This window comes from Gossypium arboreum, chromosome 11 (genome assembly GCF_025698485.1).
Source record: "Gossypium arboreum isolate Shixiya-1 chromosome 11, ASM2569848v2, whole genome shotgun sequence".
NCBI lineage: Eukaryota > Viridiplantae > Streptophyta > Magnoliopsida > Malvales > Malvaceae > Gossypium > Gossypium arboreum.
The window spans coordinates 20,889,699-20,961,787 of NC_069080.1; the positions used below are offsets into that span (position 1 = coordinate 20,889,699).

A 72,089-nucleotide genomic window follows, 5' to 3' on the forward strand; every position below is an offset into this window, starting at 1 on the left:
ATAGTCATTTTATTTGTCTCAGATTATTTTGTAGTCACTTATATTTAAAATGTTATGTTTTTAGTCACTTTACGTTATCGTGCTGTAACATTTTAGCTACTGAGTGTTAATTGTCATTAACAGTGTAACGGTAAGCTGACATGGCATCTTAAATCATCATTTTAAACAAGTTTTAGGTTAAATTATACAATTAGTCCCTATTTTTTTATTTTGAGCAATTTAATTTTTTTCTTTTATGTTCTTTGAACCTTTTTTTTCATTCTCTTCTCATTCTCCCTCTATTTTTCTCCCTTCTCCATTTCTTTTAATGTAGCTTTTTATTTATATTTTCATTTGTTAAAACTAGTTCCTATACTATTATTTTTTTCTTTTTATTTCTTTACTTTCCTTTTCTTTTTCCCCTTTATTTATCTCTCTTGTCATATTCTTTACTGCAGAAACATAATTTTTACCCACCAAATAAATAAGTTTTATTTCTTTCACATGATTCTTAAATTGAATTTTACTGAAAATCGAATATCAATCATTCTTAATCAAAATCTAAACATAAATTAAATTCCTTATATTCAAAATATTTCTTAACCAAATCTAAAGATAAATTGAATTCCTTATATTCAAAATATTTTTTAAATTTTACAAAATCGTAAATTATTCATCTCCTTGCCTTTCCTTTTATTTTTAACAAATAAAAATTAAGCAAACGATAAAATTGATCAACCTTATTGGATATTCTCAAGCAAGCTTAATTGGAAGTCGAGCATGGATGAACCGAAGAGAGAAAGAGAGCATAGATGAACCAAAGAGAGAAATGGAGCATGGAACCAAACTAGTTTGGGTAAAGTTGAGGGTAAGTTTCCTATGGTGGTCGTTTTAGTCATTGAGAGTGTAGAGCTCAATTGAAAAATCTGTGAAACAACGTAGTTTCAAGAGAGTGAGAATTTTGTAGGTAAGATAGATAAGGTGGTCGTAAGGGTTGATTAGGAGGTTAAGGGAATGAGTTCGGGAAACTTTGATGAGGGTGGACTGCCATAAGTCACGACTGATGAGGTCTTTGAGTAAGGCGAGTTTGTGGACTAGGTCATTAAGAGATACAACGTTAAAGCGATGATGGATGATGAGGATTTGTAATTGTGGATTGAGAATATGCTATGCATGTTTTATTTTGGTTTATACTTTCGCTTTTCTTTTTTCATAAACATAAAAAATGTTTTAACAAGTAGAAAACATAAAAAAACCTACGTTGAATGAGATGAAGAAGGGAGGAAAATAGAGGGAGAAGCAAAAGAGAATAAAAAAAAAGACAAAAAAGAAAAGTTAAATGAACATAAAAAAAATTAAATTGCTTAAAATGAAAAAATATGGGGACCAGTTGTATAATTTAACTTAAAATTTTTATTTGAAATGATGATTTAATGTGCCAGATCATCTCACCGTTACACCATTAAAGACAATTAACAGCTTAGTGACTAAAATATTACAATACGTTAACATAAGTGACTAAAATAAAATATTTTAAACATAAATAACTAAAATATAACATGAGATAATCAAAACTAACTATTTTTACCTTAATTTGACAGGTTGCTTGTTATATGTGCTCGTTTATTTATGGATTCATATAATAAAAATCAAACCTTAATTAGTGTTGAAGTGTTTCATTTCTCTCAAGGCACTCTATGCTTTTGGCCTTTTGCTCCTCTGCATGTTTTTGTTTTCACTTTATACTAGAGGCGATCAAAATTTAATTCGATTCGAAAAAGTCGAAAAAAATTTCGAATTTCGAATTATTCGAATCGAGTTAATCGAATTAATCGAGTTAATCGAATCAACTCAAATTTTTTTCGAATTTCAAGTTCGAGTCGAGTTAAATTTTTGAATTCAAATAACTCGAATAATTCAAAAAAAACGAATATAAACTATATTTTTTAAAATTTTTAAAATTTTGGGCTTTTACTTAAACTAATTTCCCCTAAGCCCAAACATTTTATAATTTCCATTTCCCCAAGCCCATCTGCCCAAACCCCAAAGATTTATTTTCCCAAATCCAAATTCCTTCCCCAAGTCAAACCTTCAGCAAATTCCAAATCCCAAATTATTTTTCTTCTTCTCTTCATTTCCATTCAATTCAAACTCTAAAATCTATTTTTCTCAAAATACCCTAAACTCACTTATTTATTCACTTATTTACTTCAATTTTTTATTGTATAATTTTTTTTTTGAAAAATTACATAAAAATAAACAAACTAAAATCATTTTTTTAAATTTAACTCGAACAAATATATTCGATTCGATTCGATTTGATTGGATGCTACCCGCTACTTTAGGCAATAAAGAAAGAGGTGCCCAACAGCCTCCTCCGATCAACTCCCAAAACCCAAGTTCTAACTTCTTCAATAAACTTCTACAGTTTTTTCTTTTTCTACTGTTTGATCGACCCTTTCTTCAGATTAAAAAAAAAAAAAACCCTAGACTTCTTCAATGTCACTTTTACATTTCTTTCAAGTCTCTAAAAAAGCATTTGGCTTCGTTTCGCGACGAGGGAGCCAACCAAATTCCACACTTCCGGAGGAACTATGCATTCGTCAGTTTTCACTAGCAGAGATCAAAGCTGCGACTGCCAACTTCGATGAAGGCTTTATTATTGGTATAAGTAATTTTGGATCTGTATACAAAGGGGTTATAGATGATGGGACCTTTACAGTTGCTATCAGACGCATGAAATTTAGTCTTAGTGCGTTCCGAACTGAAGTGGTATTCCTTAGCCAGCTGAACCACTTAAATGTTGAATCTCTCATTGGATTCTGCAATGAGAAGGGGGAAACAATCCTTGTTTATGAATACCTGAGCAATGGGTCGCTCTTTGATTATCTCCATGGTAATGGTATCAGTTGCAATCCAATTGCCTGGGAAAAGAGGCTACAAATCTGCATTGGTGCAGCGCGTGGATTACATTACCTTCATACCGGAGTAAAGTATATAGTACTGCACCGCAACGTGACCAGCAACACTATTCTTTTAGATCATGAATTGGTTCCTAAACTTTCTGGGTTCTTTTTGTCCAGGTTAGGGCCTCATAGCATGTCAAAAGCTTCAATTAAAAAAGAGTCGCTAGATGTGATGGCTACTTTCGGATGCCTTGATTCAGAAAATCTGTCAGGAAAAAATGATGTCTATGCATTTGGTGTTGTCTTACTCGAAGTAATTTGTGGTAAAACACCAGTCTTTGAAGCAAATGGTCAGAAAAGATCTCTGGCTGCCTGGGCAAATTGGTGTTTCAAGAATGGGACCATTTATCACAATATTGATCCATATTTAAAGGGGAGGATAGCCCCAGAGTGCTTCAACAAGTATGCGGAGATTGCTATGTCTTGTATCTCTTATAGCGCAGATGAACGACCATCCATGGGTGAAGTAGAGTCGACTCTACAGGATGCACTGGAACTGCAGAAGAAAGCAGACTCTGAAATGAAATGTATAATTCCTCACAGCGAGGTCATGTATGAAGATGAACTATTTTGTGCACCTTAATAACAATGAAGAATGAAAAGCCATGAATTGTGATAAAATTTCTGGCAATAATAGCACAGCAGTTGGGGATTTAATAGCCATTGAGGTATGAAGATACAAAACAGATGTGCCTTTAGTTGATGTCTATGGGAACTACAGTGTTCTGTTTGTTTTTAGAAAGTTTCTTCCATTGCTATTGAAGATATATATCTATACATGCCATTTCTAAATTTGTTAACAGAATTAGTGCCCTTTCTCATTAGCATGTATACACCAAATTTTTTCTCAATTTACAGGACTTTTGTCTACTTGTTAAGGAAAGGAACATGCGATTGTCTTCACGGATTTGCTTGAGTCAGTTGATGTATAAAAATTGTTTGTTTGTTTTCATTTGTCTGTTTCAATTGCCAGCTGGAAATCCAAGTAACCAGACCACCATTGCTTCAACTTGCCCATATTCATTCTCCTTGTCTACATTTCTTTCTGTTGGCGTTTTGGAGGAGAGAAGGAAGAAAAACAGGACACAGTACAAGGCAGCAAGATGCAAGAAATATTTTCATTTGCTCACAAATGTGCAGCAAGGGAGCTTATGGCTTTTAGCTCATTTTGCTCATCTTTTTCAATAAGAAAAATAATACATTTATAGCCAAATACATCACCAAATACTACCTACTACCACCAAGTAGCCTAATAAATTGATAAACATTGCTTGTACACATAAACAAGCCATCTAAATTAGTTATTCAACACCTAAATGTATCAAGCTGTTATCAGCTTGTTCATTTTCAACTAAGTTTAATTACAATGTAACTAAACAAAAAACATTGCTGTTACAGCAAGCATATATGCAGCAGCATGTTTACAAGCTGCATGCACTTCAACCAAAAATATCACAGCAACATGGTTGACCAATTTTCAACACTTTCCTCGGTGGCAACAGATATAATCACCTATTATTCACTTAAAGGTGAGACCCATTTTTCAATCCCACAGAAGTTTTCTCCCCGTATATATATACACATATGGCCTAACTAATTCTTTAGCCCCCTAAGAGTTCTACTTGAAACCCACATCACTAATGGCCTGGGGTTCACTGCATTAAGGAAGCATCTGACTTAAGTCTCTTCCAAGCAAAACCATCTCAATATTTCTTAAGCTCATAGCCGGTGCAATAAAGGTGATGTATATAAACAAATGAGCATCCACATCTCTCCCTTCTTTAACCAGTGCTTTTCCCACTTGTAAAGCAAGGCCAGCCCCCAATTAATGACGTGCAACACCTACATTTCTGCTTCCATTCCTTTTCACTGATTGATTTTTAATGCCTCAATGCTCCTTTAGATCTTACAGAGCTTTCTGAAGACCTCCGTATCCCTTCTTATAGTAAAGATAACACAGCATGGTGCTCCACTAGGTCTAATGAGCACAAAGGCAGGCAGGGCCAGTCACTGATCCCATTGTAGTACTGCTACGAATATATAAATCCATCCCTTTCATCAATCAAAGTCTGGGGTAGCTAGAAGGTCATCCACCGGCTTGGGGCAAAGAGCATTTTCCTCTGTTCTGCTATCTTGTCTTGTAATCACACTGCCTCATTTGGGGACTACACATCAGCTGTAACTACTTTTAAGTGCTGAACACATCAGCTGATGTTCTATACACATTGCTTTTAATATATGTATTCGTAATATGCATTTTCTTTAAAAAAAAGATGAGTTGTTGTATCATTCATTTTACGTGGATTTAATTTGAGTTATGGATATTGATATATAAGTATATAAATATGTATATATTTAATGCGGTAAATTCAAAAAAAAATTAAAATCTTTTTTATATATTTAGATGATTATATTATGTAACACACAAATATTAGACACATGCACTATAAGAATCCATTAAACATAAATTTAGTTAAACTGGGGACATATTAAAACAAGTGAAACTATCATGTCCAATGGAACTGTGTAAATTCTAACCTTCATCGCTGATAATAACTTATATGAATAGAAACAGCAGCAAAATACCCTCAATAAAAAGCCTGATGGAAATTTTGTTCACAAGTTTTATTATGTTCTAAAAACCAATCCTTCAAAAGAAAAAATCCAAAATATAGAAGAGAAAAAATAACGAAGTTGTTACTAATATCGGGCCAAGCTCCTTTCCATTATTACTTTTATCCATTAGTATCCTATATTAATTTAATCACCATTCATGACCAAATCCTATACATATAAATGGTGATTATACATTTATTGAAAAATAATGAATTAGATATTAACATGTGATGATGACATATTTTTTTAAACAAAACCTTTCTTAGTAGTTGACTTCATGACCATATTCTCTTGTTTTGAAAGGATAGGATCTTATAGATTCACAGTGCACAAACGATGATTATTTTTGTGACTGTAGATACGACCATTTTTCTTAAAACAAATAAATGAAAACCATCAAACAAATCTCAGCAATCAAAATTATGGACCAAAGCTTTGTGCTTGCTGATGTCTTTTAATGCAATGCTCCCAATCCTGCGTAAATGTTGATTACAACTAAAATACACACTGCAGTTCCTAGTAACCAATGTGCAATAAACCATGCATTTCCTCCCTTGGATCCCCTAAACATAATGCGTTATATATGCTTCAATTTTACACTTTATATGCCAAAATGCAATATTACGTTGTTCATGTAGGGTGTGCTTGGTTGAGTGGAAAAGTGAAGAGATGAAAGGAGAGAGTGGAAAAGTGGAAAGAAATAATTTTTGAGTATGCTTAGTTGGGATGAAAATTTAGAGGAAAGAAAATAGGAGGGATGATTATTTTTCATTCTAATACATAAAAATTAATCTTTCCAAAATGGGATAAGAAAAGGATAGAGATGAGAGATAAGTGTATATTAATTCAAAATTATTTGGATTATTTATTTTTCAAATGTTTTATTTCAGTTCTTTTCTTTTTTCACTCTACCAAAACAATGGCTCGAAAGAAAAATAATTTTTATTTTCTATCATTCTTATCAAGTACTGTAATAACCAATTTTGGCCCCGGCCAATAAAACAAAAATAAAACCCAAATAAACAATTAAAAACTCCAAATAATAAAAAGTCCATTACAAAATTAAAACCCAACAAACCCACCAAGCCCAAACCAACCCTAGCCTACTAACTATCAACATTTTCAGCAAACAGAAAAAAAATTAAAAAAAAAACCTAGCCACCTCTGCCTTCAACCACCGCATGCCCCACTGTCTGCTGCCTCCACGCATGCCGCTTCGTCGCACTCTTCGAACGCCCCCTCCACGTGTCCCACGCCTCTCTGACACCTACAACAAGGAGTAAATATGAAGACAGAGAGTAATACACCGGCAGTAGAAAAAATCAAGCAAAAACGACAAGAAAATAGGATTGAATTGTCTTGTAAACAACTTTAAAAGCCGAAATCTTCCCATTGTATTTTTTTTATGAATATTGAGCAATCAAAAAGCAAAAACACAAGAAAAAAAAGTTGACTGTTTATTTCCATTTCTCGTTTTCATTTCATTTCATTTCGTTTTTTTTTTTAATTTTTTTTTATCTTTTTTATTTTATTATGAATCTAATTTAAACAAAATATAAAAGAAGAAACCTCACCTGAATCCCCACGGACGCGTTGTCGGAGAGTCTTCTCTGTCGCTGCAATCGGGTTCGGAAGGGTGCTGAGGGTTCTCTTCTTTTGTTCTTATAAGACGCCGAGGGTTTGGCCTTCAAAAAGGTTCCGAAACGGGGTTGAAATACCCATTTTTGCGCGTCGCCAGCCACCGAACACGGTGGTGGTGTGCCGAGCAGTGAGAACCCGATCGTCAGAGAAACAAAGGGGGGAGAGAGTGTTTTGCGGTTTTTTTTCTTGGAAAATGAAAGAGGAAACGACAGAATAAAAAAGAAGGAAATTTTTGGTTTTATATCATCTTTGAAACGGCGTCGTTTGGTAGGGGTGGGGGTCTGCGCATTCTCCCTAAATGGAAGAATTATGGATTAGTCCTTCTCCTTCGCAACTCCATTCAATCGGGCCCCATTTTCTGTTTTCTTTTGTTTTTTTAATTTAGCCCTCAAATTTCGTTTGGTTTTCGATTTGGTCCCTTGTATTGTCAGGGTAAACGCGCGCAGAGCATCTAGGGGATATTTTTCCATCTGGTCCCCGCTAGTTTCTACGCGTTTCGTTTTGATCCTTGATTAACTTTTCAGTATTTATAATTTTATAACCCGAATTTTAACTCGTTTTTAGCCATGTCCTAAATCTATTTACTTCATTTATTAACCTTTAAAAAAAAAACAGTTTCATTATATGTTATTTACTTTACATCTATTTTAACTTATTTTAATGTACTGTTTATCCAAATTATTATTATTTATTTTAACTTGCTTTATGTATATATTTTATCCTAATCTATTTTATATGTATTATTTATTTTATATTCCTTACCTATTATTACTCTGAAATGCTTCTAAATGATATAAGGACTGATAAACATGTTAATTTGCATATTTTTGGTGTTTAATTTGGTTTATTGTTGAATTGAACCCTACTAATTAAGTGCTTTTTATGATCTAATCTTGTGAGGGATGCAATCGGTCAAAAACGAGCAAAAAGGGGGTCAAATTGAAAGACAAATCATTGAATAGGGGTCAAATCAAAAGGATGGAGGAAGCCAAGGATTTATCATATATTTGACTTTGTAAAAAGCTAAAAATAGAAAGATTTTATTTTGTTTTGTTTTGTTTTATTATTTATTTATTTTTATTTTCTTTTGTTTTATTAATTTAGATTAGGTTATTTTTAGTAAACCCCATGTATATAAATAGGAGCTTTTAGTTTTTAGGAAATCATCATTCATTTTGTATTCCTACTTCTATTTGGAATAGAAATACTCTCCTTTTCCCTTTCAAATTGGAGTTAAGCATTCTTCCATTTTTCATTTGGTTTTGTTTCTTTTCTAAAATTGGGCTAATTGCCTTTCAAGTGTTTTTGCTTTCCAATTTCCATCACCATAATCATCAATCTTCTTTCCAAGCTCACAAAGCATAAATAGTTTCATGCTTAACTAAATTCTATCTTAGCTTTAGGCCGGTGTTCTTTTCGGTCAAGAATCGTGAGATTCATACTCGCGCTTAAAATCCTTCCTATCAGTATTCACCTTTTTCTTAAGTATCAGGATTGACAACTCATTCCTTAAGGATAATTTGATTTCAAGTCAAAAAGAGCTCGTTGGGTTGGAGTCGTGTTTTCTGACAGTTGGAGAAACGAATCGGCCGTGCTGTATTTGGATATCTGAGAACAAATCGAGGAGGAGGTGATCGGGTTTAAACGACCCACGCAGTTGAGGCCGTTAATTTGAGTTGGGTTCTTTAGAACGCAAGGCTTCCGGAATCTTGAATCGAGAACACGTGTATCTCAGTTAGATAATTGGTAAGGGTTGGTTTGCAGGGCGTACCGGGACCAGCTACAAGAGGAAGAATTGGTGGTTAGGACGTTCTTAATCACTATAACTAGCTTATCGTTTGAAGGAGAAGATTAATTTTCGAGGACCGATTCTCAACACGGAATTTACCGAGTGTAAGGCTAAGGCTTATTCCATTTGATTGCAAATGCCAATTTAATTTCTGATTTATTTAATTATTTATCTTAGGAGTTTAAATTATTTAGTTTCTAATCAATTTTAAAATCCCCACTTTACTTATTTATTTGCTTATTTTTCAGCTGGTACATTTTGAGTCGTGGGCACGACTCTAGCCACGACCCTTGACACGACATTCTGTTCATAAGTAAAATGCGAAAGTCGATTAGAGTACCAATCCCTGTGGATTCGACCCTACTACCACTCTTACTACTATTCAGAATATTTAGTAGGAATTATATTTGGTGGATTCGATGCCCATCAAGGACCTAAAACGGGACTAATTAGTTTGAATTACCCAAATTCAAGGGTTGGAAATATTGGGGAAAGAATAGCCCAAATTGTGATTATTTCTTCGGGTTTTCTGCCAAAGATACCAACTAAAGAAAAAGGACGGAGTAATACGTCAATGATAAAACCTGGATGAACAACGAGTAATATCAAATTAAGCATTAAAAAAATGATATTTTTTTGCATTCATGCAAACATCATTCATACACATTTAGCTAGGAGCATTTGATTCATTCTGACCATGACATCCTAATCATTTGATATAAATAGGCCCATGAAATAGATTCAACAGGTCATGTTCTCCAAAGAATGGCATAACAGACCAGAGAAATCAAAATCCTACACCCCTGAAGATGCAGTGGGATGGATTGAAATCACCATGGCGAATATTGTCTCCCTAAAGTTGCAGTGAAGCAGATTGAAGCCACGAATCTTATCTCCCTGAAGTTGCAGTGGAATAGATTAAGGTTACAGATCTTATCTCCCTGAAGTTGTAGTGGAATAGATCGAAGATAGTAAACCTTATCCCCCTGAAGTTGCAGTGGGGTAGGATAAAGTGCAAGTCTTTTCTCCCTGAGGTTGGAGTGGAGTAGATTAAAGATAGCAAATCTCATTTCCATGAAGTAACAGTGGAACAGATTGAAGCTACCGGTAGCAAATCTTATCACTCTGAAGTTACAGTAAAGTAGATCAGAGCTATAGACTACAGAGCCTTATCTCCCTAAAGTTGTAGTGGAGCAGCATGAAGATAGCAAATCTTATTTCCCTGAAGTTGCAGTAGAGTAGATTGAAGACATAAACCTTGTCTCCCTGAAGTTGCAATGGAACAGGTTGAAGGTACAAGTCTTATGAAGTTACAATGGAATAGATTAAAGCTACAGATTACAAATCTTATCTTCCTGAAGTTGCAGTGGAGTAGATCAAAGCAACAATTCCTATACCATTGAAGATGCAGATGGATGGAATGAGGCTATTCGAAGAATAGAAGAAGTCAAGATTCGGCAAGACTAGGCAAAATTGGCTCTTTTAAGGTCTTTGCTCCATTCTCGTTACACGACAATGAGCAAAGAGGGGCAGCTGTAATAGCCAATTTTGGCCCAGGCCAATAAAACAAAAATAAAACCCAAATAAACAATTAAAATCCAAATAATAAAAAGTCCATTACAAAATTAAAACCCAACAAACCCACTAAGCCCAAACCAACCCTAGCCCGCTAGCTATCAATATTTTCAGCAAACAGAAAAAAAAAACCCTAGCCACCTCTGCCTTCAGCCGCCACATGCCCTACTGTCTGCTGCCTCCACGCGCGCCGCTTCGTCTCACTCCTTGAACACCTCCACGCATCCCACGCCTCTCTAACACCTGCAACAAGGAGTAAATATGAAGACAGAGAGTAATACATGGGCAGTAGAAAAAATCAAGCAAAAATGACAAGAAAATAGGATTGAATTGTCTTGTAAACGGCTTTAAAAGCCGAAATCTTCCCTTTGTATTTTTTTTACGAATATTGAGCAATCAAAAAGCAAAAACACAAGAAAAAAATGTTAACTGTTTATTTCCATTTCTCGTTTTCATTTCATTTCATTTTTTATATTTATTTTTTATCTTTTTTATTTTATTATGAATCTATTTTTAACAAAATATAAAAGAAAAAACCTCACCTGAATCCCCACAGACGCGTCGTCGGAGAGTCTTCTCTGTCACTACAATCGGGTTCGAAAGGGGGCTGAGGGTTCTCTTCCTTCGTTCTTATAGGACGCTGAGGATTTGGCCTTCAAAAGGGTTTCGAAACGGGGTTGAAGTACCCATTTTTGCGCGTCACCGACCACCGAACATGGTGGTGGTGTGACTTGCAGTGAGAACCCGATCGTCGGAGAAACAAAAGGGGGAGAGAGTGTTTTGCGGGTTTTTTTCTTGAAAAATGAAAGAGGAAACGGCAGAATAAAAAAGAAGGAAATTTTTGGTTTTATATCATTTTTGAAACGGCGTCGTTTGGTGGTGGTGGGGGTGGGGGTCTGCGCGTTCTCCCTAAAGGGAAGAATTGTGCGATTAGTCCTTCTCCTTCGCAACTCCATTCAATCGGGCCCCATTTTCTATTTTCTTTTGTTTTTTTAATTTAGCCCTCAAATTTCGTTTGTTTTCGATTTGGTCCCTTGTGTTGTCAGGGTAAACGCGCGCAGAGCATCTAGAGGATATTTTTCCATCTAGTCCCCGCTAGTTTCTGCGCGTTTCGTTTTGATCATTGATTAACTTTTCAGTATTTATAATTTTATACCCCGAATTTTAACTCCTTTTTAGCCATGTCCTAAATCTATTTACTTCATCTATTAACCTTTAAAAAAAAACAGTTTCATTATACGTGATTTACTTTACATCTATTTTAACTTATTTTAATGTACTTGTTTATCCAAATTATTATTATTTATTTTAACTTGCTTTATGTATATATTTTATCCTAATTTATTTTATATGTATTATTTATTTTATATTCCTTACCTATTATATATATATATATAGTTTATTTCAAGCTTTTTATATATTTATTATTCTTTTAAAACTGATTTGTTATATATATTTATTTCAAATTATTTTATATTGTTTATTCTTAAGTTATTGTATATTATGTATTTCAAATAACCCTTTTATATTACCTTTGAACTATTATTATTATAAAAATATTTATATTGTCTATTTTAATTCTCTTACATATTATATATTTTAAATTTATTATATATTATTTTAAATTGACTTATATATTACTTATTTTAAAATTATTTTATATACCTTATTTTAAACCCCTTTATTTATTTTAAAATATTTCGTTATTATTCCTATTAAGTTTTTTATTTATCTTACCCTTTTATATATTATTTAATTAAATTTTATATGTATATCATTTACTTTTAAACTGTTCTGTAATTATTAATTTCAAAATTCCTTTTACATTATTTGTTTTCAAATTAGTTACTATCATTTTTAATGGTTTTACTTTTCTATTCACTTTAATTGGTTTTATAATATTTATTTTTAGATTGTTATATATGATATTTGTTTCATTGCTCTCTAATTTTTAATGTTAATATTTAAATAATGTATATTATGTGATTATTGCCATTGTGTATCTTAATTCGTTTATATCGTATTTTTGCATTATTGTTATTCATTCGTATAATGTTGTGTTCACGTATCATTGTTCTAGGCTCATCACTATATTTTATTTTATATTATCGCCTCCTAAATCAAGCCTCGTTACGTTTATCCAATAAATCATTTTGTTTTAATCCAAACAAATAATACGCGTCGTTTAAATATCGTACTCGCTATTGTTCAAAAATAATTTTTTTTCAAAATAAGGTAATGTTTCGCGTTTTGGAACATCAAGGAATTGTGTCCTAACTTACGGGGTTTCAATTTTCTCGTTGATCCTAAATGGCCAAACATCCTTTTGAGTTTTAAAGTGCATGGAATTCCAATGAAAATTAAAGACAAACTTGCGCTTGGGAGTTCATGGTATCGCGTCTTAACTTACGGGATGTGATACTCTGATATCTTGAGATGAGGAGATCTTTAGCAATCATTTTGATCTAATTCAAGTATTTTTAAAATCGACGTTAATAAAAAAAAGATCGTATTTTAAATCCGTCCCCGATTTTTAACTTTCGACGTTAAGACACTAACTAATCAATACGGTACCAATTTTGGGCGTGACGAGGGTACTAATCCTTCCTTGCACGTAACCGACTCCCGAACCCGTCCTCTCGAGTTTCGTAGACCAAAAACACCGTTTTGATAAACTAAAACGTTTTATTAAAGCAAAGGTGATCCGATCACACCTAATAAAGATCGGTGGTGACTCCCATTTTAATCTTCGCTTTTAAACAAAGTCAATTCCCATTTTAAAAAAAATGGTTTTCACAAGTACACTTATAAAATTTTCTATCCCTTCAATTTTTTATCTTTCTAAATTTCTTTTCACTCTAGGCTAAATTATAAGGGCAAATCATAAACGAAGGCTTACCTGCATGAACGTAGAGCTCTAGTCAAAGCTATAAAGCTCCCCCTAGTCTTTGGTGATGATTGTTGAAGTAGTTATTGAAGTTTTCGATGGACATAATTGCTCTCACTGTAACCATAAGTACAAAAAGTATTTGCTCAATATAAATTTTACTGTCATCCTTAATATTTAACAATCATGTATTTATAAATCTCAAAAATATAACAAATTTGATCTGTGATTATATCAATAATCATTAAATATTTATGCATATGATTTAAATAATAATCGCAAATCATAATATGAAGTTATATTAATTTTATTTACCATAATGCTACCAAATGACTATAACCCATAACGGTTAAATACATAATAGAAAATTACGTGATAATAAAATAAAAATTTATAAAATTAAGTAATTAAATCCTACGTAAATCTAAAGATGCTAGTCATATTTTGCATGGAACCCTTTAAAACATACTTGTTAAAGCCAAGTGATGAAATAGCATTTCTACACGTTTAAAATATTTTACTTTTCAAAACGAAAAAGAAGAGGATTATTTAATTTATGAAATAGTTTTGCAAATGAAGAACACGTCAAGGATGCACTTTTATTTTGGAAGAGAAGTTCCAATGATGAGGCTCCCTATCTTCATTCATTCATCCCTTCCCTTTTTTTCCGCTTAAATAATAATAATTTTTTTGTGAAGATAACAATTTCGATTTGAAAACCTTCTCTATATTATTAATGGATAAGATATTTGTACCACGTAAGCGTGACATTTATTGTTAATATAAAATATAATAAATCATTCATTAATAATATTGATTTAAGTACGTTAAAATATAATATCATTCTATTTAAAAATAATTTTAAATATTATATTAATTTTGTATTTAATTTTATAAGTTATTTTGATGTGATGTTGCAATTAAGTGTGGAAGAATCAAATTTTATATTTTATATTATTTAATTATTACATAATAAAAATATTTATATAAGTAGTAACGAGAATTTTTACAATAAAATGGCAAGAATTAAATTATTTTTAACTTTTACATTAAAATGAATAAATTTAAATCTTATATTTAAAATTTAGATAACCTCTTAATTTTATATTTATAATTAAAGTAAATTTAACAACATAATAGAAACTAAAAGATTAACGTTATCAAAATTAAGCAATTTGAATATTTAATATTTAATTTTCTCTTTAAAAGAATTATATAGAAAAATATTTTTATCCTAAAATTCAAATTGCTTAACCTAACACTTACTCTTTTTTTTTTTTTTTATGTTGTTCTAAAGTAAGAAATTATATAAATATTTTTATCCTAAAATTTATCACACGGTAAAAAATAGGTGTTGTGATATTAAATTTTGTAAATAGATTAAACATTAAATCTAAAGTTTAAATTTATTCATTTTAATATAAAGGAGAAAATTATTTAAATTTTTATAATATACTTCTCATCAATTATATATTTTAATTTATACACATGTATAATTTAGAAAAATGTGATAGAATAATTTAAATAATTAAAAAAACCAAATAAGGATTTGGAAGATATTTGAAAACTCTTAGATTGACAAAAGGAAGTTATTGGAAAGAGTAAAAAATAAATAAAAAAGAATCTTCATGTTAATTTGACAGGCTACTCGTGGTGGTGGCCTACTTGTCATTTGTCCTCGTTTATTTATGGATTCATAGAAGAAAAATCAAACCTTAATTATTGCACAAGTGTTTCATTTCTCTCTGAGAGCACTCTATCCTTTTGGCCTTTTGCTTCTCTGCATGTTTTTGTTTTAACTTTAGATAATAAAGAAAAAAAAGAATGGTGCCCAACAGCCTCCTTCGATCAACTCTCAAAACCCAGGTTCTAAATTCTTCAATCATCTTCTACATTTTTTTTTCTTTTTCTACTGTTTGATCGACCCTTTTCTTCAGAGAAAAAAAAACCCAGGCTTCATGTTTTTCTCTTACATGTTCGGTTTCATGACAAGAGAACCCATTTTTTTCATTTCTTCTGATTTCTGTTAAAAAACTTATAAATTCTCAATTTTTTTGGCTGAGTTAGAAAGAAGAAGCTTTTATTAATTTATTTTTTTCCTTACTTTATGTCGTTGTCATTATTTGTCTGATTTGTCTGACTTTTATACGGTTTCCGGATTCTATGAATCACATGACGCTGTAGAGAGTTACTGAATATCATCTTTTAATACTTTCTGGGAATTTAAAATTACAATAATTTTCTTGTTTATTGTTTTGGATCAACTTTTAATTATCTGTTAGCAATATATGTTAAAAGGTTATATGATCAGATTTATTCAGGAAATTATGGAATGGAATATTCAATGTTGAGAAATGCTACTGAATCTACTACCTCTTTCCAGGACTCCAACTTCATTGACTATAACTTTAGGTTCTGTTTGGCTTATGAGAAACCACTGACCTGCATAAGTATTATTTATGGTTAACATAGCCATTTTGTACACTAATCCCGTATTTCTGGATCAGTTATTACCTTCATGTCTTTTTTGTGAATCTATTAATGTGAAACCTTTTCCTTTGAATGATCACAATACAGCATTGAATAAGAAAACTAGTTGTAATAGAAATAGAATTTAAGAAGAATTGGATGATATCTGAACTTTCCATTTAGTTACTTATTCTTTATACTGAAAAGAAGATAAAAATAGGAATTGGGGATTTGAACTTGGGATATCATTTTGGAGCAGGAACTGTTAACAGAGTGAGGGGCTAGGCCTGATTTGGGTCATTTAACATATAAACACATGCAAAAGCTAGAGGAGCAACATCCACTTGATTTTTCTTCTTCCTTTTGGTTTTTGTATTCATTTCTCAAACATCATATTGATTTTATTTCTCCGTTATTTACAGCTTGGTTCATATATAAAAAATGCTGCTGCGTACAGAAGTTCTATGGACCACCCACTTAAGGGTGCATTACTGGCAAGATTATATAGTACCGAGCCATCTTTGCAGAGAGATGATTCAGATTTAAAGGATGGCAATGGGTATGTGAATTTATGTATCTGTAACTTGGTATTTAAACCTTTATTCATGTCTGCCCCACCTCATATAGGTTTGTCCCTCACTTGTTCATGCATTTGCTCTTATCATGGGTACCTTAGTTTGTGCTTGTAGAAAACAATATCTGAAGACATAACTTGATGAATATTTTTTTAAGATATATGTTAATGTCTTACGGTTTATATTTGAAGATGCTTGTTATATTGATGCATATGGGGTATATAAAAATGTATGTCCTTCATCTCAGGTTTAAGGGGCATGATATGCTGGCTCCATTCACAGCTGGGTGGCAGACCACTGACTTACATCCCCTGGTTATTGAAAAGTCTGAGGTATGAGTCTAAGGTGTTTTTCTTTTACTTATTTAAAATTGTTGCTTAGGTGAATGAACTCACCTCAACAAATGCTGTTTCATCTTTTCTAAAGCTCCTCTTTGCTCCTGCTGTGATAGGGAAGCTATGTTTATGATACCCATGGGAAAAAGTATCTGGATTCTCTCGCTGGTCTATGGTGTACAGCATTAGGTATTGATGTCTTGTAATTTTAGAACCATCTCTTGGCTCATTCAATATTCTCAACCATTGCCCCTTTTTTATCTTTCTCATCTTGACTTGTATTGAAGATTGTGATTCACTAATGATAATAACTCGAATTTAATGGCTGCGACTAACATCAATTATAGTGCTAGTAATGCAGTTGCACTTAGTCTTTACTATAATCTGTGATGACCGTTTAGGAATATAGTATATTATATATGCCTGCATGATAAATGTATGTCACTTTGCACCTTTTAGAACATTCTGTATCTGGATCAAGCATTCTTTATTATTCTTGCATGTCAAAACATTTGCAAATGTACCATAAAATTGAGTTAAGAGCTTTTAACTTCTCAATGGTGTTCCCATTCTAGGATAACTGTTAAATCAGTTCTATGCCTTTTCTAAATGTGCACTGCATCTTCATGTTTACCTTATGCATTTTTAAGCAACAGAAGGAAATAAGCCTAATGCTATGATGATAGGGCAGAAGAATTCTTATGTTTACTAAATTCTTGCAGGAGGAAGTGAGCCTCGACTTGTGGAAGCTGCAACTGCTCAATTAAACAAGTTGCCATTTTACCATTCATTTTGGAATCGTACGACGAAGCCTTCACTGGTATTCATCGATGTTCTTCATCCCATGGTTTCATCCATCTAGTGCATTAGTATTGAACCATTCTTTCTTATTAGGTTATGTTGTGTTCTGCATGATGCATTTTATTGTTCATATTGCCTTTGTGTTTGTTATTTCAAACACGTTTAAAGAGTGAAAATATTGATCTTACAGGATCTTGCAAAGGATCTTCTTGAAACTTTTACTGCAACCAAAATGGCAAAAGTCTTCTTTACAAATAGTGGATCTGAAGCTAATGATACTCAGGTTTATTATAGTCTAATAGTAGTGTTTTAAATATCGTTTTTGAATGTTCATATTAGTAATGGGTATAATTTGATGATTGGTATAAACTAAAAAAGTGAAGTTGGTGCTTGCTGATGTTTAACTTTCTGAATTATATATATTAGGTGAAGCTCGTTTGGTATTATAATAATGCACTTGGAAGACCGAATAAGAAGAAATTTATTGCTCGAGCAAAATCGTAAAATCCAACTACTCAATCAATATTATTCTTCTGTGCTTCCCTTTGTGCTATTTCTTGAATACTTACCATCCTTTCTCTTTCTCTAAATACCTCCAGATATCACGGTTCAACTTTGATATCAGCTAGTCTTTCTGGGTAAAATTTACTTTATATTTCAAAATATTTATACTTAATCCTTGAAATCCTGGAGTTCTTAAACTATTAGATTGCCATTACAGACTTCCTGCTCTACATCAAAAGTTTGACCTGCCAGCTCCATTTGTGCTGCACACTGACTGCCCTCACTATTGGCGCTATCATCTAGAAGGTTTTCAAGTTTACCAATCTTTCTGAGATATACTTTTGAAAATTCAAAATGATACTCATCTTTATTTATGTCTCAGGTGAGACGGAAGAGGAGTTCTCAACAAGATTAGCCAACAATTTAGAGAACCTTATTCTGAAAGAGGGTCCAGAGACGGTAATGTCAGCTAATATGTTTTAACACGAAATGGGAATCTTTTTTTCAACTAGAAGGGGTTTGTTTGTATAGCTGACCTAGCAAGTTTCTTCATCTTAGATTGCTGCATTTATTGCCGAGCCTGTTATGGGAGCAGGAGGTGTTATACCTCCTCCTGCTACTTATTTTGAGAAGGTGAGCTTTTAATAGCTAATTATTTCTATACACTTGAAATAACTATTTCTTTTGCTTTTTGGTACCATCAACGTTTCAACCTGTTTCTCCTTATTTACTGGAATATTCAAATAGGCAATGCTAGTGCAAACTTAGTTTGATTCATACAAAAGCATTAATAATTTACTGCAATTTTTCATTTTTTTTCCTAGTGCGGTATCTTTCAAAAGTTCTCTGCAGTTTTTACTGATATAACACTTCAAATATCATGCAGATACAAGCTGTTGTGAAAAAGTATGACATACTTTTTATCGCCGATGAGGTACTCGACTATCTCTGTATCCATATTGATTTTGCTATCTTAGAAATCTTTCCAACCTTTGTTCTTAAGCATGCTTTTCCGCTTTGCATTAGGTTATTTGTGCATTTGGAAGGCTTGGGACGATGTTTGGATGTGACAAGTACAATATTAAACCAGATCTTATTTCACTAGCAAAGGTGAAGCTAAGAAAGTATTCAAGTATTATATAGGCTTTAACCGTGAGATAATTCTCATATTTCAGCATTTGCTGGTATTGTGTTTCGCAGGCTCTTTCTTCAGCATATATGCCCATTGGAGCAGTCATGGTGAGCCCGGAAGTTTCAGAAGTCATTTATTCTCAAAGCAACAAACTTGGTATGTTAATACTACTCATTGAAGGGCATGTGTATATTCATTTTTTTGGCCCCTCATTGAATTTCGCTCATTTCAGGTAGTTTCTCTCATGGATTCACCTACTCTGGGCACCCTGTATCCTGTGCTGTTGCAATTGAAGCACTCAAGCTCTACAAGTGTGTTTCCATCCTTCCCCTAAATAGAAAATATTATATAATTTTAAAATGTCTAGATTGCAAATAGAAAAGCTTGTTTATAGCTGTTATTTCGTGGAGTAGTTGAATTCAATGCAGGTATCTTGGGGTAAGTCTTCATGTTATCTTGAAGGAAAATGAGTGACCAAAATAATAACCAAAGAATACAATTATGAAAACATTACCAAGCTTATTTCTTCAAGTTGTATATGGTTAAACAGTGTTTCTACATAAATCTGTTTCACGGTTCAATTTTCATCCATTCACTACTCAATCAATTAACCTGCAAAAAGTTGGACATTTTCTGACTCGACTTAGTTCTCATAGTGCATGTGATACTTAGGGAAGTCTATTTCATATCCTTGCAGGGAGAGAAATATTGTTGAGAAGGTGAAGAGCATTTCACCGAGGTTTCAAGATGGTCTAAAATCCTTTTCTGACAGTCCTATTGTTGGAGAGGTGCGTTTGGCATTTCAGACATCCATTTTATGCAGTCAATATGTAGTTTCAATGAGACATGAAATTGTTATCCTTCTCTGATTTTGCAGATCAGAGGTACCGGCTTGATTCTTGGTACTGAGTTTACAGACAACAAGTCGCCTAATGATCCATTCCCTCCTGAATGGGGCAAGTTCTTCTTTCTACTTACTCTTTTTTTACTAAGGCTGCTGTCTACTTACTACTTCACTCTTTGAGAGGAAACTAATAATTTGTCTTACTGCATGATTACGGATTTGAGTTGCTGGCTTAATATAAAGGCAATTGAATGTGATGATTTCATATTTTGTTATTCCCTCTATCAGCAAATTATTGATGATTTCCTCCATAGGGGTTGGTACATATTTTGGAGCACAATGTGAGAAACATGGGTTGCTAGTACGTGTTGCAGGGGACAACATAATGATGTCTCCACCATTTATAATTACTCCTCAAGAGGTTGATGAAGTAAGTTTTAAGGATGTTACCCCTGTCTGCTGAATTATCTATAGATTTCATAGTATGTTCTAGAAAAGTTCCTCAGGCAACTTTCTTGGTTTAATCAAACCTGAAACTGCATAAAGATGAATAACTATGGTTGACATATGGAAATAGCAATTCTAGGTGTTGTTAAGCAGAGTTGTAATAACCCTGAACTCGTTACCCTCTGCAGTTGATAAGCAAATATGGGAAAGCGTTGAAGGCTACAGAGGAGAGGGTGAAGGAACTCAAGTCTCAGCAGAAGAAACAGTGAATAGGTTATATTGATGATGGTGAAAATTATGTATGCTGCTTCGTGTGAACTGAAAGCTATTCACAGAGTTCGTACTCGGGACATGTTTTCTGTAAGATATATCTGGTGCCTTAATAAAGAAACTGTTTTTAGTCTTACTTTGTTTCTTTTTTTTCTCTTGCTTTATGTGTGTGTTTTGTTTCGATGTTCAGCTAAAAATACTTTTGTTATTGCTTTGTACTTGTATTCCCAAAACGTGGATCTTGCTCTGATAGTCTCAAATAAATTAAACACGATAAAAGGGTTTCTTATTCCACAACAATGAAGGAATTGTTTCATACTAATGGATTCGGTTTGAGTGGATTCTAATGCACCAGGCCTCGTAATACTTTTCTATGAGCTCCTATCTATTAGTATCATACACAAACTTAGATCTATATTTTATCAAATACGAAAGATGATTGTACAAAATCATTGCCCCTGAGATATTATACCTGTACGAAGAAGTACTTCAAGCTTCAATCAAGCATAAAGAGATTGATGACACTTCCTTATTTTTTGAGTTGTTCTATCAGATATGCTGCTTAAGACCTTTCGTCTAAGGATAAGCAATGTAAGACCTTTCGTCTAAGGATAAGCAATGAAGTGGGAGGGGCAAATGTCGTCAAATCTATTATTACTTTATAGTTCACGTCTTACTCCATTATAGATGTATAATATTGAAAATTACTCTATTATAGATGTATAATATTAAAAAATACTATCACTTTCATAGAGGATGCATCTATCCCTCACCCTTTAAATCTTTTTAGAGTAAATAAATATTTGAACATAATTTTTTTAAAAAAAAAACATATAAGTTTTTCTATAATATATTATTACAAATTTATCAAATAGTAATTTATATAGTGGCACAGGTCAAAACAAGCAAAGCAATTATCATAATTTCTATACCCATTGTCCAACAAAAAATCCACCCTACCTTGCTTCATATTCACTCTTCGAAAAAAAAAATTATTCCAATCAAAGTAAATTGAATCATAATACATTATGCGGTTCAAATTTTGCTATCCCTATTTTCGTAACTATCTATTTATCTTATTCTTCAGATGCATTTCTTGGATTTGATATTTTTGCTCAAAACCATTTCAAAACAAAGCAAGATTTTTGGGACTTTGAATGGTGATACCGATCTGTAATCTAATCTTAAGGGGAAAAATAGTGCCTCAAGCAATAGCGAAAGAAACCACTCTCAAAACTCCATCACAGTTACGAGTATTCAGCTAGGGCGGAGGGCACTCTAAATCGGACACAGGGAATGATCCATGAAACATGTTGAGGAAAATTTGAATGTAATGTTCATCGATATGGAAACTAAACGGCGGCGTTTCAAACCATTGAGATCCTTGTCGCCATTTAATGTGTGGCAGTGCAATGACTCGCAGGCGCCTCTCTACATATCTGAACACGGATATGAAGATATCGCTCTTACATGAAAATTTGTCAAACGAAAGAGCATTTCATCTTGTGTTTTGTGCTCAATAATGGGATTGAATGAACTGCAGTTTGCTAACCAACAAGGGCCTTTGTTCTCTTATAAACTCTTTCTCCGAAATTTAAAAGTTAAAAACTAAATAACATCGAACCAAGTTACTGAAAATTTTACAAATTAAAGCAAAAGCAGTTTTGGAATACTAATGGAACGGGCAAAGTAGTCAATTTTTGGCCTTCTTCTCCGCTTTTCTTATGGCACGCCTTTTCCTAGAGCTTACATAAGAATCGAATCCTCCTTTTTCATACTCTGAATCTTCTAAATCTCTAAATGATTTCTGCAAGAAAAAATTGCAGCAAAATGAAACGAGATAATGAAACAAGAAGCAAGCCAGATAAAGGAAGAAAAAGAAAACCTCTCTTAGCTCAGAAAAGCTGACGACATAAAAGGTAGCAGCAGCAGCTGCTACAATTCCCAGCACTGGAAGGGCTAATTGCGTCACCCCGTCCATTTTCTCACTTTGCTTCTGCACTTTTAAGCTATACTCCACTAGTCCACCACAGCCTGGGGATAATGTTTTTGTTTCCTTAATGTGTTTCATAGATGGCATTTGGGCTATTAGCTTAATTTATACCATTGCCTTCATGGGCCGTGTCCAACCATGACTCAGTGTTTTTTAGTTACATAATCAAAATAATATTGGATTTCTTATATTAAAAAAAGAGATTTTTGTGAAACAAAATTTTGGAATTTCACCTCATAGCACAATCTGTAAAACAGGAAATATTAGTTTTTGGGAATTGTTTAATCAAATTGTTCTGAAACTAAAGAACGTTATTATAGCATGCAAGAAAGTGGTTTTTTTGAAAATTTTATTGGCTGATTTTTGGTCCTTGTATTAGCAATGGAAATAAAAATAAAATTTCATGGTTTAAACAAAAATCAAGTTAATTCAATCGCGAATCAAAGGAATATTCATCTCGATCTGCTTGATAAAGCTGGGATATTATTAAAAGTTCTCTAAACTAAAATCGGATTATATTTTATTTTTTTACTTAAATTAATTTTTATACGTTGGATCAAAGGCAAATTAATAATTCTATTAAAAATTTTATTTATTTTTATTGTTAAGTGACAGAACAAATAGACAACATTTAATGTACCACATGTATCACATGCTAACATATTATTTTATCATATCAATAAATACTTTAAAAATTGAAAAAAATACTTCATAATAAATAAAACTTTTATAATTATTTGATAAATTACGTCTAGAAACAACCTTTAAAAGTATCACATAACAAAAGTGATAAAAATAATTTCAACCTCTATAATTATTGTAATAATATAAAATAAATAATTATAATATACTTAAAATTTATAAATATAAGGTAAATTACATAAATAATTATCCAACTATTAGTAAATTTTAATTGAATTACTTAACTTTAAAAATTACAAAATAATTACTCGAATTATAAAAAGAAAATTTTAAATCTATTTCGTTAAATCAATAATAGAATAGTGATAGGGATGCTAAATACATGACTTGGAATTTTAAAATAAAATAAAATTTAAGAATCTCAAAGAGAATTTTCTAAGGCATTAACGCTATAAAAAATTACTCTAATAAAATACAAGTTACTTGAGTATTTAATTTATTCACTAGGCTTCAAGTAAATGAGTTTTTCATAATGTTCCAAGAATTAAGCTAGGCTTGATAGATTAAGTAAGCTCAATCAACTCAAATGATTGCATTGAATTGTTTTACGTGCCTTGATCATGATCCTTTATACGTCAGATGTGACATTGTTTCTTGTCATTTTGATAGCCATAGACCACAAAAAAAAAAAAATGGGTCTAAGTGTTATTGTATAAAAAAAATAAAGGTTTAATGATAAATTTGGTCACTAATATTTACATATTTTGTCAAAATGACTCTAATTGTATTTATGAGCCTTTTTTAGCCCTTAACCTTTGTTCTTTTTTTCAAATTGTTTTTAACAGATTTAATTAAAATATTATTAAAAAGGTTAACGGAATGATGTAGAATTTTTTTTAGAATATTTGTGATGAGATGTAATTTATTATTTAAGTAATCCAATAAAATAATTACATGGAAAAATAATAAAATAAATAAATCATACATGAAATTAAAAATAACTCTTGATCATCCCATTAACTTTTTAACATACTTTCACGAATCTATTAAAAAATAATTTAGAAAAAATAAAAGTTAATCACAAAAAATTTAAAATTTAATTAAGTCTATTTTGACAAAACTGATAAATGTAAGTAATTAAATTTATCATTTGAAAAAAAATGACGCCAGCGACAATGAAAAGGGCACTTTTAGAGAGGAGAAATTGTCATTACGAGAGAATTTGTTAGTTTTTTGTGGAAATGAATATTGAAGTAAGGAATTTTTAAATTAATTCAAAAATAGTCCAATTAATTTCTTTTGGTAAAAAAAAAAAAAAAGTGTTGCTGCCCTTTGCTTTTTATATCAAAGATTCTCTTTTTGTCATTCATATTTTTTATTTTCATCACCTCCACTTCACCTCTCTTCCTCCTTTCTGAATTTTTCAGCAATTATTTTCCCTTAGCTTCTCAAAGTAAAAGAAAACACTATTAAACAAATAGTAAGGCAAGCCAAAGCAAAGCAAATCAATCCGACTTTTCTCATCAGGCAAGAATCTCTCTTATCTCTTTCGATGTTTCTGTTTTCTGTTTTCTTTTTTTTTTTCTCCCCTTGTTGCATGTTTATTTCAAATATATGATGGATCATCATGATCAGACATCGCTTAGATAATTTTTGGTGGATGATTTTTCCTTTTTCTAGAGAAAGTGAAAGAAAAAACAGCAATTCTTTCGCCAATTGTTTGGATTAGTGTCGAATTTGATCCTCTTCATAACGCCAATTTCTTCTTAATTCCTTTTTTTTTTTTTCCTTTTTTGTTGTTTTTCCATTAGATAGTGTTTCAATTCCAAGGGGTTAAAACTTTGAAGTGTTTTAGATCTCAAAGGACTATGTAACGTATAGAATTCCTTTCTAATTTATTATTTCTAGAAAATGAAATTGACTATCTGGAAACGATATTTGATTGATTGCACTCCACTTGGAACCCTTGTTGATTCCTTGAATTAATGACTTAAATGTTTGGATTAAGTTAAAATTTACCTGTTTTCCATTTTTTTTGTATTTAAATTATATTTTCCACCTATTTTACAAAAAAATTTACTCACTTGACATTTTACTGATAAATTTTAATTTTGAATAAGCTGATAAGAATATGATAATTTAAATATTAAAGTGATTAAAAAATTTAAAAATAGTATAGTTGAAGGATTAAATCATAAACATGAATTAAGAGTTGCAGTAGTAAAAGGTATGGTCATTAGAATTGAGTTGGACCGATGGATTTTTTATTTTTATTATTTTTAATAATTTATCTAATTAAAATTAAATCGATCAGTTAAATTAATCATCTATCTAGTTTTAAAAATTTTAGTAAAAGGAAAACTAAAATAAAAAGTAAAAAACAAAAAGTTGATTTGATAAAGCAATGGTCTTTAAGCATTTTTCATTTTTACTCAATTTAAATTTTAAATCCAACTTTAAATATTAAAGCGTTACATTTAAAATCTAATAAAAATTATTCACAACATATTAATAATTTTTAAATCAAATGACAAGAACTAAAATTTTAAAATAAAATACAACTAAAATTTAAATTTTCTAAAAATATAGTTTTTTAAGTCTTAACTAATTATATAATCAATCTTAATAGACGTAAATTATTGTACTCAAATAAAATCAATTACTAATTCATGGAAACTCAAAACATTAAAAACCTCGCAATCGAGCATACTTAAACCCTAAGATTGGAAATCCAAAAAAACGGAAAAGATGAAATTGAGGGAGAAGGATGGGCTTCTTTATTGAATTAGTAAAATTAGCTGTCACGATGGCTTATTATATTATTTTTAGAATAAGTAATTGATTCGGATATGCTTTGGTACATAGAACAAAAAATAAGCTAAAGTGATGGGGCCTATTTGATGGCACCCTTTTGGGCCCCACTAACTTAATTGACCTCACATGATTGACGATGACCACTATTTTCGATGTTCTAATTTGGAATAGTAGGAAAAGATTGAGTTTTTCTTTCTTTCCTTTTTGGTAACGGATCAATCACAAAGAAAACAAAGAATTGTACTCAGTTGGGTGGCAAAAGTCCCGTTGTAGTAGAAGTAATATCGTATTTTATTTTTTCTATTCTAAAAATAAATAAATAAATTTATATATATTAGATCAAATAGTGAATTTATTATTTTTGTTAAAATTTATATCTATTTGTATTGTAAAGAATTAGTGTGATTGATAAAATAATTATACAATGACATATGACGCGCTATATGTACCTCATGTTAAAATGCAAAGATTAATTTTTAATAGCAACCATTGATGAAATGTTTAATAAAATGACCAATTTATTCTTTGATTTAATGTATATGAATTAATTTGTCAATTTTTTTAAGTATAGACAATAAAATACAATCTCACTCCTAATATAGAAACTTTCATAGTACTTTTACCTTAGTTGGGTTAATATATTGTTATTTCACTAATAAGAACTTGACACTATTGATAAGGTTGAAGCTCAGACTTTGAAGGCTTGTTATTTGCAATTGTAATGTATGGTCTTCCTCTTATTATGTACATATGTCTTGTATGGATTTTGTCCGATTCTTTTCAAATAATTTTAACTATTTTCATGTCCTTCCTCTGATTGCATTGGTTGAATTTCATATTATAGTTGGTTGAATATATATTTTGTACATATCTTCTAACTTTTACCTTCCTAAAATGATAAACTATTTTTGAGCCCTAATGATTAACAAATTATAAGTTGATATAATGAAAAATTATAGTTTTATCCTTAAAATTACCATTCAAAATTTAAAATGACGGTCTAGCATTTCCCTCTTACAATATTATTTTTGTACTAGTGAAACCTTAAAAAAAAAAAGTACTGCTATTTGAATTTAGTTTTTAGCGTGCAATCCGGTATTTAAAATTTTTAAGTATATATATATAAATAAATTTCATTACAAAATTGTTGATTGCATCAAATGGCATAATATTTTCATATGAATATTTAATACGTGAATAATATAATAATATGATGATTATGTCATTTCAAAAATTAAGTAAATACAATATTTTATAAATATATAAAATAATTAAAAAGTTCCAATTTTCATAAGAAATTATAAGATTTTACGCGGTCCAAAGAATATTTTCATAATTTTGATTTATTCTTTTATAAAAATTAGTTCTTTTATTTTTTTATAAAGGAGTAAAAATAGTTTTAAAAATAAAACAGTATAATTTTTAAATTTTCATTTAATTATTGTTATTTTTATTTTTAATATGTATATATATATTGGTTTAAAATATATATGACCAACTAGAGTGTAAAATTTATTCAATATAATGTAGAGTGGAAGAACCAAATAAAAATTAGATTAATCTAAAAGAATCAAATAAAACTTACACAAGATATACAAACCGAGTGAGAAGGAAACCTATATATTACAATTGCAAACATTAGAACTCAAACTCGAATCTTTAAAGTTTGAGACCTAAACCTTTACATACAATAATGTCATAGTGACATTCAATTGGTTTTGTCAAAAGTAATTAGACCTTATATAACAAAAACTATACTAAATATAGGTACTTAATTAATAAGATAAAAAATATCAAATTGTACCTTAAATTTAAACTCATTTATCAAAAATAATGTTGATCTTGATTAATTTAGACTTCTTCGATTAATTACAAGAAGAAATTTAACAAATGAATACTTTAAATTAGAATTTGTAATAATCAAATTTTTTACCTATTTGATAAGTTAAAAATAATATAAAATTATTAAATTTTACATATAAAATGATACTATAGTTAAAAATATTTTTTATATCAAAACAAGCATACAAATTTTAGAAGTAATTGAGAAAGGGTAGGTTTAGACGTAGAGTTTTAACACTTTGATGCCAACAACTTAAACCTACCTAAATTATATTAAAAAAACTTGTTTACTTAATTATTTATAGTCATAATTTTATTAATTAATTATGTATAAGTTAAAATTTATTAAATATTCTGATAATGTTAGATATTTTCAAAGAAACTACACTTCTAAAAATTATATATAAAATAATATTATATATACATATAAAACATAAAACAAAAGTAATAATGCAAAAGTTAAAAAAATAATAATAATAAAGAAGGAACTAAAATAAATATACACTTTTTGGCCCTTGAAAAATAAAAAAAGTTAAAACAAAAAATGATGAAAAATATAGCAAAAAAATGTGGTTAATCTTAAGAAGAGCCATTTCCTTATACGGGAATGTGATGGAAACAATGCGAGCCCTTAATAAAGTGGTATGGTTATTGTTGTTAGGTGGCAAATTGACAATGGCATCATCTTCCTTATACCAACTGCACATCATTCATTTCAAATTTACAACTATCTATATCGTTCAACACCATAATACCACTACTCTTTCTTTTCTATTTATTAGAAAATGAATAACAGTTCAAAATATTTAGAAGAAAAGATATTTTCCTTAAATATGCTTCGTAAAATAATAAAAAATATCTTTTTGACGTAATATCTAATGTTACATGCTTTGCATATAATTTACAAGTAAAAAAAGAACCCTTTTAAAGACTCTTGCTTCACAAAGTATGAACCTATAAAAAAATTTTAAAAAAATAATATCAACATCATCATCAATTAACATAATATTTTATCCCTATATGATGATATTGTTGTTCGAATATGATTCAATATTACATGCATACATGATGTCTCTCCTTTTCTTTTCATTCTGCAAACACAAACTGAACTGATAATTGACTAAAAAAATGCATGATTTACATGTTTTCTCTCCTTCTCTTTCCATTCTGAACTGTGAACTTCAATGATTACAGGTGAACAAGTGATAAAACCAGAATTTATTTTATTCAAATATGGAAGGAGAGAACCTAGCAAGTACTGAAATCCCAGTGAAGGAAGCTCTTAAGGATACTGAAAACATTGCCGAGCCTGTTAATGTAAGACCGTATTTCTGTTTTCTGCAGGGTGTTTCTGTTTCAGTAGTTTTTTATTTGCAATAATAATATGCTCACTCTTAAATCAAACTCATTTCCCCTGCATGCTAACTTTGAAATGGTAATTTTTGGTTCATTTATACATTATTTCCATAAATAGTTCAGTTGATTCTCGGTTGAGCATTCCTTTCTAATGGTTATGGCTTGAGGCATGATGGGCCTCAAATGGAGACTTGCCACAGGTCGGAAAGGGAGGAAACAAAGACGAAGAAGAAACTGCCTTGGATGGAGAATTCATTAAAGTAGAGAAGGAAGCACTAGATATGAAGGACGGTTCAAATGTCGCTAAGCCCTCACCCAACCAGGGCGATGAGTCAACTACCATCGAAAGAAGCTTAAGCAATTCAGGTAGAGAACTACTTGAAGCCCAAGAAAAGATGAAGGAACTCGAGCTTGAATTGGAAAGAGTGACCGGAGCATTAAAGGATTTTGAATCAGAAAATAGCAGACTGAAGGATGAAGCTTTGCTTGCAAAGGAGAAGTTGGATGAAGTGGGAAAGCAGTATGATGAACTTGATCTCAGTAATAAAAAATTGCAGGAGCAGATCATTGAAGCTGAACAGAGATACAGTTTAGAGTTAGCAAATTTGAAAGAGGCTTTCCAAGCTCAAGAGGCAAAACAAAAGGAACTCGCTGAAGTGAAGGAAGCATTTGATGGTCTCAACATCAAAATTGAAAACTCAAGAAAGAGGATGCAAGAGTTGGAGCAGGATTTGGGGAGTTCAGCAGAAGAAGCACGGAAGTTTGAAGAATTGCATAAACAAAGTGGCTTGCATGCTGAGTCTGAGATGCAACGAGCTTTGGAGTTTGAGAGATTGCTTGAAACTGCGAAACTTGGTGCAAAAGAAATGGAAGATCAGATGGCCTCCCTAAAGGAAGAAATCGAGGGCCTGTATGAGAAGGTTGCTGAAAATCAGAAGGTTAATGCAACACTTCAAAGCACAACAGCTGAACTTTCTGCTGCTCAAGAAGAATTGGCAATTTCTAAATCACTAGTGTTGGATTTGGAGCAAAGGCTTGCTTCGAAGGAAGCTCTTATCAGTGAATTGGCTAACGAGTTGGACTTGAAAAAAGCTTCGGAATCTAGAGTGAGGGAAAATATCTCAACGCTCGAGAATATTTTTGCTGCAACTAAAGAAGATCTTCAAGTAAAGGTTTCTGAGTTGGAAGATATTAAATTAAAATTGGAGGAGGAAGTCAACGCAAGGGAATTGGTCGAAAACAAGATGAAGGATCAAGAAATTCAGCTCTCCGTGGTGAAAGAAGAATTAAGTAAAGTGCTAAAAGAAAAAGAAGCTCTAGAAATAGACATGTCTGATCTCAGCAGCAATGCAGCACGGATGAAGGAGTTGTGCAGTGAACTCGAAGAAAAATTGAAGCTTTCAAACGAGAATTTCTGTAAAACTGATTCTCTATTGTCTCAGGCTCTATCTAATAATCAGGAGCTTGAGCAGAAACTGAAATCTCTGGCGGAGGTTCATAGCGAATCAGGAGTTGCTGCAGCAACTGCCACTCAAAAGAATCTTGAGCTAGAGGATATAATTAAGGCATCCAATGAAACAGCAGAGGTTGCAAAGTCGAAACTGAGGGAGCTTGAAGCACGTTTTATAGCGGCTGAGCAGAGAAATGTGGAGCTTGAACAACAGCTAAATTTGGTAGAACTAAAAGGTTTTGAAGCCGAGAAAGAGCTGAAGGAATTCTCAGGGAAAATATCTGAACTTACTACCAAATTGGGAGAGGTCGAGGAAGAAAAAGAACTATTAAACAAACAAATGCAGGAATATCAGGAGAAGGTAAATCTGCTAGAATCAGCTCTAAACCAGTCAACAATTAAGAATACAGAGCTCCTGAAGGAGTTGAAGGTTTCTGCCGAGAGAAGTGCTCAACATGAGGACCGAGCTAATATGAGTCATCAGCGCAGCCTTGAGCTAGAGGACCTGTTCCAGAATTCTCATTCCAAATTAGAGGGTGCCGACAAAAAGGTCAATGAGTTGGAGCTGTTACTTGAAGCTGAGAAATACCGGATTCAGGAACTTGAAGAACAGATAAGCAAATTAGAAAAGAAATGTGGAGACACAGAGGCCGAGTCCAGTAGATACTCTGATAAGGTATCTGAACTTACATGCGAACTCGAGGCATTCCAAGCTAGAGCATCAAGCCTTGAAATTGCAGTGCATAGGGCCAATGAGAAGGAGAAGGAATTGACGGCGTGCTTGAATTTAGCAACAGATGAGAAGAAAAAGTTAGAAGAGGAGTCCCGAGACTACAGTGAAAAGCTTGCTGAAGCAGAAAATCTGGTGGAGATACTGAGGGATGATTTAAATATGACACAACAGAAATTGGAAAGCATTGAAAATGATCTTAAGGCTGCTGGTTTGAGAGAAAGTGAGGTAATGGAAAAGCTTAAAGCTGCTGAAGAGGAACTAGAGCAACATGTAAAAGTATTAGAGCAAGCTAGTGCGAGGAACTCAGAGCTCGAGTCATTACATGAATCTCTATCAAGGGATTCGGAGGTTAAGCTCCAAGAACTGATGGAAAGCTTCACCAACAAGGATTCGGAGGCAAAATCTCTGTTTGAGAAACTTAAATCGTTTGAAGATCAGCTAAAAGTTTATGAAGAACAGGTTGCTCAAGCATCTGGACAATCCGCAACTCTAAAAGAAGAATTGGATCAGAGTTTAAAGAAGCTGGCTTCGTTAGAAAGCACAAATGAGCAGCTCAGAAAAGTGATGTTGGAAGTAGAAAATAAAGCTCTTCAATCTACCTCGGAGAACGAACTTCTAGTTCAGACAAACATTCATCTCAAGGGCCGAGTTGATGAGCTTCAGGAATTGCTTAATTCGGCAGTTTCGGAGAAGGAAGTAACTGCTCAAGAAATTGCTTCTCATGTATACACAATTAGAGAATTATCGAATCAGCATACAAAGGCTTTAGAACATCGAGATCAAGCCGAATCCCGAATTGTGGAAGCAGAAGCACGTTTACATGAAGCTATTGAGAAATACACCAAGAAAGAATCAGAAGCCAATGACCTGATTGAAAAGTTGAATGTGCTTGAAAACCAAATTAAAACTTATGAAGAACAAACTCACGAAGCTTCCGAAATTGCTGTATCTCGAGAAGTTGAGGCGGAAGAGACTCTTGTAAAACTAAAGCAGCTGGAAAGCCTTGTTGAGGAGCTGCAAACCAAGTCATCTCACTTTGAAAAGGAGAGTGGAGGGCTGGCCGAGGAAAATTTGGAGCTGACTGAGGAACTCGCCACATACGAGTCAAAACTCAGTGATTTGGAGGGCAAACTGGCTGCTGCCCTGGCAGAGAAGGATGAAACTGCTGATCAACTTCACTCTTCAAAGAAGGCTATAGAAGATTTAACTCAGCAAATAGCTTCTGAAGGGCAGAGATTTCAGTCTCAGGTTCGGTCAGAAATTTTAGAGCATCTTAATAAACAGAAGTATGATTGTTTTCTATTTTTGTAATATAAAAGTACCTCTGTTTCTCTCTTTTTACAGATTTCTTCACTAATGGAGGAGAATAACCTGCTCAATAAAACACATCAGGATACAAAGAACGAACTTCAATCTGCAATATTACAGCTTCAAGAGCAATTGGAAAATGAAAAAGAAAAAGAACAATCTCTGATATCAGAGCTTAAAAATCTCAAGGATGAGATCACAGAGAGTTCCGGGACGCAAACTCGTGCCAAAGAACTTGAAGAACAGTTGGTGAAACTTGAAACTCAATTAAAACAAGAGGTATAGTACTCTGTTAATAAATAAGGAAAATGACTTCAGTTCTTTTCCGAATTATTTGCAAATGATTAGTTCTTAACTAATTGGCTTGTCACTTGTAGGTTCAAATAGCTACCCAAAGTCAGGCTGACCATGCACAAGATCTAGGCGATAGAGATGCTATCGATAAACAAGTGCGTCAATTTTAAAGAGATTAAGATTTCTCATCATTGTGATGTTTGAAATTATCAGTACTGAAGAATCGGAACTAACTGTCTGTTCTTTGTTGAATGTCAAACAATCAGAAAGAGGCGGAACGAGAAGCTGCTTTAAACTGCTGCCTTGAAGAGCTAGAAGCAAAAAATAATGAAACATTACTACTTGGAAAGAAGGTCAAAGAGTTGGAAGATAAACTGCAAGTAGCTGTGAAGGTCAGTTCATATTTTAATCTCCTCTCTGCTCTTATAGTCCGGTTCTTTCATGCACACTTTGGCTGAAGCCGTGAAAGAAAAGCTACGAAAATTGGTGGCTACTTGTAAATTCTTCTGAGTAGAAGTATATAACACTATTCAAGATCATTTTGGCTACATTTTTCTTGTGAAAATCTGAAAGTTGTTGCTTACCCCTAAATCATGTGTTAAATCATGTGTTTGCAGGGTGGTGGAAGTTCAGCCGAATTGAAGGATGGAGTAGAGGTGAAGTCCAGAGATATTGATGGATTAACATTTTCAGCATCATCAAAACGGAAGAGCAAGAAAAAGTTGGAAGCAGCTTCAGTGCAAGCTGCATCCTCTTCATCAACTCCTACCAACCACGAGGTTGCTTCGCCCTTGACCACCTTAAAGTTCATTTTGGGTATAGCTTTTGTGTCCGTAATCATCGGTGTTATTCTAGGAAAGCGTTATTAGTGTAAGTTTTTCGTGTTTATTGGTTTTTCTTTGCAGCTTGCGTCTAAACATATAAGCTATGTAGAGCAGAATGAAAAGCTTAATTTTGTGTATGCTTTTCTTAGCTTAGTTAGATTTAGGAAGTTGACTAAAGAACTTGTTTCATTCCTTCCCTTGCTTGTTTGTCATAAATGGTTGGTTATATACATATATATACAAGTCATCATTCAACGTACATGCTGCAAATTGCGTTTTATATTCTGGTTTATCTCCTTCCTTAGAGGAGAAATGCCAACGAGACTTCTCTTGCATGTAACCTCGTAATCCTTATCCAAAAGCTTTCACTTTCTCTGGGAGGAAGAGTAGAGCAGAAAATTAGTGTGTTTTAAATGTCATAAAATTTGATACAATAGTTAAATATTATATGATTAGACATCGATAATTATTATATGGATTGATACATTTGTTAGAAATTAGTGAATTAATAGTTGATGCACTATGTTCCATTCACTTTTATACAAAATGTATTATCCTTCGAACTATTTTTGAACTAACAAGTGTATCGAATAATTATCTTACATAAACATATTGTATCGCATGCGAGGTTGTGAATTGAACTTGTAGCAAAAGAACTTTCCACCATGAACCAACGACTAAGAGCTACTATAACAACGCTTTTCAAAGAAAAAAAATTTGGGTAAAAAGCATGTCTGAAAAACTCAAAAGTATATTGTGTAGCAATACTTTTGTCTCAGAAGTGTTTTCACTGGCCCTAAAACAATTGGTTACCGGTTAAGGAAAAACATCTTACGTTTCTTCTGAGTTTTCTAAGGTTCCTTAGAGTTTTCTCCGCCTAAATGGCATAGTTGACTCGATTATCCATCCACTCACTGATCTTCACTCACTCCCAATCCTTAGAAGTAAGAAACAATGATAGGGATTCTTCCAACAACGACGAGAATCTCCAGTACTTGATCAACCAAAATGACACCAAAAAATGCAGCACTGAAACGCACCATCATCAATGCAAACACAAGACGAGCCAAAGCACCAAGATCTATGGTCGCTTAAGAAACTTATGCACTGTCACTAGAATAGCAACACTCCCAAATCCAAAAACGAAACCAACCCTAAAATAGTCTATTTAGCAATTTCACACAAATAGAGCAAAACCATGAACAGTGTAAAACCATATCATTGTCATCGGATCACCAGTCAAATATCCTACAGAAAGAGAGAATTCTAAGTGCACCATAAAACTGCAAATCCCACCAGTCCAATTCTTCATTTTTCCTATAGTGTGCATCAAAATGCCTAACATATCAGACAAACTTGAAAACATAGAGTGAGCTAATGTCAGTCACATGTCCGCATTCAACACTCATTTACCTAGTCCAGGTAGAACAAGAATCAAATGATTACTTTGAACCCCAAGGAACAAACAAGGATGAACAAATCCAAACCCCGACTTCTAAACCATAACATAGAACAGCAGAGTATATTTTTATGCTAAACAATTGGTAACGAATTTCCAAATTTCAAAAACAGGCTTGATAATTCTAATGCTTTATTGTTACAATTAACAACTACAAGCTTAATTTCTAGACCAATGCGAATTTTAAGATCAATAGTAAAAGCCAAACCAACAAACAAATAGACAAATAGTCACCCATTAGATGACAAGTAAATGGTTGATGAAGAACTGAATTGAAATTAAGCTTTAAAATCCAAGAAATTTCAATCAAAAACTCCATCTTGAAGCTGAAGCATACCCATTTCTCAGGCAGGAGAAACAACTCCATGCAGCAACCATAATACCAAAAAAATGGCAAAACATTGGAACATTTTATAATTAAAAGATTCTATTTTTGAGAGATAAAAAAACATAAATGTCTAAGAGAAATGAGTAAGCAACATAGCATCATATAACAACAAAAGAGCACATAAAAATATCCCATCGGAACAGATTCAAAATCCGTCCTTAAAATTCAAAATGCTTGAAACACTAGATCCAAATTCAAACTTTTTTTTCTCAAAAAAAGATACTATAATAAAGGTAAATACCCTCAAAACCTAAGCTTAGTAAAGAACCACCTGTTCTTTCCAGTCTTGAACCTCTCTTCGAACCTCTCCTTGGTCGCCTTGCAAGCCGCCACTTTCTTGTCCTTGGTCTGAAGTGCATCGACGGTAACCACGTCTTTCAAGTCTACGTCGAGGGTGTAGCGGGTGGGCATCAGGTGCTGGTAGTTGACGAGCTTGACGAAGCACTTGACGCGCGATTTCTTTGCTGTTTTCTTGGCGGAATCCTTGCGGATGACCTTGCTCGGGTACTTCTTTATCCCTGCAACCAAACAGTGGCCATAGGGGCGGTCACGTGTTCCATCGTCGAAGGATCTAACGATCACCGCTTTGCGCCCAGCATATCGGCCTTGGAGGACAATCACGGCCTTGTTGGATTTCAGAAACTTCACCATGGCGGCGACGACGGCAGTAGCTCCGGTTCTCTCCACGCAAAAGCCCTTACTTAAGAATGGAGGACAAATCAGAATGAGGTATATATGGTATGAATTAGTGAAACCCTAGCATTTTTAGAATCTTGCTGGATTTCAGTGGGCTTGAACCTGGGTGAAGTAGAAACTGGACTACTCCAATTCAGAGACTTGGTGGGTTTCTGTATTGGTCGGACTGGGTTTAGATCACCATGGTTTTTTGTTTTTTATTTTTTTTATTTTCAGGCTCATATTACTTGGTTGGATCAGTTTTACTGTTTAAATAATAATTAAATATTAAATTTTTACTTTTAAACTAACATATTTATTTAAATTTAATTTAAATAAATATATTTTAATTATTTAATTTCAATTCAAACTCAATTAATGAGTTCCAGCTTGATTTTTAGGCTAAATAGGTATACTGATTTTTTTAATTGACCAAATAGTTTTTTTTTTAATATTTAGGAAAGTAAACAGATTTTAGAGAGAGTGTGTAAAAGTACACCCAGCTGGAAGCGCTTTCACACTTTCTCTCCTTGGCCATTGATTTTTTTAGGGTTTTTTAGGTTTAAGATTTTTTTATTTAGGAATTAGGGTTTTTATTGGTTTAAAGTTTTGAGAGTGAGATCTTGAAATTTATAGGTAGATTAAAGAGGACAGGGATGCGGTAACATGTCTCAGAACATATACATTTCATATGTCATGCCAGGATAGGACAATTACGTCATAAACTCATCTTATAGAAGTCAAGTTTCAGGGTGATAGTGCTTGATACGGTTACGAGTTAAAGTGTAAATGAAGGTCCTAGTCAACTGTTGTTATGCAGTCCAGGTTCGAGTATAACTGGGGGCCAATTAACGGTCGTTATGCAGTTATGAGTTCAACCTTTTTGGATACCCGCAAATAAAGCTTTATATATACCATACATAAGATTAAGATCATAATCATAGGGAAAAATAAAGATGCAACTGAGGAAGAAGATGCAAGCGCGGACGAAAGGGCAACGGAGGTTGTTCACGAATCTGAATCTGACCTCAATCCAATTTGGCAGTCCAAGCTGGATGGTTCAGAAGTAGCAATTTTGTTGAACAAGAGTAAGTTCTAACTGAGCCAAAACCCTGTGCATTTTACGATGATGGTTTGGACAATGCTCCGGATCCAAATATGTGATTCAAGGCATATAAACCTTCGACCCATACGCAAAACGTCAACCTATCAGCTGAGGGTGATTTAGAGTTCCCGTAACTCCCACATAGAATACCTAGCCATGCAAGTTCATTGTCAAATGTTTGGGTATTAGAAGTTGGCATAGAGTATCACAACAAAGATGTTTTTCTTGCTGTATCGAAGCAGTACAGCTTCAAAAACAGCATGAACTACCATGTCACAAAATCTCGTTCAAAGAAATTCGAGGGAAAGTGCGCAATGCGCAATGAGAGGTGCCAATGGAAAATCATGGCATCTTTTCGGAAGAAGACAAGCTTGTAGATAATAAAAAAGTATATCAGTCCACATACTTGTGTTGTAGCAGGTGCGCGATGCGATCACCCAATATTTCTATGTGATTTCATTTTTTCCAATAACATAACTTTGACTCGTACTTTGCAGGTGTAACTCAAGATCATCCAAGGCTAGACTCCAACATGATATCTGACATAATTCTCCATATGGTGAAAGCGTATCCCAAGATTTTCGTACTGATAATGATTGCCAACATTCATAATCAGTACAGTTATACGCCATCATACTATAATGCATAGGTCGCAAAACAAAAGGCTATGGATAAGTTGCATCATGGGTGGGACAGGTTACATAACGATTTATGGCAATGGTGTCAGGTACTGGATCGGTATGTACCAGGTTCTATCATTGATCTAGAAACACACGCAGTGTACTTCTACGACTGTCTCGTCCTTGGGAAAAGAGTTTTCCATCGATTGTTTTGGACTTTCTGTAACACCCTATACTATGTTCGACTCAAGGAACCTGATATAGGAATATTACATTTGGTGCCAAAGTAATTCTTGGCTAATCACTAATATATTAGAACAGAAAAAAGGACACTTGGAATACACTTTGTAACACCCCTATCCCGTAACCGTCGCCGGAATAGGTAAGGGGCATTACCGGACTTGTAACTCATGTCAGAACAGTAAAATTTTGAACTTTTTCTTGAAATAAAGATCATTCATTTAAATAAGTACTAAGCACAGCCAGGGATAAAATTTAAACTTCTCTAAGTAAACATTCAAAAGATGCCATTTTCGCATGGCTTATATACATTAACCAAAATATTCTTCCGCCATTAGTCTATTCTATACATGCCATAAGATAATCCAAAACATAGCAGTACCAAGCAGTGGATAGTGATAGTGTGACAAGTTGCTGACGATCCCCGAGCAAAAGGCCAAATTCAACAATCTATAAAACAGAGAAACATAACAACAGAGTAAGCTTTCATAAGCTTAGTAAGTCTTAAGCAAATTTAAAAAAAACTCTTGAACTCAAATATAACCAATTTGTTTATTTGATTCATATATATAACATTTCATTTCATATCTATAGTTACCCTCATCGGTCAAGTCAAAATGTATATCTCCCAATATCCTATAATATTTCTCCATAACTGTATACCCACATATTCATATGGCATTTTCATATTTGCTTTCCACTTTACAATCATGATTTAATTTCGATGGGTCTAACATGTACAAGTATTTATCACATACGACCAACCAAATTAAAGTCGATCTTACAATTCTCATATAACCTCTTTCTAGGTATACCCTTTTGGCGAATATACACAATTACGTAATATACACAATAAGCGGATAAATTCTCACTTGATAGTGATCTCTTATAAACATAGGTACATTACATATTTTCACCTAACTTTTCACATTGACCAAATGCAATAATCATAGAAACAGTCTTATTGTTTTACTCACATATGCATCACATAACAACCTTGTGATTTAATTCAAATCAAGCTTAAATATAAGCTCGAATACATACTGTCCAACTTAACGCATTGAACGTATTTATTAACAATTGTTCTTGTGAAGTCATATAATCTTACGCTTTACTCGAATCATCAGTGAGACCTTTAGCTCGGATAATCCCCACACGTAGTCATCGGGTCTTCGCGGACATAATCTCCACACGTAGTCATCGGGTCCTACCAGAATATATTTCAAGTTTCATGTACATTTAATCCCATGTTACAACATTCACATCGACTATCATATTTGTAATTCATTTGCCTCATCAAATATCTACTAATACACACCTTTCACAATTTGTTATTCGCCACAATATATATACACATCTCATACATATTTCACATTAGCCATTTGGCTTTACCACATATGCATGGCTCATACATATTTCACATTAGCCATTCGGCTTTACCACATATATATATCTCATACATATTTTACATTAGCCATTCGGCTTTACCACATATATATATCTTGTACATCAATTTCATCATAACAAAATTGACTAGGTATACTAGTCATTTACGACTTATAGCCTCACTTTAATCTGATTCGGTACTTTGATTAAAATTTTAATTGATAGTTTATAAGCAACTCAAACAGTTTTATCAATGTTTACTACTTAATCACAAATTCACTACAAGCTGTTTTTCCGAGCAATAGTCATTAAATTATTCAGAATCTGGAGCTACAAAACTCAAAATGAAGTGCCGTTAATTTTCCTAAAATAGACTCATACATATTTTATCCATAAAATGTTCAGAATTTTGGTTTGGCCAATCAATACCATATTTTTCTTAAAGTTTCCCTGTATCTTTGTTTGACTATACTGACCACTCTTTACTACGAATCAAATTCCTCATTGTACAGAATTTAAAATATGTTCTTGTTTATTTCATTTGAAACTAGACTCATTAAGGAGTCTAAGCATATAAAGTTTGTCTTATAACAATTTTTGTACAATTTATAATTGTTTTCTAAAAATAGAACAGGGGATTTTGGAGTCATTCTGACACTGTCTCACACAACTTTAAATATCTCATTATCAGCAATTCCTTTGCTTACACAGTTTCTTTTATAAGAAACTGGACTCATTAAGCTTTAATTACATAATTTATTCAGCCCCTAATTCAACTCCAACAATTTACGGTGATTTTCTAAATTCACATTACTGCTGCTGTCCTAAGCAGAGTTATTACAATTTATTCTTAAATTTCCAAAGTTCAAACACTTAAGAACTTACCTTGAATTTGATCGACTTAGTACAAATCGGCTATTCAACTACTTTCTCTTTTCCCCTATCCGAATTTGGTGTCCTTTGTTCTTGAGCCTAGAAATTGGCCTCCAAAAAACCGAACATCCCCAAGCCACTTTCCCCTTTTTCTTTCTTTAGTTTCGGCTAGAACCCCCAAAAACAATGAAGTCTCCCCTATGTTCTTATCACTCACTATCTTTTATTATAATCATTTTACTAAATATAAAATACATATACACATAAATTAAGTGCAATCATGGTCGGCCACTAAAATTAAAATGGTGCATTTGACATGCAAATCCCATCTTTTAAATCATGCACATATTTGGCCCTTTTAATTAACCTCATACATTTTCAATGTTTCATATATAAGCCCCTTTAATAAAATTCACATCTAAATGACAAAATCAATACACCAAAATTTCACACATGTAATTTCACATATAATAGACATGAAATTTAACATTTAATTATTTTTGTAGCTCGGTTTAGTGGTCCCGAAACCACTTCTCGACTAGGGTCAGATTAGGGATGTTACAACACTCCCCCCCTTTAAGGATTTTCGTCCTCGAAAATCTTACTAATGAATAAGTTCAAATATCGTTCTCTCATTGAATTATGTCTATGTAAACATTAGCTCATCAATAACAATTGTAATTCATTACGGATTTCACATTGATCTATAACATCATTTGTTTATCTTAAAACAAATACATAACATCAACTCACATATTCATAACCCACATTTTCATTCATGTATAAGTTGTATCCTGGCCGAAAGTACACATATTCTCGGACATCCCAATGAATATCCTTTACAACTTTATCATATCTAAATATTCAACTTAACTTATTTCCAAAGAATATCAACTTCCACGCACTGAACATTTAGTTCATTTAATTCATTCAATCATAGTTAAAACTACCAAGATACAAATCGAATAGGCATAAAGCTTCACACAAGTGATGCGGTGTCCTCGATGCGGTCTTACTCACTATCACAGATCAATGCCGTCGCCCCAGACGAGGTCTTACATGAAACAAAATCCGCACACACAAGGCTGCCATCGACCGATCTCGCACACATAGTGCTCGATTGAAGAACTTCGACACATAGTTCCTCATATTCATTCGTTCTTATTCATTAAAGTAACTTAACCAAGTCTATAAAACATCATATATGTACACTTTTAACGTATCTTTTCATTTAACTTTGAATTCATATAGTGAAGAACATTAAACTTGCTTAAATCACTGGCATTAAGCCTGCTAGGCACGAAGGCCCGAATACACATCACCAGTACAAGACCTGCGAAACTTTAACCCATAAATAATTTCAGCACAAACGCCTTTGGACCTCAAGTCCGGATTTTGTCCCAGCACGAATGCCTTCGGGGCTTAGTTCGGATACATCACCAGCACGAATGCTCTTCGAGACTTAGCCTGGATATAACACCAGCACGAATGCTCTTCGGGACTTAGCCCGGATATAACATACTGAACTTTTATGCATATTTATCCATCAAGTATACATTTCACTAATTTATCACATTGGCATTTCATTTGCTTTATTCGTATACAAGCACATAATGTATAACTTTCATTTGACATTCGATCTATATATACAAGGGTCACATATCCACCTAATTCTCACAGTTTATTTTCTAATGATCATTCGGATACATGCTTTATACACAACTATCTCGTAAACAAATTTGAGTAAAGTAAGATCTATGGGCCATGATTCATATATCATACCTTTATAACATGCCATTCTAACTTTTATACTAAACTTAATTACTCAAAACTTACTAAATTTATCACATACCTTAGGGCTTATACTTCTAGTTCGCACATGATATATGCATATCATAAAATTCATTGCATCATTCGAAAAAGGCACATAGCAAAATCAACAAGTACATTTCACATAGCATATCATATTCGTAATTCACTCTTTTCTCAATTTTGACACATCATAAGCATGTTCCAATCCTCTCAATACCATCTGCTACATTTCGATCAGATCAAAATTTATTATTATCTGAAAAACACATTTTAAGCGTCGAAATCATCACACTATCATTTTATCACTTTATGGCATGTATAGCTAGACTCACACGTGCTACGTTAGTCCTAGAATCGACTAAACCGTGGCTCGATACCAATAAATGTAACACCCTATCCGTGAATCGTCATAGGAATAGGTAAGGGCATTCTGGGACTTATAACTCATGTCGAACAAGAAAATTTTGAACTTTTATTAAAATAAAGATCATTCATTTAAATAAGTACTAAGCACGACCCAGGATAAAATTTAAACTTCTCTAAGTAAACATTCAAAAGATGCCATTTTCGCATGGCTTATATACAATAACCAAAATATTCTTCCGCCACTAGTCTATTCTATACATGCCATAAGATAATCCAAAACATAGCAGTACCAAGCGGTGGATAGTGATAGTGTGACAAGTTCTTGATGATCCCGAGCAAAAGGCCAAATTCAACAATCTATAAAGCAGAGAAACATAACAACGAGTAAGCTTTCATAAGCTTAGTGGGTCTTAAACAAATTTAAAAAACTCTTGAACTCAAATATAACCAATTTGTTTATTTGATTCATATATATAACATTTCATTTCATATCTATAGTTACCCTCATCGGTCAAGTCAAAATGTATATCTCCCAATATCCTATAATATTTCTCCATAACTGTATACCCACATATTCATATGGCATTTTCATATTTGCTTTCCACTTTACAATCATGATTTAATTCTGATGGGTCTAACATGTACAAGTATTTATCACATACCTGACCAACCAAATTAAAGTCGATCTTATGAATTCTCATATAACCTCTTTCTAGGTATACTACCTTTTTTGGCCGAATATACACAATTACGTAATATACACAATAAGCAGATAAATTCTCACTTGATAGTGATCTCTTATAAACATAGGTACATTACATATTTTCACCTAACTTTTCACATTGACCAAATGCGCAATAATCATAGAAACAGTCTTATTGTTTTACTCACATATGCATCACATAACAACCTTGTGATTTAATTCAAATCAAGCTTAAATATAAGCTCGAATACATACTGTCCAACTTAACGCATTGAACGTATTTATTAACAATTGTTCTTGTGAAGTCATATAATCTTACGCTTTACTCGAATCATCACGAGACCTTTAGCTCGGATAATCCCCACACGTAGTCATCGGGTCTTACCCGGACATAATCTCCACACGTAGTCATCGGGTCTTACCAGGAATATATTTCCAAGTTTCATGTACATTTAATCCCATGTTACAACATTCACATCGACTATCATATTTGTAATTCATTTGCCTTATCAAATATCTACTAATACACACCTTTCACAATTTGTTATTCGGCCACAATATATATACACATCTCATACATATTTCACATTAGCCATTTGGCTTTACCACATATGCATGGCTCATACATATTTCACATTAGCCATTCGGCTTTACCACATATATATATCTCATACATATTTTACATTAGCCATTCGGCTTTACCACATATATATATCTTGTACATCAATTTCATCATAACAAAATTGACTAGGTATACTAGTCATTTACAGCTTATAGCCTCACTTTAATACGGATTCGGTACTTTGATTAAAATTTTAATTGATAGTTTATAAGCAACTCAAACAGTTTTATCAATGTTTACTACTTAATCACAAATTCACTACAAGCTGTTTTTCCCGAGCAATAGTCATTAAATTATTCGTAACTGGAGCTACAAAACTCAAAATGAAGTGCCGTTAATTTTCCCTAAAAATAGACTCATACATATTTTATCCATAAAATGTTCAGAATTTTTGGTTTGGCCAATCAATACCCGATTTTTCTTAAAGTTTCCCCTGTATCACTGTTTGACTATACTGACCACTCTTTACTACGAATCAAATTCCTCATTGTACAGAATTTAAAATATGTTCTTGTTTATTTCATTTGAAACTAGACTCATTAAGGAGTCTAAGCATATAAAGTTTGTCTTATAACAATTTTTGTAAAATTTATAATTGTTTTCTAAAAATAGAACAGGGGATTTTGGAGCCATTCTGACACTGTCTCACACAACTTTAAATATCTCATTATCAGCAATTCCTTTGCTTACACAGTTTCTTTTATAAGAAACTAGACTCATTAACCTTTAATTACATAATTTATTCAGCCCCTAATTAAACTCCAACAATTTATGGTGATTTTCTAAATTCACGTTACTGCTGCTATCCTAAGCAGAGTTATTACAATTTATTCTTAAATTTCCAAAGTTCAAACACTTAAGAACTTACCTTGAATTTGATCGACTTAGTACAAATCGGCTATTCAACTACTTTCTCTTTTCCTCTATCTGAAGTTGGTGTCCTTTGTTCTTGAGCTTAGAAATTGGCCTCCAAAAAACTGAACATTCCCAAGTCACTTTCCCCTTTTTCTTTCTTTAGTTTCGGCTAGAACCCCCAAAAACAATGAAGTCTCCCCTATGTTCTTATCACTCACTATCTTTTATTATAATCATTTTACTTAATATAAAATACATATACACATAAATTAAGTGCAATCATGGTCGGCCACTAAAATTAAAATGGTGCATTTGACATGCAAATCCCATCTTTTAAATCATGCACATATTTGGCCCTTTTAATTAACCTCATACATTTTCAATGTTTCACATATAAGCCCCTTTAATAAAATTCACATCTAAATGAAAAAATCAATATACCAAAATTTCACACATGTAATTTCACATATAATAGACATGAAATTTAACATTTAATTATTTTTGCGGCTCGGTTTAGTGGTCCCGAAATCACTTCTCGACTAGGGTCAGATTAGGGATGTTACACACTTAATATTTTTCCTAAGTACATGTCATTCTATTCAAAATTTTAAAACATACTCTGTTGTTGCTTGAAGATGTGATGAGGTGAAAGCTTGCAAATCTCAAAATTCAACTCTTCAAAAATTCTTGTACCTAATCTGCGCACGGAAACAAACCGTACGCTGAGTATACACCCAGTGGTATTACTATAATTCAAATATTTAAGGTAAAACAATATATATATATATATACACATTAAATCTTACTACTATTTTACCTTTAATAAATCTTTCGTGCATTTAAACTTTAATTTTTAATTTAATAATATGTATTTTAAATGGCTTTTCTTCATTTTAATTTATATAACTTCTTACTACATCAATATCCATTTCATGCATTTCATCAATAACCATTTCATAAATCATTATTTCATAAATTTCATTTTTATATCTCAATTCAATAACTTATTCTCAAGAAAATATTCATTTCTATTCATAATTAATCAATAACAATCATTGTTCAAGACTTTAATATAATCATTCGAAATCATCGGTTATTTAGTAACATTAGTCTTACAATAATTATAATTAATTCATATGATTATATTCAATTAACTCATACACTATTTCATTATTTCCTATTCATCTTATTTTCACTTCTTATTTGAGACCTTAATTTCAATTCATATTTCAATTCATAATTTCACTTTTCATACTTTCAATAGTTCAATCGATCAAATTCATTCGATTTTCTCATTTTATTTATTTAACTGATTTAAATATCAAAATTCGATATTTAACAATTTCATGAACCTTAAGTTCATGCTTCAAATCTCATGTCTCAATTCAATTCACAATTCAACTCATAATTTCTTTCTCATACTTTTAATAGTACAATTAATCAAATTTATTTAATTTTCTCATTTCAGTTATTCACCCTATTAACAGACCCGGACCTTGGTGGATACACGGATCCAACCAAACACACCAAAATGGCACCCAGTGCCTGATCGGATAGTTCGAAACAAAGTTGACACCCAGTGTCTCATCGGCCTAGCCGAAGTAAAGTAGTATCCAGTACCTCATGAATCTATTCGAAGTACAATAGTGACACCCAGTGTCTCATCGACTAGAGGTCGAAGTATCCCTGAATACTTCCAATCCTATGGTATGCCAACTATATCCGACTCAGCCCGACTAGTTAATAGGGTATTTAATTCACTTTCTTTGTTTCAATCAATATTCACATCAATTCCACTTAAATCACAATTTCACTTTCATTTCAAAAATTCACTTTCAAAATCAAATACACTTTTCATTCACCAATCAAAATACAATTCAATACTAACACATATTTTTCATTCAATTCAACTTCACTTTAAATCCCAAATTCTCTTTCAATTCAACAATTCAATCATAATCCAATACTAAAATTTATTTAACAACCATTTCAATTATCATTCAATTCCATAACAACACTTACCTCATAATTTACTTACCAAATACATAATTTAATTTAACATTTAATTTCAATAGCCATAAACACTTTTAAATCAATTTCATTCAAATCAATACCATTATTTCAATTACTTTCCTAAATTTATCTACCATGCACTTTAATTAAAATATAACAATTAATAATAAATAGATTTGAATTATAGTAATACAAACCCGAATTTACTCGATTATTCCTCGATAACCTTCTTCTTTCCTTTGTGTGCCAATGCCTCGAGTTCCTTATTAGCTACGAAAATAATAATAATTTACACTATCAATTACAACATTAATTTATAATAATAATTGAATTTCTATCCAATTTATATTTTAGTTCCAATTTAGTTCTAACTAGATTAATAGATTTATCTAATTTTCTAATATAATTCACACTCTATTTCCATTCAATTTCCTTCCATATTCTACTTAACTATCTAATGTTCATAATAAAACCCTAATTTAAAACTTCTTTCAATTTAATCCCTACAACACAAAACTTATAGCCTAATTTACAATTTAATCCTTTAATCAATTCTAACTTGAAATTCTTTCAATTAAATCCCTAATTCCATAATTTGTCCAACATGAACTATACTTATAAACCTATGAACTTTCAAAGTATCAACCTAATTTCATCAAAACCTTGTTCTAAAGCTTCTAAAACATCAAAATTAAGTAAAAGGAACTTAATTGACTTACCTATTAAAGCTTTAAACCTTCAAACCCTAGTCTTTTCCCCTTTTTCTTTCATTTCCCTTCTCTTTCTTCTTGTTTTCGAATGGCTTCTGTTGTTCTTTCTTTTTTTCTTTTGTTTTTCTTTTATACCATATATATATATACACACTTTATTTTATTTATTTACTTAACATATATTATAATATATTTATTCTAAATATCTATTAAATATTTAATCATATATATACAAATGTACACCATCAATACCATACAATTGTCATCATTTTTTTATTCACATAACAATCTTATAATTTAATTATTTAATTAACAATAATATGGTTTAATCTAATTATCTATTACTTTAATATTAAGTAAATTATTTTATAACAAGTGTACATATGTCTATTTATTAACAAATATTTATATTACATTTGTCACCTTTTAATTAGTTTGTCATATAAAACTCTTATATAATAATTATTTATTTAATAAATATATTTTACTTAATAACAATAAATAAATAATAAATATCTATTTTAACAAACAATACATGTATTACAATTGTATTATACTTATTATTACACATGTATTTTATCTCCACCCTACATTTGTCATAATTCAATTTATTTGATAATATTAATAATAATAATTATTATTATAATAAAATTTAACAAATATCTATTTGCTTAAATAAAAAGTAATTAAATATTTTTGTTACAATTGTATACATATTATTATTATATTTGCATATTTTTATCACCATCCACTTGTCAAAATCATATTATATTTATCATATAAAAATCTAATTATTTTAAATTAATTTAATATAATTTATTACTAATAAATATATATTTTATAATTAAAATCTAAGTAAAAATCTTAGATTTTTACTTAATATGCCACCTCAACTTATGCTAAATGACATTCTTTCCATTTTGGTCCTTTTACTTTCTATTAACCTATAATTTAACTTTTACCCCTTATTCAATTTAGTCCTTTTTTCTAATTACCCTTAATTAAGCTAAATTCACTTAATTAAAACCTAATTAAACATACCACTAGACTCATAAATATTTCTAATAATTATTTACGAACCCATTTCATTAAAAAAGAGGCTCGATATTGCACTTTTTTTATGCCCGTGAATTTTGGGTCATTACACCTTCAGTCAATGCAAAGAAGCTTTCTGGCACTGCAAGTCTTTGGTACAAATTTATGGCACTTGGCTATACGAGAGGTATGACCATCAGTTTTTGATGGTCGTTGCCGAGGATGGTAATCGGAAGATTCTACAGATAGCGTTTGCAATAACTCCAGGAGAAAAGGCAAATGATTGGGATTTCTTCCTTAGTCGATTGTGTCGTCATGTTTGCCCCTAGCCTAACTTATGTGTCATCTCCGACAAGGGACCCGAAATCTTGGTCGCTATTAAGCGACATGGTAGCCTTTGGGATCGCACACACCATATGTAATATATATGACAGTCTGCTCCAACTATCACTCAAAGTGGATTTCGAAAAGTGAGCGAGAACAAGAAATTGACATAGGTATACAGTTGCCACTATTTCTGCAATCATGCTATACAATATTCCATTCATTGTTTGAATTCATAGGTATAATTTTCTCGACAAGGTATGAGCTTGTCCAACACTGTTTCCATGAAATGTTGGATAACTTCGCGCCATCAATAACTACGGTGTGGCGTACCTCGCTAACATACCATTCGAACAGTAGACTCAATCATATGACGAGGGCCTATGATACGGGCACTTAAAAACAAACCTAGTAGAATGCATCAATTTTGTATTAAAGGGGACGTGTCATTCGCAAATAACCTTGATTGTCAAAGAAACTTACAATCACTTGGTAGCTTATTTCCAAAGCGGGTTAAGGCATATGCTGGACAGATAGCGGGCAGTAAAAATTGGTGCGAGGATGTCATGAAAGAAATTAGACGAAATGCAGAGAGAGCAAACACTATGTATCTAGTGGGTCACTCACGTCCAAACATGAAATTTTAGGTTATGGAGTACGCTAAACCCGACCAAGACATGTCAGAGGTAGCATACCGTGTTAACTTACCAAAAGGAACCTACGATTATCTGATATTCCAGACACTTCGATTCTTTTACACACATGAAATTGTTGCATGTGTGAATGCACGAATACAATACATGCCTTATATTAACAATGTGTACAAACTGAAATGCATGCACAATGGATGGAGATCAAAATTCCTACTTGTCCCATATGAGAGTATGTGGCCGCTAGTGTCCAACACCCGTTCGAGTTAGCACCGAAATATCAACTTGTGTCACCTCCCAAAAGGTTGTTCGAATTCTACTCGGATACGTACCAATATGGTTGCTTGGGAAAGGGACAATCAACAAAGGTTATGTAGCTATTGTAAGAACCCAGGGCATATGAAGACAACATGTCAATATTTGAGGGATTCTGTAATACCCCTAACCCGTCTCCATTGCTGAATTAGGGTTACGGAGCATTACTGATCAATTGGAAATCATTTAACATCATATCATTTAATAAACTAATCTCAATCAAAATCATATCAAATAAAGACATTTGGTCCCTAAATCGAGCCTTTAAGGCCCTAAAAATAAATTAGAAGCAATTCAAGATTAATTTGAAACAAAACAGAAGTTCTAAGAAAAAGATGCAAAAATTAAAAAACAGGAGTCACATTGCCGTGTGACATAGCACAGGCTGTGTAACATTTGAACAAGGGACACACGGTCATGTCTCAGTCCATGTCCTCACCCGTGTAACTCACTGAGCAAGGTTACACAGCCGTGTCACAGGCTATGTGCTAGGCCATGTAACTCTCTGAGTTGCCACACACAGTCATGTGGTAGGCCGTGTAACTCATTAACTTGAATCAATGGAATTCTACAAATGAAACACGGCTATGTGACAGCCTGTGTGAACCCAAAAATTTATTTAAAATCAAGTCATTTCATATTTAATTCATACCTAACCATTCATACCATTTGGGCTTACATGCAAGGGATTTAAACATCAATCAAATACACATAAACATTGTAACATCCCGAATTAGGGCCTAGTTGGAATAGTGGTTTTGGGACCATAAATTCGATGTAAGAAAATTTATTTTTATTATATTTTTATGGTCTACGATTTCATGGAATGATTTCACGAAAATTTTATTCGAAAACTTTGACGTTTAGGCACTCAATTTGGTCAAAAGGACTAAATTGTAAAAATAAAAAAGTTGAGTTCTACATGTTAGAGGTGTCTAATTGTTATGAAATTTTAAATGGGAGGTCCTTAAATGGTAATTAGACCATTGTGTTATTTTTTGGACAGAAATGGACATGAAATGGGTGAAATAGAATATTATTAAGTTAGGGGCATTTTGGTAATCTAATAATTAGAAAGAATTAAAAATAAAATAAAAGCCAAAATTTCTTATCCATCTTCTTCCTTGGCCAAATATGACATGAAGAAACCATGGCTAGGGTTTTCCAAGCTTCCAAGCTCGATTATCAAGGAAAACAAGATTTGGGGTTAGAACGAGTTGAACAAAGTTAAACACAAACTCGAAATAAATAGTCGTACTCCAAACCGAGGTAATTTCATATGTCAATGATAATGAGATGATATTATTGTTCATGCTTGAACTCAAATTGATGTGTCAACATTGTGTGATGAATATTTATATAGTTGATATGAAGATTATATATTGTGACAAATGCCTAAATATAATTATGTGCAATACCATGTTTATTTCATGGATTAATGTCCAAATAAACATGAAAATGTGTTGAATTGTATGTACATTGCATGATCAGCTATGCTTATTAGTATACTTGTGAAAAGAGAAAATCCCGGTTGAAAATAAAAGGGATATCTAATGGATACGCTATTCTTACATGATACGGGATCCTGCATGTGTTGCAGAAAAGAATTTAGCCCGGACGGGTAATCTGTTGATCTCGGTATAGAAAGGATCTAGCCAGAACGGGTGTTCCTTGAGTGATCGAGCCTCCCGAAGAATATGTGTGCATTATGGATTTAGCCCAGACAGATAATCTGATTAGGGTCTGAATTTAGTCTAGACTGGTAATTCAGATCCAAGCTCATTAAAAGTGGTTGTCACTACAAGGGATTTAGCCTGGACTGTTAATCCCGACATCACTCTATGAGTTTGTGTTACGGGGGATTTAGCCTGGAATGGTAATCCCGCCGTAAGATGTGAGGTTCGCGGGAGTGCTTGCTTGAAAACGATCACTTGTATGACTTGACGATAAATGAGCTATCTATCGAGATTTTCGAGAAATTCAACGGGTATTATAATAAATAATGTGATGAAAGTCCCGAGATGGGCATGGTGATAAATGTAATGTAACACCCTCTAACCCTTATCCGTCCCCGGAACAGGATTATAGGGCATTACCGGTCTGTACAGTTCAATTATAATCATTTATTAAAATAAATGTTTCTAACCCTGCAAATTAAAACTTCAACCAATACAATTTGCTAACATTCAAACAATCCAAATACACTTAAATATGCTCAAATCTTACCAATCTAAACATTTTATAACCTATCCAATAAATCTTTTTAAGTATATCACTTACTATATCAATTATTTCAACTTCATACTATATACCATTGACAACCATAATTTACTTATTTCATCAAGACTTTCACAACCTACCCGATCTTCAAAATTTTCTTCCAATGTGAAATTGAGTTCTTGTTTTGTTGGGCTATGTGAAGTTATAGAAAAGTCAGACCGGTAAAATATTGTTTGGTTTTGCTTCTGAAGTTACAGAAAGTTTATGATAATTTTTCATGATTTGAAGCTCAGAAGATGATATAGATCAGATCTCTTGCATGTTATATCGACAAAGGATATTTAGATTTGATGTAATCTATAGTATGAAAAAGAGTCGGTTGAGATACTAGCTTGAGCGGTAATGTCATAATATTGAGGAAGCAATACGGGAACCGAAAAAAACAGTGAGATCACTGAACCCCCACCTCTTTTTTAGGTAAATTTCGAGGACGAAATTTATTAAGGGGGGAGAATTGTAATGACCTGAATTTTACCGTTACAGAAAAAGTATATTTTTGGGTCTCCGTTTCTGAAAAATGGATTCGTAAATATTTATTAAAAATATTTACGAAGTTAATCGAGTGGTTAATTAGAGTTTAATTAAGTGAATTAGCTTAAATTAAGGATAATTGGATAAAAGGATTAAATTGAATGAAGTGTGAAAGTTTAATTATAGAATAAAGAAAATTGAAAGGACTAAATAAGTAAATAAGCCAAAAAGAGTGCCAAGTGTATGGCAAAATAAATACAAATGTAACAATAATAAGCATACACTTGTACTTCATGAATTTAAATTACTTACTATTTAAGTAAATAGATATTTATTAATTATTATTAAGTAAAAAGATATTTATTAAATAATTATATTATAAGATTTTATGTGATAAATAAATTAAAATATGACAAATGCATGATGATGATATAGTAAATGTGTCAATATAAGAATATTACACTTGTAATAAATATATTGATTAATAAATAGATATTTATTAAGTTATTATATTATTATAAAACAAATAAAATAAATAAAAGTAAATAGAACAAAACAAAAGTAAAGGAAAAAGAAACAAGCTAACAAACAAAATAAGTAACAGAGAGGGCATTCGAAAAACACGGGAAGAAGAGGGAAAGAAAAGAAAAGGGGAAAATTGGATTTTAAAGCTTCAAGGTTGTTTGGTAAGCTAAATTTAGTCCTTTTCTCTTAAATTTGATGTTTTAGAAGTCTTAAAATAAGGTTTGGATGAAATTAATTTGATAGTTTGAAAGTTTATGAGCTTTTAAACAAAGTTCATGTTGAAGAAAAAGAAGAATTCGGGATTTAATTGAATAAATTTTAAGTTAGAAATTGAAAAAGGGATTAAATTGTAAAAGAAGCTATAAGTTTTTGTTTTAGGAAATTAAATTAAAAGAAATTTTAAATTAGGGTTTTATAATGAACATTAGATTGTTAGGGTGAACATGGAAGGAAATTGAGTAGAAATGAAGTGTAAATTAAGTTAAACAAATAAAAGAGTTAATTAGGATTAAATGGGAATTAGGGAATAAATTGAATAAAAATTCAATTAATTATTAAATTAATGTTGTAATTAATAATGTAAATTGTTATTATTATTATTATTTTTTAGTAGCTAACAAGGAAAACGAGGCATCGACATCCAAAGGAAAAGAAAATATCGTTGAGGAGTAAACTTGTATTCGGGTTTGTATTACTATAACTCAAACTATTTACTAAATGTATACTGAATTTATAGTTATGGAATAATTAAGTTAAGGTAAGTAATATATTTGAAATTAAATATGAGTATGTGTGAAAATTAATTTATATATGAATTAAAATAATAGATGTTTGAATTGATTGTGAATTGAAAATTTGTGTGTAAATGAAATTGAAATTGGAAAAGTAAAATAATACCCTATTAACTTATTGGACTAGATTTGATACAAATGGCATGCCATTGGATTTGTGATTTTGTAGTTCGGCCGAGAAGATGTTTCTGTTATTATATACTTCGGTTTATCCGAAGAGGCATTTAATGCCTTACTGGTGTGTTATGGAGGATTTATAATATTCCGGGTGTGTTTGGGTTGGATATTCTGGTGTGTTTGGGTGGAATCCACGTATCTGTCAAAGTCCGAGCCTTGTTAATAGGGTAAATAATTGAAATGAAATTTTGAAAATGAGATTAATTGTTTTGGCACTATTGAAAAGTATGAGAAAGAATGTATGAACTAAATTATGAATTGAGTTGGTATGTGAAAAATGAAATATGAATTTAAGATTTATGAAGTAATATAATTATACATATATACTAACATTTTATATTGTTTAAACTAAGGTATTAAATTATTATTTTAATATAAATTGGATGTAATTGAGTATACTTAATCATTGGTTGGAGTATTGATATTGGATTGTTTTGGGTTTAAAGTTTGCAAGGGGTTTTATGTAAAAATAAGCGGAAATGCTGTCAAAATTTTAAAAAAAAATTAAATTACGAAAAAATTTCAGGAGAATTTGAACAAGTTCCGTTTCACTTTTAAATTTACGTTTTGGCTTCGAGCGTCTATTATTAGGATTTAGCTATTATATTATACTATGAATATTATTTTTTATTTGTGAATTATTTTGTAAGTTGTCTGATATGTCTGGTAATGCCTCGTAACCCTATTTCGGTGACGGTTTGGGGTTAAGGGGGTGTTACAGGTAAAGTTAATTGATATGCTATGGATATGTACAGGTACGTACATTATACTCATAAGTGATGCCTTATTGAAATGTGATAAATGATGAGTAAGCGAACTCATGCATATGTATGTGTATACATGATAAACAAGTAAAAAGGTTTGAAAGATGAACCATCCTTATGCTTATGATTATGAATTTGTTGTAATACCTTGTTAACTTACATTGTGTAATGAGATATGGGTTTCATGAAATGATGAGTCCATGATCAATGAGCTTATGATAGTTACTATGAATTTGCACTAAAATAGTTTTGGAAAGCAGCAATAGTCTGAATTTGAAAATCCACCAAAAATAGTGGAAATTGAGTTAGAGACTGAATGAAATATTAAATTAAATCTTATTGGGTCTAGTTTCAGATAAAGTAAATGGTGTTAGTAAAGGAATCTCATATGATGAGATATTTGAATTCCTGTGAGGCAGAGTCAGAATGAGTTTGGAATCCCTTATTCTGACTTGGGAAAATCACTAGAAATTATAAAAAAAAAATTATGAGTTATGAATCATATGAATGAAATCCTTAATGGGTCTACTTTCAGTAGAAAGATATGATAACATTATCTAAGTATCGTACTATGAGATAAATAAATTTTAGTGAAGAAAGGTCGAAGCTGTCAAACAGCAAAACAGGGGATACTTTGAATAATAAACTGTACTTATTGGCTAGACCAAAAATTCTGGAAATTTTATTGTAAGAAGATAAATAAGTCTAGTTTCAGGGAAAATTAACAGATCTTAATTTGGAGTTCCGTAGCTCCAGATATAAATAAATAAGTAACTACGACTCAAGAAAACAACTTAACCAGAATATGAGTAAAAGTGTCATTGTGATTGATTGCCTAAGGAAACATGTTGTTATAATGCTTATTATTTTCATATGGACTTACTAAGCTTTAAGCTTACTCCCTCCTCTTCATTTCTTTAGTGATGTCAGGTCGGCTCGGGGTTGGAGATCGTCAGAGGCAGCATCACACTATCAAGCTATCAACTCCAGAGTATTGTCATACGTGTATTGAACACTTTCAAGTGAGTGGCATGTATAATGACTAGTTTTTATATTAGATGTTGTTATGATTAGCCAAATGTATCGGCTTATATTGATCTATTGTATATAGCCATGAGATGTGGCTTATTATGGTTATGGCTTGTAAGCCTAATTATTCCTGCTATGGGTTAATGCAAGTCGTGTGATTATAATTGGTTGCTATGAATAATTAGTATAACACATGTATACGATGAATGCCCTAGAACCATTCGAGGTGATCGTGGCCATGGAATGAATATGTGGCCTGGTAGTAAGTTGATAATGATTAAACATGGACAATTTTAGAATGTGTAGAGATTAAGTGTTGGGTAATAAACACTTGTAAGACAACATGCAAATTATTTAATTGAATCTTTCTCAAGGTCGATTAATCATTAAATTAATGCTATAATTTGGGTCCATGATGTGTAAAGTATGGGAAAGAATTAAGGACAACATAAGGCTTGGAAAATAGCCTAAGTGTTGGCCACACGGGCAGAGACAAAGCCATTTGTCTCAGCGTGTGGAAGACACGGTCTAGCACACGGGCGTATGGCTCGACCGTGTGGATCAATTTGTTTGGCTGACGTCATATATAGAGAGTTTCACGGGCTGAGGACACGGGCGTGTCCCAAGCCACACGGACGTGTGTGACCACACGGCCCAATCCACACGGGCATGTGACTCTCGAAAGCAAGAAAATTGTTAAGTTGCCCAAAGATTTTTAAAGTTCTCGGTTTAGTCCTGAACCACCCCGATGTATGTTATAGGCTTCGAAGGCCTATATAAAGGATGATATGCATGTGTTTGAGATGTTTTAATTTTGGGCAAAAATTTTGTAGCCCGGTTTTGCATGTTGTGAATGTTTAAGTCCGGTAACACCTCGAACCCTGTCCTGGCGTCGGATATGGGTAAGGGGTGTTACAAACATACCATTTCAAACATCTTAATTCATCTAACCAATATATCATTTAAAGGCACCACAATTGTATCAAAACATTATGAATCAAACCAAATAATTTGACCATATCTCAAGCAAATAACCTAGTTCAAACACCTACCAAAACACATCACAATGACCATTTTCAAGTCATCATAAACATACCAAAGGAGTTATATATATACAAACATTTACAAGTGACCAAAGTGACATAACTTGGTAAAGCATTGAAGTTAATCAAACCAAACTTTACTTTAAAAGTTTAAACATACCAACACACTCATTATACGTCCATGAAATACCATTACAAAAGACCTATACATGCCATTATTAACCTCAGCTAAAATACTCAAAAACTACCGAAATGGTTGTTGGATAGTGTGATAGGTCCCTGACAAGCTTCCAACTGATTGAGCTTCTGATAATTTATAAAACAAAGGAAAGTAACTACATAAGCAACAAGTGCTTAGTAAGCTTGTAAAAACTTAAACATAACTTATCATGTCATTTATACAATTCATAGATTAAACATAAATCATTACCAACGGCATAAGCTTAGTAAAAGCCTATACAACATCATCAAACTCACAAGTTAGCACACTTGTCCATGATACAAATGAAATCAACCATGAGATATGTAGTTTACCATATATAAACACATCATTTAACTCATCAATGTTATCATAAGATCATGAATCATTCTATTTGTATACTTAACATTTCATTTCCTTTTCTTACCTGTTGAACCATCTAGAATTACATCGGATACTCGGGAATGCTCATACATAGTGTTTATTTCCATATAACTGTAACTTTTCCTTTACATCAATGCTCGCATGAGTTGTGAAATAGGCCTGCTCACACGAGCTGTAGGTGGAATGTAAGCTACACGATGGTACCCACATGAGTTGTAGAGAATACGTAACAAATGCAAGACCTCAACCATAGGTAGGACATTCAAGACCAGCACTCGAAACATAAAATCCCTAATGACATGGATACATTTATAGCATGGATACATTTATATATATATATATATTCATTTATATTAAAACAACATAGCAAATAGTCAATTTAACTAACATTAAAAAACGATCATAGTTCATACGAAATTACCTTGATAACTAGGGGCATAGTAATAGTGTCAAACTAATCCGAAACTTTAGTTTTTTCTCGATTTAAGCCTGATTGTGGTTTATCTTGATCTAAATAAATAATTTCATCCAATTAAGTTCTTCCAGTATTCAACTTAATCCATAGTTTATATTTAGGCAAAATTACAAAATTACCCCTAATACTTTAACTTTTCACAAGTTAGTCCGTAAACACATAACTTACATATAACTCATTTTAGCCTAAATCCAACTTAACCAATGTTACAAGGGACCTTGAAACAATTCATTATTACCAACATTTCACAATAAAACCCATAGATTTACACTTTTAACAATTTAATCCCTAATTAAAATTTCACCGAAAATCACTTAACAAAACATGTTTATTTTACAAAAAAGATTAATAATATATCAAATAAAATCAAAACACATTCAAAAACATCCATGGCAAGTCCTTCAACCGTTAACAATTTTGCAAATTAACCCCGGGGCTAACTAGATTAAGCTAAAACATATTTAAAAACATAAAAATCATTGAAAATGGGACTTGAATTGACTTACATGCATCAAAATAAGCTCGACCGACTTCTTATCCAATGGCCATTTTAGGGTTTGAAGCAAAAATGAAGAAGATGCCATCTTTATTTTGTGTTTTATTACTTAGTTTTTCTCTTATTTACCAATTTACTACTTTAACCTTATCATTAGCCAAAAACTTCAATAAAACCTATCCATAAACATCCACTAACTCTTTAATTGGTATATTTACCATTCAAGTTCATTAACTTTCATTTTCATAGCCATTTGACCCCTTTAACTAATAGAACTCAATTTTTTCACCTTTTATGATTTAGTCTTTTTCACCTAATTAAACATTTAAATATCAAAATTTCTTAACAAAATTTTAATACGACCTTAATATAATCCCGTAGACATTAAATAAATATTAAAATTATAATTCACTCGTCAGAATTGTGGTCCCGAAACCACTGAAAACAGGTTGTTATAGATTCATTAAGTACTCAACGTTGCTAACATATATTTTTTTTTGTACATAAATTGATTACAATGCTTTTTGTCAACATTTGAGTTGCTAGCTGGACGCGCTTTCACACACTCTCTCCAAAATCGACCTATTTCCTTAAATCTTTAAAAAAATGTCCTATTTGGCCAATTAAACAAAAATATCGACACATCTCATATTTAGCTTGATATTTATTTATTTATTTTGCGGGCTTGTGTATTTTGGGAAGACAAAAAAATTATTAATGCATCACAATATACAGTTGTTATACGTGGGCAAGGGTGTAGCTAGGGGGCTGGCAAGGGCCAAGGCTCCCTCTAAAATGGAAAATTTTCCATTTAGGCCTTTTAAAATTTTTAAAATTCTAAATTTGTAAAGGTAAAGTTACACTTTGGCCTCCTCTAAAAATGGTAAATTTTTTAATTTAATCTTTTAAAAATTACAAAGCTATAGGGTATTAAAATGGTAAAATTGTGTTTTTACTATAGTAAAAATTACAATTTAATCCCTCCCAAAAAATTTTTATGGCTTCGCCTTTGTATGTGGGTATTCAATTTAATCATGTGTTATCGTCACATGTGAGTTTCCATCTGGTAGGTTGGTTTTAGTCTTGATTATTCTATTTTTTAATCAATTTATTTTTTTATATTGATTTTATTTTATTTTGTTGCTGCTTGAATTGCATATGTATCTTGGATCCTTGTCAACAATATGTTGTGATAGTAAAACAATATGTAAATGTTGGACCAAGTCTTTATCTTCAGTACAACTAGCCAAGGGTATTTCTAGCGGTGAAAACATCAACTTGGCAACTCATAACGACGATGAGACTCCCTCGCAATTGCTAGAAGTGCGATAATCCTTTACTAATATGAGGTCTATTGAGTTACTACTGAGGTTACCACTTATGAGAGAGGTGAATTATGCATCAAACTTTAAGCAAAAAGAAGTGTTGATGCAACATGAATAATCAAACAAAGTAAAGCCATTAAGGAAGGTACATCCCAAACGATATTCTAGTGCTACACAATGTGATTTGCCTAGACCATTGAACGTAGTTTATACACAAACAAGCCTTGTAGCTTGTAGGCTTTACTAAGGCTTGGTAGAGACACAAGAGTCCTTTCAAAATTTTAAAACTAGTAGGCAAAGTGAGTTACAAATTAGAGATGTCTTTGATACTTAAGGTTCACTCAGTGTTCCATGTCAATAAACTTAAGCCTTTTCATGAAGATAAAGGGCATCCCGAATGAGACAAGTCACAACGAGCACCAATAGAAGTGAAGGTCACTTATGGTCGAGATTTTAAGTGTATGTTGGAAAATCAAATTGTTCGACAACACAATTATAGGTCAAGGCATGAGTACTCTATCCAATGGAAAGGGTTTCTTAATAATGAGGTTAGCTGAAAACTGACTTAGGCATTGTGACAGTATCAAGACAATATAGACTATTCCATACCAAGATACAACGGAAGTGTAACTAGAAGAAGCGGGGGAAAATGCCATAACCCACGCACAAAAACCCATGACTAAGAAGCACACTCTAAACTCAAGTTGTTCTTATGGATGATTTGAGCTTACTTTGGTTTACTAAGATTGGCCTGATACTTAAAAGATTTTAAAAGACTCATCTTCTTAAAGGTTAGTGAAACTATAAATACTCTCGTATTTTATATTTTATCAAGGTAAATTTATATTTTAAAAATAAGATAATAAAATTTATAAGATTAATGGAATTTAAGAATAAATAAAAGTCTTTTACACTTCATTTATGTCATTGAGCATTAAAACAATTGAGAACATTTATTAAATTTAAGATTTTAAATGTCTATACCTAAAGTTACCTACTATGATCCATTTGCCAAATTTATCGATAATTATCAACCAAATTATGTATAATGCTTCATTATCGAACACATTACCTTATTTACTAAATGAAGCCACACCGTTACAACTTTCTTTTAAGTTTTCCTAATGCAATATTACATTTATAGATATAATTCAAATACAAATACATATTCAAACAATTTCAATTTAGAATTAAATCTATAAAAAAACATAACTAGCCTACAAGAAAATCACACCGCTACTTGACTCGTAAAACAACCTTCATATGTATATATAGAATAAAATAGAACTAGTATAGCTCTTCTTATCACGTTTGCACTAGTTAATTATATTTTGGGGTAAATTATAAAGTAAATATTATAATATTATAATATATTTTAAGTCTCTATACTCTTGTGTTTCAAATTTATTTTCATACTTTTATTGGTATGTCTATTTTTAAATTTTAAAATTTTAGACTCAACTCCTAACATCATTAAATTCTTTTGTTAAATTCATTGATATAATATTTTGAAATTAAAAAATAATCACTTAATAACTATGTAACAAAAATAACATTGCAATAAATTTAAATTTAATAAATAATTTTAACAATGTTTTACAACTCTTAAAGTTACATAAGCATTTTAATCAAAATAAAACATTTGAACTAATAAATGACATTATAAAAGTTCGAGGAACCAATTTTTGTCAAAAAATTTAAATATAAAGATTAAATATTAAATTTGGGCGTTGCACTAAGACAAAAATTGAAATTTAACTGTTGTTATACAACCTTAAATTTGAGTATAGAGACCAAAATTAAAATTTTACCGTTTCAATGCAGAAGGAAAAGGAGAAAAAAAAAAGGTTACCCATATGTTTTATATAATTATATTAAGATAGGGACCAAAACTGAAATATTACCATTTTTGTATAAAATGCAAAAAGTAAAAATAAAAATCTTGACCCATGCGTAAACAGAGGTAGTCCTTTGGACCTTCCTTACTTAGAAAGTAACTTCAATTTTTCACTAAGAAAATGGCAAAGAATTGTGAGGATAAGTTCTTAAAATTTTTGTTATATAAAAGATTAAAAGGTATAACTACCCCTTGGTTAGACTGCAATATAATATAAAATATCTAGTTTTTCAATCAATTTATTAATTAAGATCATCGAATCAATTAGACATTAAGAAATCACAAATTTAAAAATATATCAAAAGAAGGCAACAATATAAGCAATAGAATAGATTCTAGTTAAACATTGGAAGGACCTTTTTAGTTTATTACAGGATGGATTGTGATGGCTCAGAGAAGAAGGCCCTTTGAATAACTAGTCAGTTTTCAACAAATAGACCCCCCCAAACAAAAGAAGTACAGCAACAGTGGTACATCATCGATTGTGAGACTACCTCAGAACTAATGTAACCAAACAGCACATAAAAAGAAAAAGAGGAGTTTCCAAAGGTTCTGTAAGAAGACCAGCAAGCTGTACATTGTTTCTAAGTTCTAAACTACTACGCTTCCACTTGTACTGGAGTCTCGCAACAGAGCACCAAAATAAAGCTCCCCACAACTCCCATCATTAACTTAATACACACTCATCCGCTACTTCTACAACTGCTACTACTGTAAGTTCCATCAACTTCCCAATCTTCGATTCCTTCGCTCCCAAGGCTTTTTCTTTTTTAAACACAGAAAAATAATAATAACACCATAAAATATAAAATAAATAAATAAAAAGTAAAGAGAGGGGGAAAGGAAGGGGAGAGCTGTGAGGGGCAAGCTACACAATTACAATTGGAAGTTGACAATGGACAAGAAGCAGAGTGTCCAATGCAATGAACTGCAGATAAGATAATGGTGGCCCCTTTAAACCAGACTCCTCAAGTAAAACACACAGCCCTAGTTTCTGCTCTCCCATTCCACACTCCATCGAGTGCACATTTTTCACACTGACCTGCTCCCTTTCTTAACCCCTCACTGATTCAGAGTTTATTTGGCTGGTACTCCCAGCATGGGAATTGGCTCCGTTCATGGGTACAGAACGCTGGGAAAAGTCCATTAAAAGCTTCCTCTGAGCTTCATTTGTGTGAGGAAGACTAGAACGAAGAAGCTCACAAGGCATTTCTTGCCTCATTGCCTCTGAACCAATCACTTCCATTGTTGGAGACTGGTTCTGTATTGATTGCTTGATCGTCTCATATTTATTCACGCAATACTTGGTAAGAAGAGTGAAAAATTCATCAAATGACGCCCTCCAGAAAGCATAATTTGGCATGCTGCAATTTCCAGAAGGATAACTTAAAAGTTGAGTGGCCCTTTCAAGAACTGATTTCAGAATAACAGAAGCACCATCCCCAGCAGGGCTTCCCAGGGGCCTAAGTGGTGGCTGCTCTGAAGAACAAACAACTGCTACAAGGCAAGCGCTGAGAGCACGAAGATCCATACCATTAACACATGTAGAAACAGTCTTTGCAAGATTAGTAATTGTCTCAGCTGCTTCCAGATCAGAAGAAAGACCACCAAACAAGAATCTCAAGTGACGGAAAATTGCCATGCACACTACTCGAACAAGCTCACTTCCAGGGATAAGAAGCTGAAGGAACCTGGTGACCAGCTTACGGCCCTTTGCAAGAGAGACTAATCTTAGGAACACAATGTCATCTTTGGCAACACATTTAACTGCATGCGCACCTTTGCTAAGTGGATCAACAAGCTGCAGTGATGCTGCCATACCTTCAAGCAGGATCTGCCGCCTCCGTCTGAGCTGGATCCCACCATCCTGGGGTTGACTAAATTGTATGAGCCGGTCAATATCATCTACATCAAGAAGAAGAGACAGACCATCTTCAATGGTGATTCTAGCTGCAAGCATAGGTTCCTCCTCTAAAGGCCTCTCAGTTTTCTGTTCAGAACCTCCATCACCTGAACCTAAGGGAGGATCAACTTCAAGCAGGGGACGAGGTCTTCGAATGGAAGAGAGGGGGGCCTTCCCAAGTGCATCAGCATGTAGATGCAAATGCTGCTCTCCGCTGTTACGGGATCGAGAATGTAAATCCTTCAGGTGAGATGGACAAAAATTATGTTTACCCCTGGATCCAAAAGATCTTTTGGCAAGACAAGCTTGGTGGTAATAATCATCTACATAAGGATCATTACTATGTGTGGCAGCATGCTGCATCTTAAGAATGCTCTCTATCTCTTCAGCAGACATATACTTGGATCTGAATTGCACCAACCCACTCTCACTTTTCTGGCTACCAGTATCAGAGTTTTGCTGGGAAATACGCGAGCTCTGTCTCTTTCTTTGTGATGATTTAGTTCGTTGATCCCTAATATCAGCTAGTCCAAGCATCAATTTATGTGATGGAGGATGAGCATTATACAGCTGAGATTGCAAAGCTGCAAAATGAGCCAAAGAAGGTTGAACCGAATGGTGCAGTCTCTGCTGTTGTGGTGACATTAACTGTGGGGAAATTAGACCATTTTGATGAGGTATTTGCTGTTGCAACATATAATGCAAAAGACCAGCATGATCTCCATGTAATAGACCGGAGTGGTTAACCCAGAGATTATGTGACCTGCTACTAAAAGATAGGCCAGGAGATGTTAACTGGGGCACATTACCACCACAATGCAATCCATGGGATAAACCAGCCAGATGAAGACTAGAGTTGGACAATGGAGAGAGGCTTGCTGCAGAGAAGGGTGGCTGAGATCCACTGGAAAGAGCAGAAATATTGAGGTGAGCAGGTGAAGACTGCTGGCATTTGCTACCAGGAGGAGGGAAAGATATGAAGTTCGATTTTGGCCCAAAAATTGGTTCACTTGAGAAACGATGCAGCTGGGGTTGCTGCTCAGGATATGAAGAAGTTCTATACAAAGGCTTTGAGTCAGAAACACGAGCATATGGTTGTGGCTGCGAAGACCATCTCTTGCCGTCTTGAGCATCATCTGCATCAAAAAGATGCTGATCCATCCAGTTTACGTATTCTCCATCTTGAGCCCAGTCAGCAGCAGAAGAACCTGAAAAGATTTGTTCACAGCATGAAACATAAGCAATCTCAAACAGAAAAGTATATCAACCACTTACCACCATTGAAATAAATAAAATTCAACAAATCCATTACTCAAAAATGGGCAAAGCTCTGAACCAATTAGGAATTTCTAATTAACAACTCATGCATCTTACATAAATAAGAAAGTCTATCCTGTTATCTTAAATGACAAGAAGTTCAGGTAAAGAAAGGAGGTTTAGTAGAGTAACTGCAATTATCATATTCAACTTATCTTTCAGTTAGCCACCTTCATAGAAATAATAAAGATTTGTTTAAGAAAAAGACATGATTCACCCTGAAATCATGTTAGGACTTAGGACAAGAACAAACATATTCAAGCTTGCATACATATTGGAAAAATATAAAAGCAAAAAGCTTGAATGGCCTTGAAAAAGAAAATGCAGAAGGAAGTCAGATCAGCAATATATCAAGCATGTACATGTAAAAGAAACTGAGACCAAGTTATCTGAACGGAGGGCATCATTAAAGCATATCATCAATAGTATCAGAACTGCAGCAAGAGACCAAAATACAGTGTCCAAGAAACAACAAAAAACTTATAGAAAAATATGAAAACAATATACAGAAAAGGAAAAGAGGCAAATATAAGAGACACCAACCAGAAGTATTTAAAGAGAACATCAGGAAAAACAAATATGCATTTCTAAATACTAAGAAGAGTCATCAACCAATCTAGAACCTAGCTCTACAGGAAACTATTTAAGAAGGTAAGAGCCTTGCTCTGGAGATTTTCAAGCAGAGAAGTGAGATAAAAGATTTTATTGCTTTCAAGTATCGTTCATTAGTACAGATCATAACTACAATAACGATAGCATAAAATATGGCATAATTGTACTCACTTTCCCTTGAAAAAGATCCAGATCTATCACCAATAACTCCTGGATTTCTTGGCCCAGTAACAACTCTATTCAACTGTGGGAAAAAAGAGAAATATATTAAAATCCAACCAACAAGAAAGGAAAAAAAATCAGAACAATAACAACAGGGTGAGTTAAGCAAGTGCACTTTAGGACAACATAACTTCATGCAGCTTTTCTTTCTTTTTTTTTTTTTTTTTTTTGGGGGTGGGGGGGGTGGGGGGGGCTCACCAGCTCCAAAACAGAAGAATCCTCAACCCCTCCCCCTTCCTTTTACATTTCTTACTCTTTCTTTCCTTTCCCTCTCTTTCCCTTCTCTCCACCCACTATTTAACTGCCTTTCATCAATCTCAATACGTATAAGTGTCTTGCTGTGATATTTTATTTATGGTCTTGCTCTACTTTGCCCAAATTCTAGGTTCTTCAACTCTTAATTTACCTTCACAACTTCTAGTCTTTGGAACTATATCTTCATGAATCTCTCCCTCGCTATCTCTTTTTCTTTTATATTCCAGGTTGCTAGTGCTTGAACTCTAAACGTCTAGTCACTGGAACTAAAAGTCATGCAATCTATCACAGTCCACATTGTTGTTGGCAATTATCTCATATAACAAGCAACAGCAGGATATTTTCTCAATCAGTTTCACTTTCTTCTTTATTGCTAATGCAAGTTGTGCTCTCCTTGTTTTCCATCACATGATCAAAATAGAAAGAAAAGCTATAGTCGATGAACCAGGGCATGATGCAAGATCCATGCTTTTCAAAACAAATTTACCAAAATAGAAAATGCAATCACATTTTTCAGTCAATTTTGCTTTTAATTGAAAAAATTGCAAACTTAGTCCAAGAGCAACACCTAAGTTAGGTTGGACTGAGGCCAAAGTAAGAACATAATATATCCAAGAAGCCAATCTTACTCCATTTCTAAATTTTAATGTTTTATCCAACAAGTTAGATGAACTGTGCAGTAAACCCCAAAATCTCCCATAGCTCGAATGTTTCTCTACAACAATTCCAATAAGTGTAATTTTAGGTCCAACGCTCTCTTCCCAATATTGAGGTCATAAAGCATTACCAGCACATGCTGGAATACAGGGACAAGAAATTACGAAACCCCTTCTCAACATTGAGAACAACATGAGGATAAGGAAATAGCTTTGCAAGGCAAGCTTGATACTATACAGCCCAACTATGAGTGCCAAATGTCAAGTGATAAAAAAATCCGGTTCATCTTCTTTCCACATTTTTCTAACAAAAGTCATTACTATCTAAAAAGTAATTTTATGACGTGAAACATTTGTAGACAGAAATAACAGAAGCTTATTAAATAATTTCTTTCAAATACAATGAATATATCAGAAACAGTCCATTGATTATGAGATCATCCCAACTAAACCACATCAAAGAATATTCTTTTACATTTTTTTAATGCCTAAAACTGTGGATTATCATTAGTTTTGAATTATTAACATGTCAAAATCATTCCCATTAAAAGAAAACTACACATAAAATAATCTTCTTTTAGTTTTTTCCATGTCTAAATCTTTGTGCCATGACTGGTAATAGTCCAGATCACAAGCTATACTTGATAAGATCTTAGTTTATCTAGAGTTAGCAATTGATCATTTCATAATGCAAAAAAATCAAGACATGGATCCAAAATTAGCCGTAATTGACATTGTCAACCAAAAGGTAAACCATAACCTATAAGACAAACTTCAGTATAGAATACAAAATCAAGTCCGTGTTGCATGATAAACAACCTTCAAATATAACAAACATCAATGGAACATAAAAAACAAAAATCCCAGTTTTTCAGCACAAAGATCAATATAAAATAAAGATAACCAGAAATTCAAGAAACAAGTATACCAAATCTTATAAACAAGAGTTAGTTAGAACATCAACTACAGAAATCATCCCACCACAAACATTTATAAATACATAAATAACCAACCTTTGCAAAAGTAGTAGCTAGATCATCCACATCAGATAAAGAGCCTAAACCTACAACCTGCAAATGAATAACACAGAAATCAGAACAGAAATAGTCATGTTTCAAAATCCAAAGTAGAGAAAGTTGAAACCAAGGTTTTGAGTTCAGCCTAGTTATCGTTTACTGAATATATACTGAATATAGCTGAAGGGATGAACGGCAATACCAACAACTAAAAATTAGAAATAAGGCAAAAATAAGATCAATGTACAAGAGTGTGGATAACAATGACATAAAATCCTTGCAAGATGAATGAAATGCAACCAAAAACTAATAAAATAGCTGTTGCACTTGATGCATGACAATACAAATATAGGAATCACATGTTCTGTTAAAGCTTTTTTTTCTGAGTACATCTTTTTACTTTCACATATCCATTGTCAACAATTAAGCAACTATTTTTTTATCCAATTCATTATTTAAAAATTCAAGAAAACCATAGTGTGTTTACAAGCATATATTTGTAGTAATATGTTCCATGCATGTTAACGCCATTAAATGATCACATATCAGGAAGAGAGAGTTCGATTAGATAGATAAAGTACCTAGTTTACAAATGCAAAACTCATTTCACCTGGGCAACAAAATTTAAAATACATGCCAATGAGAAAACCTTGAAACGCAATTATTGTCTGACTACCTTAAATAAGTAGCAATTTCAAATTTTGAACTTGACAGATATAATCTGCTTAATAAAAATCTAATTCCCAAAATGACCACAGAATAGAACTTTTTATTGCTAACTGGTGGAGTGTGTAAAACTGAGATTAAAAGGTACAGAGCAAAATGTAAGTTCAAAACATATTAAGTTATGAAACAACTTTGGCTCAAATAAAGAACTCTAATGCAAATTATTGTTTAGAGTCATAATTGATATCATGGGAATGAAAAAATAGCAGGAGCTGAAAAGCAATAGAAAAGAAACCAGAGTTGGCCGCTCAATGATAACCGAATGAACAAAATCTCACCTCTCCCTTATCAAACAAATGGTACTCATCATCTTCAGGGGAAGCAAACACAGGAGCATCCTGTTCATCGTCTTCTAGACCCCCCAACTCCACTTCTTCCATAGCATTTTGACCAAAAAATTCATACTGGGATGCATCAAAAAGCGCATTATCTGCAAAACCACTAACTAATTCAGCAATTAAACAGTAGCGTATACGCGATCAACCAGCATAATATAGCTTAATAACCATCAACTGCAAGAAACATAAAAAAAAAAAAAAAACCTTTGTTTTGTTTAAGATAAACACGTAATCAAGCGAATACAATAAAGTTAGTGGGGGTTAACAGTAAAGACCCGTTTGGTACCCAAGAAGGAAAAAAATAAAGATCCGAACTTTCAAAGCAAAATTCATCATCTTTTCGCATCATAAAATCAAACTAATTAAGTAACGGGGGAAAATCGAAAAAGAAAAGAAGGAATTGAGGAAAGAAACCTGAGGAAGATAAGGAGGAGAAGTTGTTGTGAAGTTTGCCATCGGATCGATCCATATTTACAAAAACCGACGTAACAAAAAAAGAAAAAAGAAACCCTAGCTAGATATAGCAGATAAAACAGAACGATGAGATGAAGAAGAAATTAAAACCCTAGAGATACAGAAGGAAACGAAGAAAAATCTCTCTGAGAGAGAGAGGGGAGGGGGGTGAGAGATTAGGGGAAGGGAGGAGAAAGGGGGGGTTTTGATTTCGGGTCTGGGGTTTCGATTTAAACCAAAAAGAGGTAGGAGAAAAAGAAAAATGGAGGATTGGATTGATTAAATTTGTGTGTATGTTTTTGAGTGCACGCCGAGATTGAAGAAAGACACATGTGCACGGTGAGAAAATGACGCTCATTCATCACAATTCACAAGCTTAGATCCATTTCCATTCACTAATATTTATTTATTAATATATTAAAACTAAAGCATATTTCATATGTAAAGATTCTTCCCCACCCATATATTCTCTAACCCTTCTTCACCATATTTTCAAAAATTATTACTTTTATAAAGTCGCACTAATTTATTTTTACAAAAAAATCTTACTAAAAATAAAAATTAAATTAAATTAAAAATTTAATTAAAGCCCTCGTCAATAATTATTATCGACTATTTTAACCATTAAATTATGTTGGTGTGATTAACAGAACCTTTAAAAAGATAACACATGGCATCTGAACATAAATTATCACTCAAAAATTTCATCATTTTCATTGACTTTCTTAAACCTTGAAACCATCCAAATAACCCATTTCTTTTGCCAACCCATTACCGATGCCAGCCACAAAATGAGCAGTGCGTTAGTCTCTCGCCTCCAGCAATGTAGGTCGATTTGGATATGGGTTTGAAGTTTTCATCGGGATCCTCTTGCTTATCACCACCACAATTGATTCCATAATCTTTGTCGCCGTCAAGACTCGATGAGGAAACCATAAAAAGTTACCCAAAGTTGATGTACACACTCTCGAAGAAAGATCTTTTGGATACATGTCGTGTCGTGTCGTGTGCTTAGCTAATTACAAAAGTAATGATAACCTTACACTTTTGCCTGATTACAGCCATTTCTTCCATCTCAAATGTGTGAACCACTAGTTGCAATTGCACTCCACATGTCTTATTTATTTGACATCTCCAATCCCACTGTTGTTTTCACTGTCTACCTTATATTTGTAATTTTATATTTTTATGACTTTATATATTTAATTTTTTATAATTTAGTATCATTTTCCTAACTTTTTATTATATTTATAATTTTTATATTTGCAAACATGTTGTCCTTATAGGGATTTGTTAACCATTTTATTCTAATCTAACTATCAAATTAGTTCATGTTGATTTCTCTTAACGGAAAACTTAATTGAAGGGTTTAATTGAATGCAAATTAAGTTGAAGAATTTAATTAATTTTAAATTTTTCACTAAAACTTTTTAGACCCATTAAATAAAAAACAAAATAATATTTTTGCTCTTAAACTCTAAAAATTTATTTTAGCCTTTTTTTATTTTTTGTGCTTTATTTAACTCTTAAACTATTATTTATTGTTAAATTATTCAAAATTGGATGGAAAAATTAATAGTGTCAAAGGTAATATCACTTGATAGTCTATATATATATTATTTATTTTATATATCATATTAGCTGCTAAAAGATTTAACTATTAATATTGACCAAAAACACTATTGAAAAGGTGAATTATACCCACCTGTGGTAAAGACAATTTAATGAAGGTTAAAATATGTTGTTAATTCTTATACTTTGATAGAATTTGAATTTAATCCTTATACTTAAAAATTTAAATATTAAGTCTTTTTATTTTTTATTTAAAATTTAAGTTTAGTTACTAAAATTGTAAATATTTTTCTATCAAAATTTTATCAACTTAAAATTTTGATTAGGTTATCCTTATATAACATGGCATATGATTGACATAAAATAAACATATTAAATGACAAATTTTGATAGAAACTATCAACGAACCGGACGTGAACAAGGGGGCTGGTAGGGACCCCACCCTCCCTAAAATAGAAAATTTTTCATTTAGGTCCCTTTAAAATTTATAAAATTTAAATAAGTAAAGGTAAAATTGCACTTTGGCCCTCTAAAAATGATAAAAGTTTGATTTAATCCTTTAAAATTATAAATATATAGATATTAAAGTGGTGAAATTACATTTTACTATCGTAACAATATACAATTTAATTCCGATCTTCCTTAAAAAAAATTCTAATTTCAACCTGTGAACGAAGATAAAAAACCAAATAAAGAGAAAAATATTAATACACATTGAAAAGAAAAAAATGAGTAAAACAACTGGAATAAGAATTTTGTGAAGGCTTTGTTCTCCAAATTATTTACGAAAAGATGAGGTCAAGTGCATGTCTTACAACAAAAAATAAAATCATTTTTAGACCACCCAAGCCATTTATCTTTCACAAATATGCTAGCTGTTAAAGCATTATTAATTAATATGTTAGCTGATTACTTCTTGCACCAAC

At 32.4% G+C, this 72,089-nt stretch overlaps 7 protein-coding genes across 11 annotated transcripts; 3 read left to right on the forward strand and 4 right to left on the reverse strand.

Annotated features, from left to right (window-relative positions):
- Nucleotides 1-2,030: 2,030 nt before the first annotated feature.
- LOC108471434 (receptor-like protein kinase FERONIA) lies at nt 2,031-3,828 on the forward strand. Its single transcript, XM_053021128.1, has one exon. It carries the CDS (start codon nt 2,479-2,481, stop codon nt 3,526-3,528), a length of 1,050 nt encoding a protein of 349 aa, XP_052877088.1. The 5' UTR covers nt 2,031-2,478; the 3' UTR covers nt 3,529-3,828.
- Nucleotides 3,829-6,523: 2,695 nt separating this feature from the next.
- On the reverse strand, nt 6,524-8,577 carry LOC128283838 (uncharacterized). Its single transcript, XM_053021239.1, has 3 exons — nt 8,495-8,577; nt 7,136-7,496; nt 6,524-6,828 (listed from the first exon to the last, which is right to left on the reverse strand). The coding sequence occupies exons 1-3, from the start codon at nt 8,575-8,577 to the stop codon at nt 6,703-6,705; spliced, it is 570 nt and encodes a 189-aa protein (XP_052877199.1). The 3' UTR covers nt 6,524-6,702.
- A 6,566-nt stretch (nt 8,578-15,143) lies between these two features.
- LOC108473906 (gamma aminobutyrate transaminase 3, chloroplastic-like) lies at nt 15,144-21,130 on the forward strand. Its single transcript, XM_017775719.2, has 19 exons — nt 15,144-15,319; nt 16,345-16,481; nt 16,745-16,829; nt 16,949-17,021; nt 17,555-17,652; nt 17,824-17,916; nt 18,060-18,133; nt 18,233-18,271; nt 18,355-18,443; nt 18,520-18,596; nt 18,696-18,770; nt 19,024-19,071; nt 19,164-19,247; nt 19,338-19,425; nt 19,502-19,580; nt 19,967-20,057; nt 20,147-20,225; nt 20,428-20,543; nt 20,749-21,130. Exons 1-19 carry the CDS (start codon nt 15,278-15,280, stop codon nt 20,827-20,829), a joined length of 1,548 nt encoding a protein of 515 aa, XP_017631208.1. The 5' UTR covers nt 15,144-15,277; the 3' UTR covers nt 20,830-21,130.
- Nucleotides 21,131-22,373: 1,243 nt separating this feature from the next.
- Nucleotides 22,374-22,930, reverse strand: LOC108472673 (uncharacterized). The gene is made up of 2 exons (XM_017774227.2): nt 22,716-22,930; nt 22,374-22,637 (listed from the first exon to the last, which is right to left on the reverse strand). Exons 1-2 carry the CDS (start codon nt 22,908-22,910, stop codon nt 22,524-22,526), a joined length of 309 nt encoding a protein of 102 aa, XP_017629716.2. The 5' UTR covers nt 22,911-22,930; the 3' UTR covers nt 22,374-22,523.
- Nucleotides 22,931-24,618: 1,688 nt separating this feature from the next.
- Nucleotides 24,619-34,345, forward strand: LOC108473342 (uncharacterized). Of its 4 annotated transcripts, XM_053021824.1 has the most exons (8): nt 24,619-24,718; nt 24,893-24,992; nt 29,316-29,438; nt 29,678-32,908; nt 33,005-33,247; nt 33,346-33,417; nt 33,529-33,654; nt 33,880-34,345. In XM_053021824.1, the coding sequence occupies exons 3-8, from the start codon at nt 29,355-29,357 to the stop codon at nt 34,129-34,131; spliced, it is 4,008 nt and encodes a 1,335-aa protein (XP_052877784.1). In that variant the 5' UTR covers nt 24,619-24,718; nt 24,893-24,992; nt 29,316-29,354; the 3' UTR covers nt 34,132-34,345. The 4 variants fall into 4 exon arrangements, with proteins under 4 accessions (XP_052877784.1, XP_017630325.1, XP_052877785.1 ...); XM_017774836.2 differs by having other exon boundaries at nt 24,669-24,992; XM_053021825.1 differs by lacking the exons at nt 24,619-24,718; nt 24,893-24,992 and having other exon boundaries at nt 29,313-29,438; nt 29,645-32,908.
- Nucleotides 34,346-35,954: 1,609 nt separating this feature from the next.
- Nucleotides 35,955-36,686, reverse strand: LOC108473343 (60S ribosomal protein L27-3). Its single transcript, XM_017774837.2, has one exon. It carries the CDS (start codon nt 36,582-36,584, stop codon nt 36,177-36,179), a length of 408 nt encoding a protein of 135 aa, XP_017630326.1. The 5' UTR covers nt 36,585-36,686; the 3' UTR covers nt 35,955-36,176.
- Nucleotides 36,687-62,410: 25,724 nt separating this feature from the next.
- LOC108473532 (protein PAT1 homolog 1-like) lies at nt 62,411-70,188 on the reverse strand. 2 transcript variants are annotated; one of them, XM_017775157.2, is made up of 5 exons: nt 69,553-70,188; nt 69,079-69,230; nt 68,072-68,128; nt 66,097-66,169; nt 62,411-65,204 (listed from the first exon to the last, which is right to left on the reverse strand). In XM_017775157.2, the coding sequence occupies exons 1-5, from the start codon at nt 69,605-69,607 to the stop codon at nt 63,148-63,150; spliced, it is 2,394 nt and encodes a 797-aa protein (XP_017630646.1). In that variant the 5' UTR covers nt 69,608-70,188; the 3' UTR covers nt 62,411-63,147. The 2 variants fall into 2 exon arrangements, with proteins under 2 accessions (XP_017630646.1, XP_017630645.1); XM_017775156.2 differs by having other exon boundaries at nt 69,079-69,245; nt 69,553-70,111.
- Nucleotides 70,189-72,089: the final 1,901 nt, after the last annotated feature.

Excerpts from the sequence above, each read along its gene's own strand:
- LOC108471434 (XM_053021128.1), top strand. The coding sequence starts at position 2,479 with ATGTCACTTTTACATTTCTTTCAAGTCTCTAAAAAAGCATTTGGCTTC.
- LOC128283838 (XM_053021239.1), bottom strand. The coding sequence starts at position 8,577 with ATGAAACTATTTATGCTTTGTGAGCTTGGAAAGAAGATTGATGATTAT. Across the intron at positions 7,497-8,494 it reads AAAGCAAAAACACTTGAAAG|GGAGAATGCGCAGACCCCCA; the intron begins GCAATTAGCCCA and ends TCTTCCATTTAG. Across the intron at positions 6,829-7,135 it reads ACGCGTCCGTGGGGATTCAG|GTGTCAGAGAGGCGTGGGAC; the intron begins GTGAGGTTTCTT and ends TCCTTGTTGTAG.
- LOC108473906 (XM_017775719.2), top strand. The coding sequence starts at position 15,278 with ATGGTGCCCAACAGCCTCCTTCGATCAACTCTCAAAACCCAG. Across the intron at positions 18,771-19,023 it reads CTGCTACTTATTTTGAGAAG|ATACAAGCTGTTGTGAAAAA; the intron begins GTGAGCTTTTAA and ends AATATCATGCAG. Across the intron at positions 19,581-19,966 it reads GAAGCACTCAAGCTCTACAA|GGAGAGAAATATTGTTGAGA; the intron begins GTGTGTTTCCAT and ends ATATCCTTGCAG.
- LOC108472673 (XM_017774227.2), bottom strand. The coding sequence starts at position 22,910 with ATGCCATCTATGAAACACATTAAGGAAACAAAAACATTATCCCCAGGC. Across the intron at positions 22,638-22,715 it reads GCTTTTCTGAGCTAAGAGAG|AAATCATTTAGAGATTTAGA; the intron begins GTTTTCTTTTTC and ends TTTTTCTTGCAG.
- LOC108473342 (XM_053021824.1), top strand. The coding sequence starts at position 29,355 with ATGGAAGGAGAGAACCTAGCAAGTACTGAAATCCCAGTGAAGGAAGCT. Across the intron at positions 32,909-33,004 it reads GGCAGAGATTTCAGTCTCAG|ATTTCTTCACTAATGGAGGA; the intron begins GTTCGGTCAGAA and ends CTCTTTTTACAG. Across the intron at positions 33,655-33,879 it reads AACTGCAAGTAGCTGTGAAG|GGTGGTGGAAGTTCAGCCGA; the intron begins GTCAGTTCATAT and ends ATGTGTTTGCAG.
- LOC108473343 (XM_017774837.2), bottom strand. The coding sequence starts at position 36,584 with ATGGTGAAGTTTCTGAAATCCAACAAGGCCGTGATTGTCCTCCAAGGC.
- LOC108473532 (XM_017775156.2), bottom strand. The coding sequence starts at position 69,607 with ATGGATCGATCCGATGGCAAACTTCACAACAACTTCTCCTCCTTATCT. Across the intron at positions 68,129-69,078 it reads ATTTGTTTGATAAGGGAGAG|GTTGTAGGTTTAGGCTCTTT; the intron begins GTGAGATTTTGT and ends ATTCATTTGCAG. Across the intron at positions 66,170-68,071 it reads TAGCTACTACTTTTGCAAAG|TTGAATAGAGTTGTTACTGG; the intron begins GTTGGTTATTTA and ends TTTTTCCCACAG.